This window comes from Chlamydotis macqueenii, chromosome 1 (genome assembly GCF_036417535.1).
Source record: "Chlamydotis macqueenii isolate bChlMac1 chromosome 1, bChlMac1.mat, whole genome shotgun sequence".
NCBI classification, from domain to species: Eukaryota; Metazoa; Chordata; class Aves; order Otidiformes; family Otididae; genus Chlamydotis; species Chlamydotis macqueenii.
Window position 1 is genome coordinate 170,527,558 of NC_141556.1, and position 71,436 is coordinate 170,598,993.

At 41.8% G+C, this 71,436-nt stretch overlaps 3 protein-coding genes and 1 non-coding gene across 4 annotated transcripts; 3 read left to right on the plus strand and 1 right to left on the minus strand.

Moving 5' to 3' along the window:
- Nucleotides 1-515: 515 nt before the first annotated feature.
- LOC104480717 (glutamine amidotransferase-like class 1 domain-containing protein 3, mitochondrial) lies at nucleotides 516-5,695 on the plus strand. The gene is made up of 4 exons (XM_086741563.1): nucleotides 516-728; nucleotides 2,112-2,283; nucleotides 4,183-4,387; nucleotides 5,390-5,695. Exons 1-4 carry the CDS (start codon nucleotides 621-623, stop codon nucleotides 5,580-5,582), a joined length of 678 nt encoding a protein of 225 aa, XP_086597689.1. The 5' UTR covers nucleotides 516-620; the 3' UTR covers nucleotides 5,583-5,695.
- Nucleotides 5,696-6,826: 1,131 nt separating this feature from the next.
- Nucleotides 6,827-13,514, minus strand: ACOD1 (aconitate decarboxylase 1). The gene is made up of 5 exons (XM_086741575.1): nucleotides 13,503-13,514; nucleotides 11,946-12,107; nucleotides 11,331-11,420; nucleotides 9,250-9,455; nucleotides 6,827-8,373 (listed from the first exon to the last, which is right to left on the minus strand). Exons 1-5 carry the CDS (start codon nucleotides 13,512-13,514, stop codon nucleotides 7,419-7,421), a joined length of 1,425 nt encoding a protein of 474 aa, XP_086597701.1. The 3' UTR covers nucleotides 6,827-7,418.
- A 9,340-nt stretch (nucleotides 13,515-22,854) lies between these two features.
- Nucleotides 22,855-22,926, plus strand: TRNAM-CAU (transfer RNA methionine (anticodon CAU)). The gene has a single exon. It is a non-coding gene; the product is annotated as a tRNA-Met (tRNA).
- A 17,988-nt stretch (nucleotides 22,927-40,914) lies between these two features.
- Nucleotides 40,915-45,522, plus strand: KCTD12 (potassium channel tetramerization domain containing 12). Its single transcript, XM_086771702.1, has one exon. The coding sequence runs from the start codon at nucleotides 41,079-41,081 to the stop codon at nucleotides 42,075-42,077; it is 999 nt and encodes a 332-aa protein (XP_086627828.1). The 5' UTR covers nucleotides 40,915-41,078; the 3' UTR covers nucleotides 42,078-45,522.
- Nucleotides 45,523-71,436: the final 25,914 nt, after the last annotated feature.

Here is a 71,436-nt window from a genome sequence, read left to right on the forward strand (position 1 = left end):
TGCCCTTTCCTGTTAAAGAATTTCCCTGTCCATCATCCCACACAGAATCACAGACAGCACAATTTAAACCCCTGAGCCTCTGTGAGGTCTTGCTGGAAGCAAGGCGACTTTCAGACAAGCTATGGGAATGCAGATTTGCAACACCATTGCAAGGGTCACCAGGCAGCACCTTTTCTGCGTTGCTGCTCTGCTGTGGTAAGGAGGCCAAAAGACAAATAAGGCCTAAAATACGGCTGAGCTTTTTTCGTCTAAAGCTAAATCAGCACACTTTTTTTTTTTCCCCCCCTCCAGATTTCCCTCTGATGTTTAAAGTCACCCCCACCTACATTTTGTCAGCGGGGAAGAGAACGTGTGGTGAAAAACAGCCTGCAAGACGGTGTGCCAGGCCTCTGGGGCACGCAGAGACCCCGCAATACCGGCTGCGGGAGACCCCGCCAGGCCCGCGGCAGCACGGCCGCTGCAGGCGCCGCGGCTGCAAGATGGCGGCCGAGCCGGGACCCAGCGACGCAGGCGCAGCAGGAGGAGGAAAAGGAGGGAGGGCGCTGTGGGCCCGGGGTTGTGCGGCTTGAGGAGCCCCTGGCCGGGTCTGACGGGCAGGCCTTGGGCTGCAGGGGACAGTCATGGGCAAGCGAGTGGCCTTGGTTCTCGCCGGCTGCGGCGTCTTCGACGGCAGCGAGATTCACGAGGCTTCGGCGGCGCTGGTGCACCTCAGCCGCGGCGGCGCGGAGGTAGGGGGGCGGCGGCGGGGCCGCCTGTGACGGGCCCTCCGGGGCGAGGGGGGGGTATGTCTGCCCCGTCTCTTTGCTCCCTCAGCAGTCGCGGGACCCCCGCCTTGGCCTTCCCCCTGCTCCCCATCCTATGCCGGGGCCCAAAGCACGCCATCTTGTGGCTCCCGCACTTTGCGGGATAGGAGCCTCTCCCACTTCATGATGGTCTTTTCCCTGCCACCCCACACTACAGCACCTGTTCAGCTCTAACCTCTCTCCTTATCCTTATCTTATCCTTCCCACCCTGTTTTCACCCCCCTTCCCCAGAGGGGTGGCTGTCCCCGTGACAGGAACAGCACTCAGACGCAGGCGGCTTGAAGCAGGGAGCCAGGAGTGGCGGGGGGCCTTGTCCTGCTCCCCCAACCCCAGCAGCCGATTGAGGCAGGGAGATGGAGATGGGACCCGGTTAAAGTTCTTCGTTTGATTTCCACTGAAGTCAGGTGCTCGCCCTCGCTCAGGTTCACCTGCTTGTTTTCTGCTAGCTGTTTCTAGGCTTTTTTTTTTTCGGTAGCTGGGGTTCCTTGGAGAAGCCTGCACGGGGATATGGTGGCGTGCTTTGGTCCCGTCTGTGGCTTCAGACAGCGGAAGGTGGTGGCTTTCTGTCTGCATGTAGCCGCGGTCAGGTATCTGAGGGTAACAACCGCACCCCCACATTTAGCACGAAATTGTCCTATAAAATTAACTAAAGTGGCAAGCGTTAAGAACTCTGCAAAGCGAGAATCAAAACAGATGTGTGAAAACAGCCCCTGCAGTACACTTTTCATGAAACCTTGTATTTTCAATGCAACTTTCCCCTTTGTGCTTAACCAAAATATGTTTTCTTTCCTGCTACCAGGAAAGCATTTAGGAAAGCAAATAACTCTAATGTCTGCGCTAGAAATGCTTGTAAAGTTTGCATCTTTATCTTTTTGTAAAACTCTTTTAGCACTCTGATTCCGTAACAGTTAAGAGCAGCCATTCTGTGGACTCAGCTGTGTGTCTAGTCAGGCTGCTGGTATAAACTACCATGCTCTCTTTGTCCTTGGGGTTATCTGCAGAGGGAAGGCAGGCCCTGGCAAAATTTGCAGGCTCTGACAAAGTCACTAAGCTTAATGTTGGCATAAGAATGCACTCCTGTCAAAAAGGAGTAGGATGGAGAGAATGGCTGGGTTTACCCATTGTAATATGTCATCTGTCGCTTTAGATACTCGATGCAATCGATCCATCCTGTGGAATCCACTTCTTTTGGATCAGAAACTTCAGGAACAAAAACTGTTTTGGTTGAATGTGATTATTTTGATTATTGTGACCAATACATATGAGTTCTGTTTATGTTCACAAAGTTCCCTTGTCTGTGTATTCTAGGTGAAGATATTTGCCCCCAATATTGAGCAAAGGGATGTAGTCAATCACCTGAAAGGAAGTCCAACAGAAGAGAAGAGAAATGTATTAGTCGAAAGTGCCAGATTAGCAAGAGGAAACATTCAGGATTTGGCTGAACTGAAAGCTAGTGAATTTGATGCGGTCATTTTCCCTGGTAAGTGCTTTTAAAAGAAAATAAATTGTGATTTTTTCAGTTGCAAATAACTACTTTGCCTCTGCTGCTTTTTTATTTTAAAATCCATTTAGAGAAGAAATTATACTCTTGAATTTGAGGGGTATGTGAGTTTTTTTTATTTGCTTATTTTCTTTTGAGGATGAGAAAATGTTTTAGTAAGCTCTCACGGACAACAAGTCATCTGAATTGATTTATTACTTTATAGCTCATTAAGTTAAAATGCTGGAGTGTTCTTTTGATTTTGGGTCATACATTGCACCGCTCCTTCTTTCTAAAGATTGTGAAAATTTTAGTACCTACTTGTGAACAAGAACACTGACCAGAGTAGGAAAGTAAGGCCAAAACTTGACGTTACATGGCAGTGCTTTATTTTTAGAGCCTCTGAAATTGTTGGCGGAATAGTAGGTTGCCGAGTAGATTATATGTGAGTACTTATATATGTGTAATGTGAGTACATTTTGTTTTAACTATGTATCTAGTCTGCTGCTGGTGAGTTATACTAAACATATTTATGGGTAACTCTTTATTTATAGACCACAGCATTGCCTTTCAGACAGAGGTAATTGTGATCTCTTTAGAAGTGAAGAAACCAAAGCGTTGCGAGGAAATCATGACTTGCTGAAGATCACTTTCTGGAATATTCATAGTACTGTTAAATATTGCCTTCACGATTTTGCCTAAGCTTGAATTTTGAAGTTGTTACACTGTCTTGTGTTGTAAGGCCAGCAGAGGGAGTGCGTGTAAAATGCAGAGAAATGTACTTGCCGCTCTGAAATGAGTGGGTGACATCAGGGCTGATCAGGGAGTGGAGGCTAGCACATATTTTCCATGTTAATTTCATGCTGTTATAACCCAGGCTCTGGGAGGTTGCAGTAATAACTGTTAGAGGGAAATAAACCCTATTAAGTTTGAAAATTAAAATCTTGCCTCAGAAATTCCAGATAACGCTCAGAAGTGAGCAAAGAATGAAAGGAAAAATATTAAAAATACAAAGCTTCTTGATGTTGTCCCTTGAAATACTTGTGGAAATTTCTCTTTGTTTATTGCAGAAAAGTTGATGTTGTGCATATTCCATGAGGAATCAAGTGTAATGGATAGTTACAGCTACTAATAACCTTCTTACTTTGATCATTCTGATAGTTGAAATCCAGCAAATGAGAGTGCTGTAAAATATAATCTGCTTGTACAATTAAGTGGAGATTAAATGCAAGTAAAGGATTGTTATGACTAATTTCTAGAAAGAAAATTTGGCATTATTTTTAATAGGAAATTGTGTTATCATTCACAAGTGGTGTGGCTCAATACTGTATGTTATCATTGCCTTTTAATGTAATATCCATTTTTTTTTTTTATTGTGTTAACCTTTTGTGTTTGTTTTTTGTTTGTTTTTTTTTTTTAAAGTTCAAAAATAATTCCAGGGTAGAAAAAGCTCTCCTGTAATTACTTAAGTATTGAAGTAAAACTTGAGAGGGGTCAAATTGCTGTTTGCATTACTTTCGTGAATTACACTCTTATACTTTTAACTGTCATTGGTCGTTTTTCTGATCCCTCTCTTCATATTGAGGGATGCATACTAAATGGTGCAGCTTTTCCAGTGACTAACAAATGAATGTGAGGTTTTCTGTTTGTCTATTTGTTGCTCATGGAAGCAAGATTAAGCCTTCTGGCCTATGAAACATACGTGGTATAAAAAATGTGCAGTTAAACTTCTAACATTGTAAACCTGTCATGTTTCATGTGCCAGAAGCTTTCAGTGTAGTAACTTGATGGATGCCTTGATTATGTTGTTAAAAAAAAAAAAAGGAGAACTTCTTTCTGGTATTGAATTCAATGGCTTTTTGCAGTGTCTTACATTTGAGCTTCTTGGGATTTTTTTAGGTGGTTTTGGTGTGGCAAAGAACCTGTGTTCCTGGGCTGTAGATGGCAAGAACTGCACTGTCAATGAGCACGTGAACGCCACACTCCAAGCTTTCCACAGTGCTAAAAAGCCCATTGGTTTGTGCTGTATATCGCCAGTCCTGGCAGCCAAAGTCTTTCCTGGTTGTGAGGTCACAGTTGGCCAAGATAAAAATGTAGATGGAAGGTAAGAAGGAAATGGATGGAGATAGTTTATGTGGGAATTAGGATTAAGAAATGGCCAGTCTTCTGTGTAAAAATCTGAAGTCTCTGGTGCCGGTAACTCTTGGGTACCTTACTAGCAACATTTTTCACTTATTTAAAATTTTCACTTGCATAATAGTAGTAGGTGCAGAACTCTCAGGGCAGACAGACTCAATCTGTGAGATCAGGTGACTTGTGCGCTACAACATTGGAAAAATTTATCCCTAAATTCAGAAATATGTTAGTCTCTGGTGTATTCTAGGATATCGACATCCACAGACACATTACAGTTGATAGTATGAAAACTCTAGATGGCCTTATCTCTTGCCGACACCGTCGGTCTGTGAGCCACCGAAGGTAACATAGGCTCCTGCGCTGAATTTATTGAGCAGTGTGGGTGCTTGTGAGTCACTGGGTGTAGCATCCGTCAATCCTGAAAGTGACAGAACAAAGCGACTTTTATAGAATCATAGCTGTGCAAACAGGCAAGTGACCGAGGATATAAAATTGTTTTTTCATGTCATATCCCTGGTAATTGAGTGATAGATTTTTAGCTCATATTCAGCGAGATACAGAATTTCCTTACCCAATGGCTTTGAAGGCTGTAATTCATGTTGCAAATGTGCAAATGAAGAACAGGCATCTGACCACCTGGTATTGAAAAATTTGGTACCCTATGGTAATTTGAGTGGCCATTTAAATTGTGTCTGTGGGGTTTTGTCTGTTCAGGGATTTTTAATAATTTTTTTTCTTGTGGTAGTGGTTTGGTGCCATTTTAGGGGAGGCAGATGAGAACAGGGCCTGGCAGAAGTCAGTGCTGCTTCAAGGACTGTCAACTCCCAGTAAAACTTATGAATGGAATTTCCTATCAGCAGCGGTAGTGAGGGATTGCTTCTCTCCCCCTGAAAAGAAGACTGGGGTGGGGGGAAATGAACTTTATGGCTGTATCATCTCTTTATGTTAATTACATTCTTTTTATTTACAGATTTCCTGATTCTGAAACGGCATCTGCTATAGCAGAGCTTGGATGTAAGCACATTTGCAAAAATGTAAATGAATCCCACGTGGATAAAGCCAATAAAATAGTTACTACCTGTGCTTTCATGTGCAAGGCTCCTCTGCATGAAATCTTTGATGGAATTGGAACAATGGTACAAGAAGTCCTGAAACTTGCCTGACTGAAAGCGTACAGACTTCTGCAAGGAAACCAACTTAGCTAAGCATAAGCATTTAGCTTCCTTTGATTGTATTAATAAAATAATGCAACTGTTAAACTTCACAGTTAGTGGTTTGTTTGGTGGTGTGTGTGGTTTTTTGTTTTTTTTTTTAATCTGTAATACATCAAACGGTTATTGCTAAGCTTATCCTATTTATTTATCTTTTAAAACAGAAACTGTATGTTAAAAGTTGTGGTGGTGAGGTGGATCCCCCCCCCCCCTTTTTTTTTTTTTTTCTGATTAATTGAACCTATTCAGTCTTGATAAGATAATGTAGGAACCCTCCTTGTCCAGTGGGGTTTTATCACATCACTAACGATTGTCAGTAATTCACATTTGGTGTTACCCAGCTATAATTACAGATGAAATAGCTGTAAATGAGTCTGTATATCTTTAGTACAGGTGAGTAATCAAATTCTACTTTCTAATCAGAAGGGGGAAAAAAAAAAAAGAATGTGGTTATTTTTTTTTCTGTTTTGGTTGTATTTTTTTTCCTTCCCTTGAAAGTCGTTAAGCAAGTATAACTAATGGACTTCTGAAGGCTTTGCAGAGCCCCCTGGATAAACTGACTATAAACCAAGAGCCAGAGACTTAAGTACAAATGAATACATTGTGTGTGGAAAATACACAAGTTTTGCTCTAAGACATGAAATAATTTGAGGTTTAGTTAGTGAAATGAATTAGCTTTATTTTGTGATTTTTTTTTCTTTTTTTTTTTTTTGCATACATGTTTTAGTGCCCTAAGGAAGGTACACTTTACATATGTTAGAACACATGCTTTGATCTTACAAATGTGCGCAAAGGTCGTCAGCCCCTCTTAGAAGCACAGTCTGACAAAGCTTTGTACTCCTGGAGGAACTGAAATTTCACAGAATTCATTATCAAGGTAAGTAAGTCAATTGTCACTGCGGACACTTCATTTTCTCAGCAGAAGAAGCGTTCTGATGCTTGCACATCTCTGTCAGTTGTAACGAGCATATCGTAGTCTGTGCTTTGCAGTGCCTGAAGTAATCTGAATGTGTCATCACTAATTAGTGCTAATCATGTCTTGTTGAGTGAGCGCCTTGTAACTGGAGCGGGAATGCAGCAGGTACAACCCTGTACCACAGAGCAGCCAAAAGATGGAACTGGGAAATAACGCTTTTATGATAAGGAGTCTTGTCCCACTTGCTCTGCAGCTGGTGTGATCGGGAAGGGCTCTAACATTTACCTCGTTAATGCAAGACCAGTCGTTACAGCGAAGGCTGATGTGTTGCGGAGTATCAAGTGCTACTACTCTATGTATGCCGTGTTTATTTTAGCACAAACGTCAAAGCTCAGACGTAACAGGTGGCCTCTTCAAGGAAGGGTTAGAGCTAAATCTACAGAAATAAATATATAAAGGCTTTTATTCTCTGTCCTTCTCACAGTGATGTTTCTCAGGGAGACAGTATTTCCATACTCCTCCAGAATCTATTTCCTTTATGGACTTATTTAGCAGAAGCAAAACATACAGATTTTTTTTTTTTTTTTTTTTTCCTCTGGCAGAAGAGCAGGGAAATTTTTGTGTCACACACAAGCAGTGCTCTGCATTGAGAAGTATAAAGATAATTGAAGGTGACTGTGCCAGCAAAGGATCTTCTTGAGCTGTTCACGTAATTGCTAAATTATTTACTTAGTCAAAAACCACAATATTGGACTGAGCATGGCTTTTGTGTTACAGGAGTCCGATTTAAAAGTGCTCGAGTCACTAAATAAGTGCGTATCCTGAATTTTGTGTTTGCTTTGTGAACAGCATCTAGCTGTTGGTTGGAACATTCAAAGGAAGTGCAGCTTATCCAAAAGTGCTCTAGCTGACTGTCCTGATAAAAATGTACTTAATACAGAACAGTCCTCTACTTTTTCCAGATTGTACACAGTCTCTATAATGCCTTCTCTGGCTTCTGCAGGCAGGATGCTGGAGGCATTGGACTGAAACTTCTTCTCCAAGTCCTCCTTCTTCAGAGGTTTCCTCCAATGTCCATAGAATGTGTCACAGCGGTTGCTGATCGTCTTGCCGTCCCGAAGTGTGACACTCACTTCGCAGTAAAGACTGTCAAAGCTAGGTGTGTTATCAGGAGGGTGCACCAGCTGTGTTTTGCAGAGGAGCTCCTGTAAGGCTGGCCGGTGAATGTTCTCATTGGCAAAGGACTGCACTGACATGCTGCCATCCAGCAAAGCAGAGCATGCAACGAACTGGAAGGAATGTCGAGCTTCATGCTCTGAGGTAGGGCTGGGTCTGTTCACGTACTTGACCTCTGGGACTTTGAGAATGACTTTCTCAATTTTATCAAGGGGGAGCAAGTTGTCACTGCTCTCCACGAGCTTCCTCCTGACAGAAGATGCTGCATCAGCCACCCAGTGCGTTCCAAGATGAGCAGGGAAGCGTTTGATGGCTACGTCTTGTTGGTCCAACAGCCAGGGATAGAACTGCAAGGTTGGTAGAGTCTGGGGGCTGTAATCTGTGTAAAAGGCACCTATCCCTGACTCCATGTCCAGTATCCGTTTGTTTCCCTGAAGGCCCTGTGCTGCTAAGCAAGCTGCTTCCAGTCCATGCTTGGCAGCATTGCCAACGTGGAGTGGCTTTGTTTGGGTTGCTGCATTAGCCAGTGGGGCACCTGCATAGGAGGCAGCAATAGCCAAGGCATTTTTACATTTCAGCTGGTCAAGAGCTAGCAGTTTAGCACAAGCTGCTGCACTCCCCATCGTACCAACCACAGTTGGTGGGTGAAACCTGAGAAAAGAAAATCTCTCCATTACCATATTCCAAAAAGTCACTTGAATTAACTATATACACAAGCTCCAATTTCCTTTTACTGCTGTGGAGGGTGAATTGGACCACAAAGCTAGGTCCAATACATTCACCATTCAACTCTAGTCCTAATTGAAAAAGTTGTTGCTTTTTCCCAGGTGTGAGTTAAACAGGAACAGTACCACTTGGAATAGATCTTACCCAGAAAGCAACTGAATCATTAGAACTGCTTATAGTTCAAGGCATACTGAACAGGATAATGGCAACAGTATCCCAGTTTATAGTAATCTATAAAGTCTCTGTAAATAGTTTATAGTCATCTGTAAATTATACATATGGGGGGAGACAAGTGTTATTCCGAACCAGTTTCACAAAACTGGTAAAGGAACACACAGAAAATAGCACGAAGACATCTAGTCTGTCCCACACTTCGAGGCTTTCCCCTAAGCACACCCCATCTTCTTGGGCTCTGCTCTGAGCCCAGCGCCAGTGACTCCATTCTGCTGAGAGCAAGCTGCTGTTTGAAGTGAGGCATGATTGTATGTGTTAATGAGAGCCTGAGACCTGTGCTGTTAAATGTTGTCCTTCTGTTGCTGTTTTTAATTAATAGGGCGATCATCACCTCCTCTTTGTGAACTGATTGATGCTCTCAAAAAGAAATCTATTAGCTAAGCCGTAAGGAGTCATATAAGTGTATTTACATTTAAGATGAACTTTTCCTAAATTTCCAGACATCAACACAGAAAATATGATTAACTGTGCCACTTGTATTTTAACTGGCATTTAATTAAGTATATTAACACTGAGAAAAAAAACCAAAACCTTCCACTCAACTTTCTACTCAGTTTTTCCACATACCTTTTTGGAATATTCCTGGCTTCACTGGAGAAGCGCAGCAGCCTGCCTTGCACGTCAATTCCCACATTGAAAGCTAAGAGCAGATCAAGACCTGAGATTTTTTTCTTCTGAGGAAAGGCCTCTGAGAGCGCAATCACGGCGGGCAGCACAGCCCCGGATGGGTGCGTGGCTGGATGCCATGTGTCGTCAAAATCCATTGAGTGGACCTAAGGGAAAGAGAAGTCTTCACTTGTCACCAGAAATAAACGCAGTCAAATGAAAATGCTGTAACTGGTATAAAAAAGGACTGAAGAACTAGATTTTTCCTTAGAAAGCTATACTCTAGAAGTCTTACTTCTAAGTCCTTTACTCCCAACACGGCTTGATGAGAAGTGGCAACACGATCCAAATCTTGCCTCAAGGGAGTATAATTTTAATTCAAGCTGCACCAGTCTAAAATCAGTAAGACAATGAACCTTCTTTCCTACAACAGGCTTTTGCTGCTCTAATTAGATCAGTGTAACAGCAGTTCTAGCTCCACCATGTGAGTGGTGAATTTTCACTTCTCCCAAAACAGTACAGAAACATAATGAAATTACTTCCCCAGTGCTGCAACTGGTATTGCCCTGAGGGCTCACACCATTAAAGCCGTAGCAGTTGAGTCCATACTGCTAGCTGAAAGTTGTATCAAAACAACTTACCTGGTGCAACCGTCCACAGGCAACAGGCACAAGTTTGCAAATGTAGCTCAGACTTTAGCCTGACTTTTTGGCACATCGAAACAAGACCTGTCACATGAGGAACCAGACTCCCTGGGGTTGCTGGGAGTAGGAGAAAGCTACATTCTTAAAACTGGGACGAGCTGCTTAGCCCTTGAGAGTCTCCAGAGAGGTGCCTTCTCTTTCCCATGCCCAGAGCCAAACTACTCGGGAAGATGTTGAGCGTTCCCAGCATGGTATACAGCTGCTGTTTTGGCAGCAAACTGCTCCCAGCAGTGCAGTATTTGCAAGGTACTGCTTGTTAGGAAACCCCCCAAAGTTTTGAGAGCCCCCAAGGACTTGAGAGCATCAAGAACAGCATTTTTAATAACATAATAATGCCTCAGGAGATGAACTTTCACACCTATTCACCTGTGTTTTACTTCAGAGCAAAGTGGGAAGGTTGTCAGGCTCCCCAGCACTCAGATCTTGCCCTGAAATACTGGGAATGTGCACTTCCAAGGACTACATTCAGGAAAGGACAGAAGAAAATCTAGTCCCTGCCATAAGTGGTTAGAATTGACCTGTGACCGAGATGTAGACTGAAATGATCATATACGTGCTAGCAGCCAGATTTGAATATCACATGGGCTGCTAGAAGCTGAGAGGTACCGGATCTCATTTCCAAAGGTAATTTTCTCTACATTGGAAATGAGGTGTCAAATTGGACCTCTGATCTTGTGGTGACACTAATTTAAATAGGCTTAATATTACCATTTCCTTGGTTGGTCACCTTCTCTAGTTCTGCATAATTGCTAAATTTGTCTACCCCACCTCTTGTGCATCTTTCAATTTCAGTTTCAGCCTCAATCTGAATTTAGACAAATGTCTAGGGACTCAGTTATTGCTTTAATGACAAAGCAATGTGTCCAAAATATATAACTGGCTTTTGCAAATTGCGTAACTGAAGATTAAATTGCCTTGTGATACTATGTGTGTATGTATATGTGCATCTGTCTGTACTTGTGTTTTTCTGAAACTATACTTTGCCAGTTGGCATGAAATTTGGATCCCGGTGAAACCAGTGAGAGCTAGAGCACTTCTTTGTAATGTGGCTGCAGCAAGGTTGTAATAAGCTGTAGAGTTCTGACCTTTCAAAACAGCCCCAAGTCCCACATTAAAGGTAAGGGACGCTGTTGAGTTGGACCAGATATATTATACCTTGAGCTCGGTCTCATTGCAAAAAAGTTGAAACACATTAGGAGAACAGTCTAGGAAAGTTTTGTAGCAGGCTTCAGGCAGAAGAATAGAGTAAACTAAGATTTTAGGAGCATTCTGTTCTCTCTAGAGCAAGAATGGCCCCAATTAGTGTGATTTAAGAGCAAATAAAAGAGCATCCCTTACAGCCACTCCGTTCACAAAAGCTGCATACAGAGGAGGCAGTCGGAAATTCAAGTGGCCCCAGATGGTACTGGATATATCTGAGCTGTAGATCTGAAACAAATTGACATCAATTAATTCAAAGTCCTAAACCCAAGGATAAATGTGCGCTGTATCTCTCATGTAATTGAGATCAGACCATATCCTCTTGGGACCCAACTCTTCCCATTCATGAGAAAAATATTGTTTTTTCAGAAAGTATGAAAAGAAACTTGGTTTCCTGTTGGCTTATGTCCCTTTCCACCCAAACAGACCCCAGAGGGCAGACCAACACCATACACCTGGCCATTCAGTACCTTCACACAACCTCTGGCCATTGAGTCCCTTCTCACCGCCCATCGGCAGTTCCTTCAGGACTGCCATCATCTTGTTGAGGAAAGTATTCAGTTAAAGATTCTGGTTTCCTACGTTTTAGTAAGACCCAGTAAATGATAAATGGCCTCCTGACCATAAATGGCCTCTCTCTTTCCATCCCTGAAAGAATTACATGATGACAAAGTTTCTCCTTATAGCCGAATTTTTCTGTTGCTTTTCTTGAAGCTAAACCTTACGGTATGCTATGAATGCCAAACACCTTACCTTGCTGTACTGTGTCACTTTGTGGCAGACCTCAGTGCTGGTACCCAGAAGCCCCACTCCAAGAGTATCCAGAATCATTCGCTTGCTTCTCTGAATGACTTGGTCTGTCAGGTGGTTTGCATTCAAACCATGAATCACATTGGCAAAATTTCCTGTAATTGTCTAGGAGAAAAAAAAAAAGTAGTAGTAGATATTTCTCCTCGTTTAAAGAAAAACTTTTTTTTTCTTTCTTCTTTTTATTTTTTTTCTTTCGGTTTTGGGGTACTGCTTAGCATGATGGCCATTTCTGTTGCCCTGTCCCTGCTTACATGAATTGCATCAGCAAAACCAAGGTTTGAATTCTTCCTCTTTTTATTCCCAGAAATACCACAGTGTTATTTACATTTTATTTATACTTTCATCAGTGTCCTTGTCTGTTCTGTATTTCTGCTGCTTCCTCCCTGTCTTGAGTCCTTGAGGGTAAGCACTGCAGATGATGTAACTTTGCAAGATCTATATCTATATATCTATATCTATATCTATATCATCTATCTCTATACATGCACACATATATAAAACAAACAGAAGCGAAAAAACATCTTACTTTCTATAGCACCTTCTTATTGCCATTGAAATCAGTGGGAAAGTGGCATTTCCGCTCAGTGAAGCCAGAACCACACAAGGAAGCAAGGTTTAATCTCCACAAGTAGCAGAATTACTATCCCAAATCTTGCTGAACTTGGCGCTCAGTGGGAAATAGGACTTGGCAGCCCCACCTTGCATCCGTTGCTCCTAGCTCCCAGCTCCTGTTGAATTCACACTCAGCTGGACTCCCAGCTTTTCTCCAAGACAAGATCTCACCTCTTTGAAAAGCAGTGGCTCCTTGTTCCTGGCTCCTGCTGATCAGGGAATTATATTTCTAATTTTTTTTTTTTTCTTTCCTATTGAGCATTGACCCCTTATGCAAATTCAGCCTGCTTCTTGGCTGGCACTGTTAGCTGCTGTTAATATCGCTATTAGAAACTAATCTAGAACTTCCCTTCTCTGACGCTTAGAAACTTCCCCCTGTAGAGGTTTATATTATTTACAACCAGTCTATACACATGCTTGGTATTTTTATACTGGCATTACTGAATATAGCTCTTCTCTCTCTTTGGAAATGGTCTCCTTCCATTTCCCCCCATCCTTCCTCTTGCTCTACTCTGCTGCATGCATCTGCACAGAATGATTATATTTCCTTTTGGCCTTCATTTTGGTAAGTTAAACAAACCAAACTGTGCTGCTCTCCCCTTTATAGTACAGACTCACCCTTACTACACTAGTAGCTTTTCATTGCATTGTTCACATTGGATTTCTCTTTTCTGCCAATGGTGACCAGAATTGCACCCATTATTTCAGGCAAGTTCTCACTCAGCTTTGTATTAAAGCAGTAAGACTCTCTTGAGGAACACAAGTCATTTCAAGCAGGTGAACCACATATCCAACGGTGTGATGTACACCTACTGAGACATACAGAGTGAGGATACAAAAGCTTAAGCAGAAAAGTGCATTTTACAGTGCAAAGAAGCAAGACAGTACCTTTGCCCACATCTTGCAGGGATGGTGCTTGGTCCCAGAGAGATGCAGCAAACGAGTGGCAGCCATCAAGCAGGGAAAATCACTCTCTCACTATTTATATACTTATGTCTGGGGTGGGGAAAGAAATATTAGGCCTTTTTTTGTTGCTCATCTTGTCCTGCCCATTTCCTCTTCTGTCTGGAAATGTTCCTTTTTCTTCACTTTCAACTTTCCTCTGACTAACTATACTGTAAACTGCTGGGACACATGTGATAGGACTTTTCCAGTCACATTCATGTCATGTAAATTGATATATGTGACAATTTATTAGCAGATAGAAACTGATATATTAATTCCAGGGTCTTTTGATTGGTAGCATGGAGAGAAGAGCTCATCAGGTGTGTCAGGATGACCTTGAGGAACCACAGTAGTCCATGGATAACTCTACTGGTTGGGAGAGCAATCAGCCCAGCACTAGGCTACAGGATGGCAAAGGCTGTTTTAACTTAAACAACCTGTTGTTGGTTTGTTTTGGTTTTTTCTTCTTTCACTGTTTGTCTCCTCTATACACGGGAAATGTGTGCCATAAGAATTTCAGATCCTAAGTTGAATTAAGGCAGCTCTTGGCATTTAATAGTGTTTTAACAGCGTGAATTGCTATGTGAGGCCATCATTTCTGCTAGCAGGTTTTCTGCATCCTCAGGCAAAGATGTCTTCTCTGAGGGAAGCACTTCTTCCACCACCAGTTTATGGATTTCACTTCTGTGGGAATCCCAGACTACTACAAGATAGTGAGTGAGAAATCCCTGCCCATCCCATCTGGAAGGGAGTTGATCCCAGAGGAGGATGAGTAGAGGCCACTGTATAATTCTGAAGTGAAAAAGTAATGTATGTCTGAAGTTTGTGAACCTCCTGGATTAGGGAATAAAGTATCAAGTCTTTTCAGAATTGCAGTTTTGCACTTCCATGCTTAAGCGCTGCCTAAAGTTTACTTTAGGAGCCTCAGCCCTGTTTCCCATTTTCCTCCTCCTTCAGTGAGACTGAAGTGAAATTTGAACATCCTCTTGACCCCTCTATGCTACTGGATGGCACGGAGACACGACAGCCAGTGAAGGGGAATTTTTCTCACATAAGAAGTAATGTGGGACCATTTTCTTTTCCCCTGGCAACTCAGATGGAGGGAACAGTAAATACAGCCAAACAGCTGAAAAATATGAGAAAACTATGCAGTAATTGCTCTAATTTATTGCTGTAATGACTGCTCTAATACAGGTGGGATTAAACTGGAAAGTTCACAATCAAAATGATGCAAAAAATGGCTCATAACCTTTTTTTTTTGTCTCCAGAAGGCATAGTGCAGTGTCAGCCTGTAGGTCTGCATCCTCAGCCTGCATCGTGCCTCAAAACAAGGCCTATATAACAACTTGCAGCTTACGATGCCTTATTACCCCCTGACACTTGGAAACACCTTCTACAGGAAAGAAGTGCAGAGGTCCAGCTGCCTTTAATCCCAGGTCAAGACTCCAAAGTGAATTCATATGGGAGCTGGAACTTGTGATGTGTGGTCACACACTGCTATAGCTGATCTCAGATATGCGGTCATTTCCTTCTCTGACCTTCATTGCAGGATGGAGTGTCCCATGCATTGCAATAGGAACATCAGTACTATTTAAGGACTGAACAGAGATATGAGAAAGTGACTTTTTAAAAAAAGAGTGAAGTGAAACTGCAAGTGCATAAAATTAAATTGCTTGGGAGATTTCCAAATGTGGTCTGCAGACCTCAGTCTCAGATGTGTGCTACAGATGGGAGGGAAAGGAGAGCAACATGATTATCACTGCAGGGGAAAGAGGCTTCTACACAAAGTCCTGTACCTCCACAGGTGAATTAATAGGGCTCGAAACAGAAGGACTTTGAAAATCACTGCCTGAGGGTTTGGCACAGGCTGTCCACCCTGACAAAGAGAATCTGCTGCTTCCCTCTTCTTTGCCACAGTATGTGCAGTTCAGCAATCTGGGCAGACAACTTGTTAACTAGCAAACAGGATGGAAAGACAAAACACGTTCATCCCAATGCCATTTGCAACATCGTGCGCAACTACAGTAATGAGCTCTGTTGATTACAGAACAAGGCTTTAGAAAACCAGTGCCCCACAGAGTCTATTTTCTCCTGCTGATAACACATTTTTAAGCTGCTTTTTTCTTTCTTTTGCCTCCAGTTTTTTTTAGGCTAAACTCTGCCCACACCTGCAAGCTGTATGTTTGCAACTGAAAGCAGTTTTGGCCTTAGCCTTATGCTCCTTTGGTTTTAAAGAAATATAAAAAATGATGACAAAATGCAAAGCCCAGGCTTCCTTTTCTCTAAGCCAGCTTTTAAGATGTAACTTTGTTCATAGGCTGTGCTAAAATGAGAAAATGGGAGGCAGGTGCCAATGTGCTCTGTTTACAGAGCCTTTGCTGAGGGTCTGAAAATGCCTTACAAGTGCAGGACCTGCTTCTTTTCCCTCTATTGGGACATTTTAAGTACAGTAAAGAGGTGAGAATCCTAGGGAGTGGTCTGGAATGGGTGGTTTGATTTAAATCTTGTTAACAGCGCTACAGCCGTAAATCCTGGGATCCCATAATTCTGTACCACTATGGGTATAGTCTCTTGTGCCTCTTTTCCCCTAAGCCTACCTTCCCGTGTTCACCACAACAGCGGCTACCTACCCAGCTGGCCTGTCAAAGCAGCAATAATACACAGCAAAAGCAATGGGCAATGATTGCCCCACTAAACATACAATTCTGGAAATTTCTAGCCTATAGCATAGCACTTACTTGCACAACTAGTGACAACTGCAGTGCAGTCTCTGAGAAGTTACAACACCCTTGTTTCCTTTTTTCAAACTCCTCACAGCAAATCTTGGAAGTGCCAGGCCATATTCTGGTAAAAGTTGCTACGAGACAATGCACCAGGTCTACAATACACTGTAATTCTTGCCTTCATGAATTAGCAGTGCTATTTCTAAAGGCAAGTCCTTGCAGTTTATTTTAAACTTGTAATGTAAACGCCAAATGGATTATATGAGCTGTAAGACCACAGAATCATAGAATAGTTTGGATTGGAAGGGACCTTTAAAGGTCATCTAGTCCAACCCCCCTCCAAGGAGCAGGGGCATCTCTAGCCAGATCAGGTTGCTCAGAGCCCCATCCAACCTAGTGTGAAATGTTTCCAGGGATGGGGCATCCACCACCTCTCTGGGCAACCAGTTCCAGTGTTTCACCACTCTCACCATAAAAAAAAAATTTCCTGACATCTAGTTTGAATCTACCTCCTTCTATTTTAAAACCATTACCCCTCGTCCTGTCACAACAGGCCCTGCTGAAGAGTTTTTCCCTGTCTTTCCTGTAGGCCTCCTTTAGGTACTGGAAGGCTGCTATAAGGTCTCCTAAAAGCCTCCTCTTCTCCAGGCTGAACAGCCCCAACTCTCTCAGCCTGTCCTCATAGGAGAAGTGTTCCAGCCCTCTGATCATCTTTGTGGCCCTCCTCTGCACTTGCTCCAACAGGTCCATGTCCCTATTTTGGGGGCTCCAGAGCTGGATGCAGTACTCTAGGTGGGGTCCCACAAGAGCAGAGCAGAGGGGGAGAATCACCTCCCTCGACCTGCTGGCCACGCTTCTTTTCATGCAGGCCAGGATGCGGTTGGCTTTCTGGGCCACAAGGGAGCATTGCCGGCTCATGTTGAGCTGCTCATCTACCAGCACACCCAAGTTCTTCTCCTCAGGGCTGCTCTCAATCCATTCTCTGACCAGCCTGTATTTGTTCCTGGGATTGGCCTGACCTATGTGCAGGACCTTGCACTTGGCCTTGTTGAACTTCATGAGGTTTGCACGGGCTCATGTCTCTAGCCTGTCAAAGTCCCTCTGGGTGGCATCTCTTCCCTCCAGCATGTTGACCACAACACAGAGCTTGGTGGTGTGGTCAACAAACCAAACTTGCTGAGGGTGCACTCTATCCCACTGTCCATGTCGCTGACAAAGATGTTAAACAGGGCTGGTCTCAGTACCGACCCCTGAGGATAGAGGTACCAGACATAACTGGGATAATTACGTAAGATTTCATTCAAGACAGGTTGATCATTTCAGTATAGACATAATGTGAACAGGACTCAAGCTGCACCACTAGTAGCAAAAGCATGCTTGAAATCAAAGAGTGTGTCGCTGAATGATTAGGCAAGCCCCTTTGATACTGTTTATGGAATAGTGTGAAGGGGCCTGAACTATAACAACATGAGAAGGCACTGCAGGTCCATGAAATTCCCATTGACCCAGTGTAAATTTTAGATCTCACTTATACTAAAGCCTTTACCTATAATACTAGTGCCAGCATTCAGATCCTGACAATATGAAGGGCTAAACTGTACTCAGCTGCCTTCGGTATGTAGCAAGCCAGCTCAGGAGAAGGAGTTGTAAGGGAAGGTGATGCAGCCAGCCCCGGTCCCCTGTGGTCCACCTCTGTACTCTGGGGTACCACCACTTCTCCCTGAGATGCCTTGCAGCCACGTTCCCAAAGCATTTCTTTGTCCCATGGTAGATTCCCACCCTATTTTGTAAAAAAATTAGGTTACCTGGGCTAGTAGCAGGCAGCTGTAGGGTTTCTATATGGCATGACCTCCAGTCTGAATAATAGCAGTGGGTGTAAGAGATCACGTAGGTTTTCTGTACATGCATAGACTTTGCCATAGCTTCTCCTTGTTGACGGTTTTGGCAGCCTGGGGCAGCCTGTAGCATGCATTTCTCTCTCAGTCAAAGAGTGGTCATGATGTCTATATTAAGTGGCCAAAATGCAGCCAGATGCCAATACAGGACTTGTGCCATTTGGGGAAATGATAAAACTTGACTAGCATAAATTCAGAGTTTGATCAGCGGAAACCAAATTAGCATAAGTGCATGTGAGGGATGTGGCAGTTTTAATTAAATTACCAGCAGAACTCCAATGGTGCAAATGAAGCATTAGTCACCATGCTGGGCTGCTGCATCATACATGGAAAGGCACCCAGCGAAGAGACCCTCCTGATCATTTTGGAGTGAGCCCAGATGTCAGGCCCTATGGCGGCAATCCAGTGGGGACATGTGGATATCAAAATCTAGTATACAAAAAGGCAAAATACAAAATTAAGGGGTAAAAGAGCCTCTCTGCATCTAAACTATTACTTGAGGATTTTGAACCCCTAGGAAATTATCCCAGATACCATTACAAACTTCTATCTCCACTGGGAAGGGCTAAAATAACACCTAAAGCATATACAGCAAAACCAGAATGAATAATAAAACATTCTTCTTCAAACAGAAACAGGCTTTGGGTGAAAAATCCACCTCATTTTGTGACAGTCCATCTATCTGTCAGCAGCTGCAGAAGCACTTCAGACAGGTACTAGAAGACACTGTGTGAGTTGGCAGAGTTATTCCTCCAGCAAATGCCTCAGAGTACTCATGGATTGCTTATTCTGCAAGCTTGTGCCATGTTTTTGTTTCATTTTTTTTTTTCCTCTTCTCTTAATTGCTGGACTCAGGCAACGTGTGCTCATTGAGGTCCCCAACGCAGCTTGGGTATCCCATGGGCTACACTTGAGTCACTGCCCTTTAGCATCCTGTGGTCTCTTTCGGGGCACTCCAGTAAGTAAAGCAAGCTTCTTTTTTCCTCATCTGTGGTTGCGCATAGCTAGATCATGCATTTTTCCACCCTTAATCTATTTCAAAAATGCCGAGAAATATTGCAAACCAGCCTAAAATTACACTTTACACGTGGTAGTCTGATTTATGGTGTAATTATAAAAACATGCCACGGCAGTTATTAGTTGTGAGATTGAGTATTACACGTTTCAGACTGTAAAACATACTGGGCAATTTCTAGCTGTGATTGTATATTCATCTCTAAAGAGAAAATGGGCTTAATTACACCAACATTTAAAAAAAGGAGAAATAACGGAAAAATGGAAGAAAGGTTAAATTTAAAGACAAGAGCTGTGAATGCATAAAACATTTATATTATCACACTTTTCTAATTGAACATCTAAGCAGAAGCTAATGATTTGATTTAAATTAATCCTTTTTTACATAAGTAGCATGTGAAGAATTTCGGGGTTTAGAATTTATAATGACACTATTTTTTCCCTAACATTACTCATCTTCAGCATAGTAGATTAAGACAGATGCAGGAAGCATTACAAATCAAGGGAAATAACTACTTTCACAAAATAAATGATTCTGTAACCTTTGATTATCTGTGTTGATTCTTCAGTGCCAGCAGAGTTTAAAACTATTCACATAAAAATGGTAGCTACAGTCAGATGTAGTGGAACTCAGTATTTTATTTACCTTTCCCCCTCCCTGAAATAGTTGAAGATGTGGCGTTGGATGTTGAAGGAGCAGTAGAGTTAGCTGTGAGGGAAAGAATATGTTGCTTGAGTCATTGCATTGTTTATTTCAAAAACGTTACTCCAGGTCATATTCAGGGAGAATGTATGATATTAGTGGTACCACCAATGCATACAGTTTATCCTACTGACTTTGGTAACAGTTCTGCATGGCACAATGCCAGCACTATGACTTTGGTTTTAATATAATAAGCAAATAAACCAATCTTATTCCTCCTTTCCAAAATTAGAAGATTTCCCCATTCCTGCAATCTGGCTATTTCCATTCTTTATAAAATTGGGCAGTTCTGAAGTCTACATTGAAGTCTATGTTTTCCTTTGGGATATTTTTTCCTTTTTTATTTGCTTAATTTCGTATGGTATTTTATTAAGCTTTCATAGAATCACAGAATAATAGAGTCATTTAGGTTGGAAAAGACCTCCAAGATCATCAAGTCAAACCATAAACCTAACACTGCCACATCCAGCATTAAACCATGTCCCTAAGTGCCACATCTGCACATCTTTTAAATACCTCCAGGGATGGTGACTCCATCACTTCCTTGGGCAGCCTGTTCCAGTGCCTGACCACTCTTTCAGTAAAGAAGCGTTTCCTAATATCCAACCTAGACCTCCTCTGCTGCAACTTGAGGCCATTTCCTTTTGTCCTATCATGAGTTATTTGGGAAAAGAGACCAACACCTGCGTCCCTACAACCTCCTTTCAGGTAGTTGTAGAGAGCAATGAGGTCTCCCCTCAGCCTCCTCTTCTCCAGGCTAAACAACCCCAGTTCCCGCAGCTGCTCCTCATAACACTTGTGCTCCAGACCCATCACCAGCTTTGTTGCCCTTCTCTGGATACAGTCCAGCAACTCAACATCCTTCTTGTACTGAGGGGCCCAAAACTGAACACAGTATTTGGGGTGCGGCCTCACCAATGCTGAGTACAGGGGCACAATCGCTTCCCTACTCCTGCTGGCCACACTGTTCCTGATACAAGCCAGGATGCCATTGGCCTTCTTGGCCACCTGAGCGCACTGCTGGCTCATGTTCAGCCAGCTGTCTGCCAGCACTCCCAGGTCCCTTTCCGCTGCACAGCTTTCCAGTCACTCTTCCCCAAGCCTGTAGAGTTGCATGGTGTTGTTGTGACCCAAGTGCAGGACCCGGCACTTGGCCTTGTTGAATCTCATACAGTTGGCCTCGGCCCATCAATCCAGTCTGTCCTTTGTAGAGGGAGAAGTCAGAAGAGAGAGGAGCTGTATTTTTTTTCCCCAACTAATCGACTGAGTTGCACATGAAGGAATACTAAAACATTGTGGCACACCCTAAAATGCCAGCACAATTGGAGTGGGGTGTGAGCCTTACCATTCAACAAGCAATATAAAGGGTAGGCACAATGCAGTACTGCTTCACTGCATAAGAAAAGCAGGCAGCTGCCTTGGGCGGCAACTTTTAGGAGGCAGTTTGCTGCCTATGTTGCCTTTCTGCCTGATCCACCCATCACTGCTTTGTCCTTCTGTGTTCCTCTACAGCTGCCCTTGGGAAGGGCTGCTAAAGAGGAACAGGGTGGATGATGCTGAGAACTTGTTTTTCCCCACAGCTTCCTTCTGTCTCACCCCAGCATGACTTGGCAACAAGGCTCCACCTTCCAAGCACAGCTCAGCTCTGCACTTTCCCTTTTCCTTCTGTGCTAACAAGGCCCAGGCATAGTTCCCACACTCTTCTGCTCCCTGCAAATTTGGGAAGCCTATCCAGTCGAAATCAATTTGAGAAGGTGGATGGTTCCTCGGGAAAGGTGAAGGAGGAGAGGAAAGAGAAGACGTGGCTGTATGGGAATAAAACACGACCCGTCTATTAAGGATGCTGGAAGAGCAAATTTTTGGGTGGTGGGGAAAGGAAAGATGGGGAAGAAAGAAAAAGAGAAAGGGGAAGAAAGGAAAAGGAGAAGGGGAAGAAAGAGACCCCAAGTCCTTATATGTTTCCACCTTCTAAGCTCCTCTGATCCCTCCCAAATCTCCTCTTCCCAGCCGCCAGAAACATGCTTTACAGCAACACTGAATTTTCCTTCTGCTGAGAAGCTGAATAAATCCCTGCTGCCTGGGAAAGGAAAGCTAGTGCTAGCTCCTCATGCCTCCCTCAGCAGCAGTGAGCTGAGACAGTAGAGGCCCCTCTGCTTAATTAACCAATCTCTGTGAAATAAAGGGCAACTGCTCCAAATTTTCAGTGTTTTCTGGTACAGTGGGGCAATGTATACAGAATTGTTTGACCAAGGAGTAATCAGTTGGCCTGGAGCTGAAACCGGTACCAAGTTCAACCCCTCAGAGCCTGTCCATAGGTTTCTGCACTATGAGAGCCACACGAGAGTGTTTACGGGAATGACAGGAAAGCCTGGCAATCCTTATCTTCAGATCAGGCATTTCTGAATGTTTCTGAACAAGCTGGCTCATCCCAGACAGGATCTGGTCACATAGGATAGAGCAACTCACAGGCTACCGCAGCCTGTGCTGGGATACGAGTTCAGCTAAACAGACAATGATGGAGTCATTATTGGTGCATCCTTCTCTACACTGCAGGTTTCATCCACAGCAGACACTAGCACAGACTTCAACCTCGCAATTGTTAGTAAGTGATGGGATTTAAAAGACCACATATATTTAGGACTTTTATTGCTTTGACTTTGCAGTTTCTGTATCCTCAGGCTTCACATTTTCTGCATTTTTCGAGTGAGAAGAGCGAGAAATTATTATAATAAAAACTTAAATTCTCGGTTGACTACATGACTTCAGGTGGTGATGGCTTTAAAAGAAAAACCCAAATACTTCAAGACTCTAGATCAAGTCTTGAGAGAACTATATGAATATGAATCAGAAGTGAATCCATACTAGGAAATACAAATTATTTATAAATACCTAAAAGATAGAATACAACAAATCTTAATCACTTTTTCCTATAGATGTATGAAAACAAGATGTATTGAACAAGCAGAGTGGCGCAGCGGAAGCGTGCTGGGCCCATAACCCAGAGGTCGATGGATCGAAACCATCCTCTGCTAGGTGTTTTACTGTGTCCAGTTCTGGAGCCCCCAGCACAAGAAGGACATGGACCAGTTGGAGAAGGTCCAGAGGAGGGCCACGAAGATGATAAGAGGGCTGGAGCACCTCTCTTATGAGGACAGGCTGAGAGAGTTGGGGCTGTTCAGCCTGCGGAAGAGGAGGCTCCGGGGAGACCTGATAGCGGTCTTCCAGTACCTCAAGGGGGCCTACAAGAAAGATGGGGAAAGGCTGTTTAGTAGGGCCTGTTGCGATAGGATGAGGGGTAATGGTTTTAAAATAGAGGGGGGTAGATTTAGATTAGAAATTAGGAAAAAAAATTTTTATGATGCGAGTTATAGAACACTGGAACAGGTTGCCCAGAAAGGTGGTGGAGGCCCCATCCCTGGAAACGTTCAAGGCCAGGCTGGATGAGGCTCTGAGCAACCTGATCTAGTTGGGGATGTCCCTGCTCCTTGCAGGGGGGTTGGACTAGATGACCTTTGAAGGTCCCTTCCAACCCTAACCATTCTATGATTCTATGATTCTATGAAAAAGATACAGAAAAACTGGAGAGGATTCAGAGGAGCATAGGAATGATAAAGGAATGTTTCACACTTGTGAAAGAGGTTCATTTAGCCTTGAAAAGAGCAGTTGTTCTGTTTCATGTTACGGCTAAGCCAGTCCAGCCACTGGCACTTGTCTGATGCCTTCCCCAGGCCTTGATTCAGTGAAGTAAGTCAGCAGAAAACTCATTTTACAGAAGAACTGAAAGCTTCTCCACTTTATCCTCTGAACTGCTTCATCACAATCACGAGGGCTGGCTTAATGGGGAAAAAAGTAGGGGGGTTAATTTTGGCAGCCACTAACTTTTAGACTGGCTTAGCTTTAATGTGAAAGTGCACCATACACAAATACCTGATACAAAAATACAACCTGTATATTTTAGGAAGAAGAGGATATTTAGCAACTTTGCTATATCCACTGAGAAATAAGACAAAAAGAATTATGCTAAGTATTTATCAAGAATTCATGTTTTATGTGAAAAAATCCCTTTTATAACAGGAAGAGTACGGGATACTGAAACATTAAAATACCCTACATAAGAATGTTGTGGAATTTCCTCTGCTGGAATAATTACCAGTGTATTATGCTTATGTATGCCAGGATTAGTCCAAAATTTCTTATCCTGCCTTGGTGCAGAGGTGGATTGGAGGATGATCTCGAGTCCCTTTTTCTGACTTCACTATTTACCAAGTTCACCCATCCTGCTTCATTTAGCTCTAACCGAACTCGATACTACTTGGAAAAATGGCTTTAACAAGAACAGAATCAAAATCTAATCCTGTTGTTTGACTATATTTTGTTGATGACCAGAAAAGAACACCGTCCATGGACACACTATTAGCTACACTGCTCATGATCTGCTTTGTATTCTGGAAAACTTCCTGGATTGACACAGCTGGTCTCTAAATACACCAAGAAAATAAGCCCATGAGAATAAGTCATGCTTCAGAGGTGATTCCTAGGCTTATGGTTCAGACCACAACGGGATTGCAACGCTTGCAAGTAGTTGCTCAAGCATGATGGAAATCCAGTTGCAAATACTGGAAGTGGGGTCACCAACTGGGAAATGTGCACACTGAGCTATACAATTTCATTAATATATCAGAAGAAAAGTATAACAAACAGCAAATTTTTGTTGAAACATAAGTGATGGCCATGTTCAAACTGCAGAAGTGTCAAACGGGAGTTAAAATGAAGCAGAGATGTGCTGTGTTCAGGATTGGGTGGGTTTTCTTTGAAAACTTTTCTAGAATTTACAAGCTGCAGAATCAATGGATTAGATTTGGAAAATATTGAAATGTACTTAACTTTCTGTCTCCCCACAGTCAATAAATACCATTATTAATGAGGTTCTCTAGTCAAGTGTTTTGTACAAAACTCTCCACTTCCTTAATAGAAAGAATAGAATGAAAAAGATACAAGCATTTATTAAGAAAATATGCCAATTACTTTAATTAATATATCTTTATTAGCTAAAGAACTAGACAAAACAGTTCAAATGCAGCAAGCCTGTGGACTCATCTAGACTTTACAGATGAGGGATCAAGCTAAGAAGCATGCTTTGTGGAGTATCTTTTCAAGTCTTTGGAAGTCCTGTCAAATGGAGAGGATCAATAATAGTTTAGGAAGAATGCATAAGCCCTTCAAAGTAACCTGAGCCCAGAACTTGCTGTGTAATCATGCCCACCCTGCCCATGCTGCGCAGCCTCACATGGGAACCACCACTGTGGGACATAAAGCTGCCATCCAGCGTTCGAGGAGCAGGCAGCTTTCTCCTTTGACAAGCCCAGCTACCTTTGAAGCTCAGATCTACTTGTTCTCACAGGACTGATTAAAGGAGAGGAAACTTCAAAAGACTTCGCTGCCTCTGTGAACTAAGTAGTCAGAAGCCTGCACTGACAACCTCTTGCAATATGTACCATAGTTTATTTTTTAACTTGTTCCTCTTTAGCATTAGCATTTTCTTTCTGTTTGTGTGTGAGAATGCTAAAGTTCATAGATACGTCATAGAATAATCAGTTCCTCTGGCTTAGATGGGACTCTCCCATATTTCTTCCCGCTGGGCTTTGTTTACTTTTTGCTTTGAAGTTTTGCTGTCAGTCACACATTTTTAAAGCCATTGTGATTCTGATTCAGCAGTGTGATATATGGTTGTGATTGCCTGGCTGACAAGAGGAGTATTTTTATCATAGAGATCACTCAATGGGAAGGGCAGTAATACCCGATACATGGAATAGGAAAGAACAAAATGCTAACAAAATCCTGAAAAGGGGTCTGCAGTTCCTCCAGGCCTTTAATTTCACTCACTTAATGCTGATTTGTGCTGATGCTGTCTGTTACTCTGTTGCCAGACGCAATCCATCTACTTTATGAGTCCAAAGCAGGATGATGCGCAAGTAATCTCCCTTCTCTCAGTCCTGGCACTGACCCTTGGTCAAGATCCTCTGCTCATTTTGTTCTTCTGCTTCCATGTGCCCTCATGAAAGGAATGACTTCCCCAGCTGATTCACCAAAATACTACTTCTCATCCAAACCCCTTCCAAAAAACACATTTTATAAGGCACTGTTTCTTACAGGAATTAAATTAATCTCAGAGGGAACTTTCAAGTGTCTCCAGTTTGACAGATGTGTCTTTTCAGGTTGCAATGTGAAAAGGCCAGGGATTTTTCTTTATTTTGGTGACACTGCATCAAATACATTGCCCATGAGGTAACTCAGATGTGCCATTTGAGGAGCCCAAATTAAAGATAAAGACAGATCTATATTTATATAATAAATAAGCTGACAGAAATGCTTTGATCATTATGCAGGCTTCTAATTTGAGGATGTCTTGAAACTGTTGACCTCAGTGATTCAAATTGCATCCTTTCAAAGAAAAATATTTTACTTAACTTACTCTCTCAGTTTATAGTTGTGCCTTTTATCTTACCTCCCTTCAACTCCAGAGGCCTAATTCATCCTTTGTGTAAGTCCTCTTGGAATAACAGAGGCCACACAGATGACATTTCTTGCTTTCACTGGTTCTGCTTTTGTCTTGGTCATTCAAAATACAGGCAAAAAAGAGAAGAAAAAAAACCCAAATGCCCCTTGATGTACCTCATCACACTCATGACAGCCTGGTCTTGTGGCTTACTCCCACTATGTGTTTGCAACAAGCCATTCCTTTCCCCAAAGCTCTCCAACAAGCTAAGGCAGCTGCTGTCACTCTGTCCCCGCTCTCCTCCTCCGCCAGTCCTGCCCTCACAGCTTGCAGGTAGCAGATGTCCTATTTGGCACACATGTACTGATAAACAGAAGAGCATGAGGGTGCGAGCTCTGGTTTTGGCCCCCTGATTATCTACATTGCTTAATCTTGAATCCCATGTTTTGGCTCTTTATTGGACAACTTCACTTAGTGCTATCTGCAAGACAACCTGCTGCTGAGGCATTAGCGGACTGGACACGAGCCAGTGAGTCTCACTTGACCTCAGAGCCATGGACTGCAAACAGAGTTGGTAGACCTGGAGAAGACAAAAGCATGGCCGGGCATCCTGTCTACTGCCTTCCTTATGGAGTTCCAGTTATGTGGTATAGCAGCAGCCTTATTGCATCTGTAGTATTTGCCCCTGTAGATGACACTGCTACTGTATTTACTGCTGAGAAACGAGCTGAAATAAAAGTAACTGCTAATGATTCTGGAACAATTTTTTACTTGCACAATAGTGCTACCATTTTTTTTTATGCTCTAGGAATAGATGGCAACTGTGTCTGCCAGTGAAGGCTGCTGACAGCATCAGTGAAGACATACAGTTTGTTCACTTTTAGGTAAATAAATCTTGGGTTAAAAATAAAAGTAATGAAAAGTCATTTGTACTCCTTGCTATATACCTACACACCTATATTTCTGGCTACATACACTGGAGGAAATGCTACATGCATGACTCAGAAGATGAGTCTCTACTGTTCAGAGACTGGAGGGTAAGTTCACACCACCCTGATCAGGGTAGCTGGCATGGCCCCTAAGCAGAAGCAGCTCTGTTTGAAGGAACCTGAACTATTAAATATGATTCATGAGATAGCTTCTTCGAGCTGTGTTACTGCAGTGCCTTAAAAAGGGAGAGCAGAGGCAGCACTGTCTCCTGCCACTCCCAACGACGTGGTTCGCACTCTCACCAGGGGAACCAAAGCTTGGGTGGTAAAAGTTGGTACATACTGTAAAAATACATTTACTGTATAAGTTAATGCTGTCCTTGAAGAAAGGCATGATGGACAATAGACAAGAGTGATAATAGAAAGAATAACATACAAGAAAACTAAGTTCAAAATCATATTAAGGTGCATGAGCTAAAAGTGATAGTTCATGTATTTACATTTTCTCTGAATCACCTGTCCTATACATCTGTTTATTAGCCTGAGTCTTAGGAGTTTTGTCCTTGATAAACACTACCAGAAACGCGCCTAAAGAGTTACTGATTTAAGGTCATAATAGAAACTATCACAATATTCGTAGTGCTAAAGCGGTACATTATTGGTGCAAGATAATAGCCACTACTATTGCTGGAAAGCTTCGTGGAAACGGGACACAAATGTTTGTGATTAGCAAGAGACATGGTTCATCCAGATTAATTCAGTCACAACAGACGTGACTCGTGAAGGGTAGTTCTGAGGTCACTATAAAGTCAGTGCTAAAGAAACTATACTGGGGTTTTAAGAGCCTGTGACTCTGGAGATTTTTATATGCTTTTTAAATAATTTGATTAGAATTTGTGATTTAACTACTGAGGTGCAAAGGTTGCCAGAAACTGCCAAAGGGGTTGTGATTTTTTTTCTTACAACAATGCATATGTAAATTCTGAAGGAAAGCCACTGCACTGCTTGGGAAATTAAATTTCCTATCTTCCCTAGGAAATGCTTAGATGAAATAGACAAGTACATATGGAAAGGCATGCGTACAGTGTGTTCAGTCACGCACGCTGGGTGAAATCCTGGCTCAAACTGCAGGGAACTTTGCCAGTGAGTTGAGAGAGGCCAAAATTTTAACTTCTGTATTTACATTTGCATCTGGATTTCACCAGGAAAGATTTGCTTTCTGGCTTTTGGAACATCCCTTCTTCGTGCTAGACTCTAAAGAAAACTGCTTTTCACATTAAAAACAGCACTTGGCACACAGTGTGGCATTACAGCCCGCTCGTACTTTGTCTTCTGGTGCTTTGAATCAGGATCATCCCTGCTTATCAAGTCAAGCTGCCTACTGCTTTGCTACCTGAGGTATATTAACGCTGCCTTGTAAGCCCATTCTTTTGTCCCTATTAGAGTCCTCGCTCATAAATCATTCAAATCCCTGAACCTGAGCCCTGCTCTACTACAGCCTTTAGTAATTTTTATTTATGCCTGGAAACTCTTCGGGATGTCGGAAAGAAAGCCAACTGAGAAAAATGCGTGCCAATGTATTTCTTTCCTCCTCCGGTGCAAATGCAAACAGGTTAGCTTCTAGCACTTCAGGTTTGAACAAGAGTGGAGCAAAGGAACATTTCCACAGCCAGAGATGAGTCTCAGTTGTGAGAAAGGGACCAACAGCACTGCCTCCTGGACAGCCAGCTGCCTGGCATTTCCCAGCTGAGGCATGTTTAGTTGGGTCCTCATTTGGATACATCAGCCAAAGAGATTTACCCAGCCAGAGCACTGTGAACGTACTCAGAGTCCTTTCTAAATAAAATTACTATGAATCTTAACACAGAGATGGGGTTGTAGGGTTCGTTCAGCCTTGAGAAGAGAAGGCTCCAGGGAGACCTAATTGTGGCCTTTCAATATCTAAAGGGAGCCTACAAGAAAGATGGGGAGAAACTTCTTAGCAGGGCCTGTTGTGGTAGGACAAAGGGTCATGGTTTTTAAAAGAGGGTAGATTTAGATTAGATATAGGCAAGAAATTTTTTAAAATAAGGGTGGTGAAACACTGGTGGAACAGGTTGCCCAGAGAGGTGGTAGATGCCCCATCCCTGGAAACATTCAAGGCCAGTTTGGACAGGCTCTGAGCAACCTGATTTGGTTGAAGATGCTCCTGCTTCTTGCAGGAGGGGTTGGGCTAGATGGCCTTTAAAGGTCCCTTCCAACGCAAGCCATTCTATGATTCTATGAAATTATGACATTGAACGTAATACTCTCAGACTAGTTAAAACACACGACACACAACAAAAAATAATTTTAAAAAATAAATCAAGAAATCACCTGAATATAACTTGGAATAGTAAGCTACTATGAAGTTCAAACTTAATAAGGATGGCAAGTAGAAGCTAAGAAAAAAATTTATGGGGTAAATTAGTATATATTTTCTTATTCATGCAGTGTTAGCAGACAAAACATTTCCAGACTCCGTGTGCATTTACCCGTATATTGTCTCTCACTCTGATACAGTAGCTTGAAAGAGCACAAGACTACCTGCTGTCTAACTAGCTCAGGTGATAGATGTTTGTGATTTCAGGGTAGGGATTAATGAATTAAATTAGCTATGCCTCCCTGTGCAGCAATTTGCGAGAAGCATGGATGGATTTATGATTTGCATAATAACAAGGCCTGAGATACTCAAAGATAAGGAAAACAGAACAGAATATTTCAGTCAGAAGGGACCTAAAACAATCATCTAGACCAAGATTTAGTCAAACAGCTCCAATTAATGTAAGTGGGAATTGTGTGGCTAAGACCACTAATTAGTTTTGTGTCTTGAATCAGGGATCTTTACAGTGTTGTAAGTTTTCTTATAGAACCTAGTATTTGTGCTGCAGGTAAGCTGAATATCATACAGAAGAGGAATTGTTTAAAACCTACACGCACACTCAAAATAAGATGCTGGCCCGGTGAATGGAACAAACCAGGTGTTAGCTCGAGCTGGAGTGATCTGTAAGGTTTAAATGCTCAATAAGCTTACTGACAATACCCAGATGAGATTAGTAAACCTAATTTTATTCTTCACAGAGAAAGCACAATATCAGCAAAACAATTTTTGCTCAGTGAATAGGAAAAAAAAGTGTTATGCAGAAGAAAAAATTACATGAAGCAGAGAAAAACTAGTTGGGCAGTAGTTGTACAACCAGTTTTACAGAGTGTCAGTTATTAGAATATCTATAGATGACATAAGCTTGATGTTTCCCAACCTGTACATCAAATATGTATTTCTGGAATATACCCAGCTCACTTCTGAAGAGCTCCTGTGGGTGATATAGTTACCAATACTAAACACAATTACAAATATTTTTCCTTTGTATAGCTACCAGAAGATCCTCTCCATCCCATTCATCTGCTTCTCCAGTCCATCTTACCCCTGGCCCCTGCTCTGGATGCGTGATGAGTAGTTAATTTGCCATGGTTGATAATCTGGCCACTTGTACCTGCAGAGAGGCCAACTCTTAGGGTTGTAGGTAAGCACCTCCTCTGGCTTCCCAAACATTATTTTTTTTCTACTACAAAGTGAAAAGCCCCAAACAGATGCATTGAATATTCACTCTGGATGATGGAAAAAAGCACCAGCACAGTAAAAGGAAGAAGGCAGAGTTTTATTGGAGAAAGTAATCAGACCATGCCCTGTTAGTACTCCTCCTGTTTTCAAACGGCAGTGATCCAAATATCATCTTTGCCCAGAGGACAGCCACAGCAGCCTTGACCTGAAGACAGAGCCTGAGAGGTTAAGAAGAGAGGTTTCCTGGGTAGGTTACTGATGAATATTTTATTGTTTAAAGTCACTCCACGATCAAACAGGTCTGAATAATCACATTTATTGCCTATACACAGTATTAAAAACCTGGCTATGTAGCTATTGCACTCCTCTAAAATATCGAAAATGTGGACTTTAGGGCTCATAAAATACAGGAATAATTGTTCTGTACCGATTTTGCTTTCCCTTAGCTATATATTTCATTTCTTCCCTTCTCCTCTTCCCTCTTAACAAGCCTTCTGCTTGGCAATTTAATTTTTTTTCCTTTTTCGGACTGTCAGTCACAGACAATATCTTGACTTACAAAGAGATCTTTTCTTATTCCAGAAGCCTTTTTTGTCACTATGACTGCAGGTTTTAAGCTTATCTCCTGCCTCTCAGATAAGCTCCCCCTTCACTAAGATCCATCCTATAATCTCAACCTATTTCTATGTGATTTAACCTCCTTGAGATGAATAGATTTTTTTTTTGCTTGTTTTATTTGAAAGGATTTTATTTAGGGGACTCAGTTCTGATACAATCTAGACTTCTGGCATGCAGTTAAAAATTACAAACAATAATGAAGAAAGCTTTCCATTTTCTGAGAGAGGCAGTTTGGCAAAAACTGTAGATACACAGCACACATGAAAAATTAAAAGGTGGAAACAAACAATTTCCTTTGCATAGGCATTAATCCTTCCAGGCTAGCAAAACTTTATGGGATATACTTCTGCCACTGTCTTGTTGCAGATACAGGAAAGAAAAATTTCTGTGCTTAGTTCATAAGTTATTCATAAACAATCTTTATTTTGTCAACAGCTGGCAGGTATACAAAGAGAGGAAAGCTTCCTAAAAATCTAATTACTATATTCTTGAGGGCTAAAAGAGCCTGTAGGCTGCTGGAATTAAGTGCCTGTGATTTGTCTGTGAATTCAGGCATTTGCTTCATTAAAACTTCATTAAATCTGAACACTTACACTCTTCATTCTATGTATTTCTTAAATGTTCTGACAGTCTCTCAAACATTTATCCTGTTGATATGTTCATTTTTAGTAATAATGTATTATATTTACATACATAACTGAAAGATGATATCTTACATTGATGATATCTTGCATTAAAGGTAACGCCTTTATGCAAACACTTGAAACTGGAAAACAAATTCAGAATTTTCTACGCACACTCATTTATTCCTATTTGGGCCTCTCCACTGAAGAGCAAAAGACATGCAGTGAATTTTTCTAAGAAGGAAGGCAGCCTTACCAAACTCACCTCCAAATGAACTGCAGCAACTCTTAGTTTTTCTTTACAGGTAAGAAGCAGTTTCTTTTCATTACTTTGGGCAGTAACATCTCATTAGCACAGCACGTCAGGAAGCTGGGGAACCATCAGCTGCGCCTGATGTTGATTCCAAGTTTTTTTTTCAGCTTGGCTCCATCCAAGCAGAAAATCAAGTTGGGTTATGCAGTGGATAACGGGTAGGAGAAGTTCTGGAAACACAGCTGAGCATGAGGACTGGAGGAAATGTTCTGGCAAACTCAACTTTGGCCCTAGCAGAGGCTGACTTCTGCTATTTCAGTCCCTAGGCAGAGATTTTTGGCAGTTAGGCAGCAAATCACTTCCCCTGCCAAGTAAGTGAAAAGAAATATATTCTCGATGACATGTTAGTTTATGTGGCAGGTCAGGGAGGATATTGGTGAATAGGAGGTCCAGCATCTCGCTCTGGTGTGGGTTGCACAGCTGAGACACGCTGCCTGCAGGAGCTAAGGGTATCTAATTACAGCCCTTGCTCACAGATGTCCCCACTATCATGAACCCTAGTTATAGCCATCAGTGACATGTACTTTGGCAAGGTCCTGACAGAATGGATATTTTCCAGGATGCCTGGAACAGCGTGTGGAGCTGCACCCTCCACATAGGAGGGTCTGCACTCTGAGGCCAAAGATGGAGAAACAAGTTTGAGTATCCTAACAACAAAGTGTCTCTCTCTTTATGTGTATATAAATAATTTTTCATCTTCCATGTGGGAAGGTGAACACCGAGTCTCTAATGAGACTTCATTAATTTCACTTCAGTCTGTGTCAAGAGATGATGAAGTCTGGTGGACAGATACTTAACTGTGGAGCCCGGTATAAAGACAGAACCACCTCTTCTGTATTCAAAGCATCCTTCAGGACAGACACCCTGGGGGGAAATGAGCAGACAAAGCTCTGTGAGACACTATACAAGTACTGTGAAGCCATTCATTCCTTGACAGTTTAATATCGTTCATCAGTTTACATGGGCTGTGAAACAAGCAGAGTTTGACATCAATATGGTCAGTTCTGCCATCAAGGATAACAGATTAGGTCTTGGTAGAGAAAAAAAAAACCTAGTGGAAACATGGTATTCTTAGGCAGTCAAGAAAGGTAGCTAAGGTTGCCAACCTATCTATACTAGAGTGCCTGCTGTGGGCTTTCACCTAATGGCTTTCACTGCCTTCATACTTTTACTGTATGAAGCTGTAAGCATCCCTGGTAAGGATTGTGGTATTTCTTCTATTAAACATTAACAGGAATTTGAAATTGATTTCAAGCGAAAAAATGCAAAGAAAACAAAACAGAATATTCAGTTTCTGAGTCTGACAAAATAAATGACTGCATCTCATTTGTTTATTTTAATCTAAATTAAAGAGTTAACATTGGTTAAGCACAGCTTGCATTGGTGCACAGAGGCAGAAAGCAAAAGCAAATGCTTTGGGAGACCTTATAGCGGCCTTTCAATACTTAAAGGGGGCTTATAAAAAAGATGGGGACAAACTTTTTAGCAGGGCATGTTGCAATAGGACAAGGGGTAATGGTTTTAAATTAAAAGAGGGTAGATTTAGACTAGCGATATGGAAAAAAATTTTTTACAATGAGAGTGGTAGAACACTGGCACAGGTTGCCCAGAGAGGTGGTGGATGCCCCGTCCCTGGAAACATTCAAGGCCAGGTTGGACGGGGCTCTGAGCAACCTGATCTGGTTGGAGATGTCCCTACTCCTTGCAGGGGAGTTGGGTTAGATGACCTTTAAAGGTCCCTTCCAACCCAAACTATTCTATGATTCTTTGATTAATTACTGTTCTCTGACCACAGGAATGATTTTGAAAAGAGCTGGATTAGTGAATAGTATACCTGCAATAATCACAGCTAAAGTGAATATATAAATTTGAAACACACAATCACCAACATCATTATTATTAGACATTTTACCTTTCAAGAATCACTCTGTTGAACAGAATAATTATATAAATACATTTTGAATCCCTTTGTTAAAACACAAAGAGATTAAAAAAACACTTAAAAAAATACTTTGTTATTTTAAAAAAAGGGTATAAGCAAGACCCGTAAATTTTGAAAATTTCCTTAAAAAGTATTTTTTTTTGGCAAAAGTTCCTGCCCAGGAATGATAACACCCTTGTGATTAGCTTCTCTGAGGAGTAGACTTAGAGGTAATTCTTAACTTGCTCCTCTGCAAACCAATGCTCTCATCTTTTGATTGTAGCTCCCTCCCAAAAAAATGTGCTTTTTCCCCACTAAAACCTATTCTGAAGCCTGACCGATGTTACAGGAAGGCAGGCTGATAAGAAGTGGGAGCAGAGGTTGGTTTTAATTTGCTAGATCATGAGTTGCATTTTCCCTATTATGAGAAGCTCTTTCGCTGAGTCCTCATGCTGTCAAAGTCTAGGAGACAGCATGAGGCTGTTGATCCACGTTGACGGTTAACATGGAAGATCAATGTCATTTCCACTCAACGTTTGCAAAGGCCTGATTGTCTTTCTGTCGTTGCTGTGGTAGAAGCTAGGTCAGAATGCTATTTATTCACAGACAGGAAAATCACCAAGGGAAGATCTGAAAACGTGAATGAAGCATTTCACAGAGATATGGAAGATCAATTTCAGAGAGCCAAGGCTCACAAAAAGAACCCTGATTTAAAACTGCTCCATAGGGGTTATGAGTAATTTAGCACTGCAGAAAAACCTCACATGTTGTGCATGTAAAATACTGCACCGCTACATATTACAAAATTACATAGCTGTTCTCTGCTTTTTTGTTTTCAGAGCTGTAACTTTCTGATAATTAACCAAAGCAAGGAAACAGGAAATCAAGCATCACATTTTCCTAGATACCACCTGAAAAGAAGCATCTGGGGGTTCTTTCATGTTTGGCATAAGGGGCATAGCTTCTTTTCTTGTGTCCTTCAAATTCAGTGATGCTAAAGATGTGTGTGGCAGGTGTCCGCTTCAATGCTTTTCTTCACTGAGGCAGAAACAATCTGCATGTCACCATGACAGAGAGAGGGTACTTTTCATCTTCCAATTTTTGCAAAGGAGCTTGAAAGAAATTAATGCAGCTCTGAACTTCACTAATTGCTCACTTGACGATGTTTCTCAGACACACTTTGCAGCTCTGTATCAGCCAAGGACATGGAATACAGAGCTAATGGCTGTCTTCCCTCCCTCTCCTCCAGGTCCTCACAAAATTATTCAGAGTAATGTCTGTATCACACTGGCAGGAGGAAAGTGATGAGCAGTGCTTGGCCTCCTGAGGTCCCTTCCAGCCTGAATTATTTTATAATTCTTCAACACCATTCATTCTTGGACAGGTGAACAGCTGGACTTCACAGAACATGCAGTTCCAGCTAAACATATTCAACTGTATATGCAAACACACAGGCAAAACAATCTCTGTTAACAGACACTATCAGATATAACTTAACAGATAACATTCATTACAATTCACACAAAATATGGAAATCTAGGAATTTGTGTATTTGTATTAGAATGATAGAATGGTTTGGGTTGGAAGGGACCTTTAAAGGTCATCTAGTCCAACCCCCCTGCAAGAAGCAGGGACATCTCCAACCAGATCAGGTTGCTCAGTCCAACCTGGCCTTGAACGTTTCCAGAGATGGGACATCCACCACCTCTCTGGGCAACCTGTTCCAGTGTTCCACCACCCTCATTGTCAAAATTTCTTCCTTATATCAGGTCAGAATCTACCTCCTCCTATTTTAAAACCATTACTCTTTGTCCTATCACAAGAGGCCCTGCTAAATATTGTGTTGTCCAGCTATATACAGTAGCTGAGACCATGTTTGCAGAGAGAGAGCAGTCTCTTTAGAAGGAGTTGAGTTCTTCTGTCTTTGGGTGGAATAAAGCACAATTCAAGTTTTTGGCAACATTACTTGAGCATAACGCCAAGCCTGATAATTTCACCTGGAGCAATGATTCAGAAATGGGAAAAATTTCAGCTAACAGCCATCCATTGATTGTCAAAGTCAAACCTATGGAACTGCATACATTTTAGAGAGCACATAAGACCGAAAAATGTTAAGAGTTCCCAACTCTTAGGCAATAAACTCTGCTGTGGAACTAACCATACTCTTTTTTTTTCCTGCATCCTCTAAGCAAGATTGTGAAGCTTAAGTGAACACATTTGATCCTCCGGTTCAGTTTAGATCACTGACTCCTTTTGTTTTATGCAGGAGGCTGTTTATTTCACTGAATTCAGTATGAAACATTCAAGCAATTCCGTCATATCTAATTAGGCATTTTATAAGCAGTATTATACCATTTCACACAATACAGACTGAAAGAAGAAATAACAAATGCTCACCACCACTTTTACTTCAGAACGGGGATAATATGTGTTCTTACTTTCTGAAGTTTCTCAGGAAAAAGTTGAACATAGTAACGTAATAGTTTACATCTACTTTTGGTGATCCAAGAAGTATAGTTTTCTCTTCACTATGTATCTTGGGTGGTGCAGGCAGTACTTCGCATTTCTTAATTGCAATGTGGTTTTGCTCCCACTAGGTGCTACCCTTCCCCTACGGTTTGTGAAGGAAACCGTCCTCCCCGAATAATCCTGGACCACCCGTGGGTGCGCTACCCAAAAGTCAAAAGAAGGGCTCATTCTTCATCCCATCGTGATGGAAGCATCTTTCTAAACACTAACACAATAACTGAAACAATTGACCACCACTACTTCCCCCTTCAAAAAAAAGAAAAAAAAAAAAAGAGGAAACCCCCCAAAACCAGTGTAAACTTCTCAAAATATTAAAAGAAGAAAAGCTGTTGGATTCCATCAGATGAGCATGTACCCAACACATGGATCCAGCAGGCAGCTAATAGCAACCACTGAAATGTGTCTGCCTCATCTGAAGTAGGTATCGCTCAGAAACATTGTGGTACTGCACAGTCGAAGAAATTCAATCACACATTAATTGTCAAAAAGCCTAGCCTGGCCATTAGGCCGTATTTAATCCTTAACGGCCTTTACAGGGGGTGTGTGCCTTATGAGGCATTCTGTGGCAGCCGTGAATGTTACATGGACTAATATTTCACTGTCTCCCCCACAAAATAAGAATAAAACACTGAGATTATGACTGTGTTATGCAACCCGGTGACTGACACGTAAGTAAAAATAGTTGATATATTTACCCATTTTAATACCCTCAGATGAAGTCCAATTCTCCTCACTAGGGACAGACATAGCTAAATGAAAAGAGATATGAAATGGAGAAGAAACTAATTGAATATTTTGTGAACAGAGAAAAAAATCTGTTAAAGAGAGAAGTTTCAATAACCACAACCTGGCAGCCAGGCACAGCATCCTCATTTGCAGAAAGCAGCAGTGAGATGCCCAGAGAAGATAATTCTTCTGAAGAGCAGTTGCTTCAAACCAGATATTTCAATGCTGAGCATGTTTTTAAGCCCAGAAAATGACAGCTATCTCAGAGACAAACACTGCAAGCTGGGTCTTTGCCCAGGACTGTTGAACAGGCTGTATGAACAGTATCTTCTCACGAGATGGCTCCCGGCTCCCTTTCTGAAGAGGAGTCAGGGTCAGCTTGCACATTGGCACACAGGACACTGCAGTGCGACGGATTGGTTTGCACCTCTACGGAAAGACCTGGGATAGTGGCCCAAGCAAGGTGCTTGTTCCACCTCTGTGTTGTGTGTCATCTCCCACCATAATGTGCATAGCTTTGGGCATGATATGGTGCTGTACAAGGGCACGGGTGGGTCCTTCTCATCTGGCCTCCTAGCAGATGATAGGCAAGCGGAGGTAATGCTCTGGAGAGCCAATGTCTGAAGAAGCAGCATAACTTGGGGCCATGAAGAAGATCAGAGGGCTGGAGCACCTCTCCTATGAGGACAGGCTGAGAGAGTTGCGGTTCTTCAGCCTGGAAAAGAAGGTTTTGGGGAGACTTCATAGAAGCCTTCCCCTAAAGGGGGGTTACAGGAAAGATGAGGAGAAACTCTTCAGCAGGGCCTGTTGTGACAGGACGAGGGATAATGGTTTTAAAATAGAGTGAGGTAGATTCAGACTGGATGTAAGGAAATTTTTTTTGTGATAAGACTGATGAAACACTGGCACAGGTTGCCCAGAGATGTGGTAGATGCCCCATCCCTGGAAACGTTCAAGGTCAGGTTGGACGGGGCTCTGAGCAACCTGATCTGGTTGGAGATGCCCCTGCTCTTTGTAGGGGGACTGGACTAGATGACCTTTAGAGGTCCCTTCCAACCCTAACTGTTCTATGACACTATGATTCTGTAACTTGTCTGTGAAGCTTCTGAAAACACGAGATGGAAGATCTACTAAGCTCAGCTCTTACAAAGTCTGGTCTCAAATCTAACAAAGCCCAAGACAAATAAAAAGCTCAGTCTAATAAATATGTTAGTGCTATTTTTGTTAACCTACACTAATACTCACCTAATGCCAGAGAAATTAAGTTTAATTAACAGATGAATTAAATGTCTCACTTTTTTTTCATATGGGAGCATTTGTAAGACTGGCTTGCTGGTAGGTACCAAATCTTCCACTGCAAATTCTGCTATGAATAAGCACCCGCACGAGCACTATATGATCTCATCCTCTGGGTGCACAGTTTAATCACAGTGCTCTCGATAGAGAGCCCACACTAGGGAAGCGGAGTTTAAAATACGAATCTGTGGGAGGCTCTTGAGGTGGCTTCTTGCTAAGTATGGCCGGGAGCAGGGTGACGTGGGGGGAGATGCCACATGAAGAGACTGAAAGGTACAAGGAACTGCATGAAGCTGTCACCAGCAAACCACAATGTGAATATTTCATGTGCTTTTAGTCTGGTGAATTGACCCTAAAATAGTACAAGGGTAGAAAACAAAGATTCCCTGTGTGCCAGCAAATAAGTCACGTTATTTTCCCTTTTTTTTTTTTTCTTTTCTGTAGCGACAAACTCAGATGTTTAAATGGGCAACAAATTGACTTAATTCAGGCTTATTTCATTTTCCCCTAATCTTCCAGAATAATTTTCACCTGTCTTCTACTCCTCTCAAAAAAAAAAAAAAAAGAAGAAAGAGAGAAACAAGCTGCTTGTTACAAAAGATCAGCAAAACAGCAGGTTAACCTACTCTGCCATTTTGCTCCCACAAATGAAAATAGTTGGTGGTCAAAGCCCTGGCAGCTGCCTTTTCCACATGGAAAAATTAATCCTCTGCATCTTTGCTGTCCTAAACTATGACATACTCTCAGTCTTGTTCAGATTAAACTCCTGCAGCTTCCGAATGTCCGGTGCCCATCTCATCTCCTTCCCTAGACCTCAACATCTCCTTGTCAGCTCTCCCTCAACACATTCTTCTTTTTTTGTCATCTATTTCCTTTTCAAAACTTTCTCAACTATTTCTCAACTCCCCCTTCTTCTTCCTTTTCTTCTTCTTCTTCCTCATCTTCTCTTGGGCAAACTTGGCTTGCTTCTCGAGAACTAACTTGCCTTTCCTTCCTCTCACGTTTCTCAATTTTGAATGACTTCTTTACCCCTCTGTCTCTGCATCTTTTGATTTCTACTTGAAATCGACCAATGCATTCTGGAATTTGCAGGAGGGTAGCCCAGAGAGGGCTTCTTTCACCCCTACAAAAGGAAGGCATTGACTGTTTCCTCAGATCTTCCTGTCCTTTCAACAGTTCTGGCGAGGAAGAAAGCAAACTTGAACTCCCAGAGGAGAACAACTGAGTACATCGCGGCAGCAGCTCGCCGCTGTTGCTTGCAAAGAGACAGAGAAATGTAGGTGAAATCCAAGCAAAAGCCTGAAACGTAATTTAAATGCTGTGTGCCAACGCATGTGAGATAGGTGCTTATGTTTCACGCAGATTCCGATTAATTAATCCAAATTAAATCTGAGCTGCAAGGGCACCCAGTTACACACACATACACATGCAGACACAATGTTCTCACGCCTTGACCGGCGGCTGGAGGGGACCCGGTCCGCTTCGGGCTGCCCCTCGCCGCCATCGCCTTCCTCCGGCCCGCGGGAGCCGAGCCCCGACGGCGGGGCAGTCTCCGCCGCGGCGCTGCTGGTGCCTCCCGATGGGGCGAACGGAGCGAGGCTCTCGCCTGCGAAAAGACGAGGCGTTTCGGAGAAGCCGGGCAGCGAGCAGAAGCCCAGAGGGTCGTCCCCCTCAAGAAGGTTTTACCCTCGCCGGCCGCACACCGCCGTGCCCACACCGAGCGGGAAGAGGGTCCCCGCCGCAGCCGAGTAAGGAGGACCGGGGCGGGGGAGAAGGACGACGGGGGACCCTGCGTCAGTGCAGGGCCCGTCCCCTTCCCCTCCCTTCCACTCCCCTCCCTTCCCCTCCCCTCCCCGTGCGCTCGGCTCTGCCTCCCGCCAGCCTCCCACGCCTCCCGCGAGGTGCGGCCGCGCTACATAAACACGGCCCCGTCGCCGCCGCCGGGGCTCTCGGTTCGCAGCCCGACGGAGGCGCCTGGCCGGCAGCGGGGAGCGGCTTCGGGGATAGACGGGGCGGGAGGCTCCGGTGGGCAGCGGCGGAGGACTGCGCGCTCCCCCGCGGGCAGCAGCGGCGGCCCCGCCGGAGCTCAGGCGGCCGAAGGAGGAGGAGGAGGAGGAAGGGCGGCGGCTCCCCGTCGGCGGGCTCCCTCCGGTATGGCCCTGGCCGACAGCGCCCGCGGGTTGCCCAACGGCGGCGGCGTCTCGCCGGCGGCGGGGAGCGGGGCAGCGGCGGCGGCGGCGGTGGCGGCGGGCGGTTGGTCGTCCTTCCCGGAGATCGTGGAGCTGAACGTGGGCGGGCAGGTGTACGTGACGCGGCGCTGCACCGTGGTCTCGGTGCGCGACTCGCTGCTCTGGCGGATGTTCTCCCAGCAGCAGCCCAGCGAGCTGCCCCGCGACAGCAAGGGCCGCTTCTTTCTCGACCGCGACGGCTTCCTCTTCCGTTACATCCTGGACTACCTGCGGGACCTGCAGCTGGTGCTGCCCGAGCACTTCCCCGAGCGCAGCCGCCTCCAGCGGGAGGCCGAGTACTTCCAGCTGCCCGACCTGGCCCGCCGACTGGCCCAGGCTCGCCCCGCCGCCTCCCGCCCCGCCGCCCTGCACCGCGACGGCTCCGTCTGCGCCGACGAACCCCCCCCGCCGCTCCTCGGCTACCTGGAGGCCGAGCCCCTGGAAGGAGGAGGAGGCGGCGGAGCCTCGGCGTCCGCCCCGTCGCCCACCGCCAGCCGCAGCCCCTCGGGCGGGCCGCTGCTCACTCCCTCGCAGTCGCTGGACGGGGCGGGCGGGCGGCGCTCGGGCTACATCACCATCGGCTACCGGGGTTCCTACACCATCGGGCGGGAGGCACAGGCTGACGCCAAGTTCCGGCGGGTGGCTCGCATCACTGTCTGCGGTAAGACAGCTCTGGCCAAGGAGGTCTTCGGGGAGACGCTGAACGAGAGCCGCGACCCTGACCGCCCTCCTGAGCGCTACACTGCCCGCTACTACCTCAAGTTCAACTTCCTCGAGCAAGCCTTCGACCGGCTCTCCGAGGCCGGCTTCCGCATGGCTGCCTGCTCCTCCACCGGCACCTGCGCCTTTGGCCCCGAGCAGGGCGGACCTGCTGATGACAAGATCTGGACCAGCTACACTGAGTATGTCTTCTGCCGGGACTGAGCATCTGCCCGGCATGGGCATAAGGCAGCAGCCCCTGCACGCCCTTGCACCCACGGTTCCCTCCCAGCCCGCAGGAGGGAGGACGTGGAGGGGGTCCGTGTCCCCCTGCGCTCTCCTCACCACGCTGCCGGCCTCCACGCACAAGGCCAGTCAGCCCCCACCCCTCCTACACGCACTTCCCGACGGCCCCGGCCATAGGAGGTCACTGTGTCGTGCTTCGGCCACCATGTCCCTGCTTGGCCGCCGCGTCCCCGCTCAGCCACCGCATCCCGGCTCACATCGTCATCCCACTCCCATGCGTCCCGGTAGCTGTGTTGGTAGCAAGGAAGGAGAGAGGCAGCGCAAGCAGACAAATATCCGCCCCGGGGAAGTGTGTGTGTGCACCCAACCCCTGCTGTTCTCCACGCACAGGAGCTGAGGGATGACTCTGTCAGGGTGGGGTGTTTTAAAAACCACCCATTTAGGGGCTGAGGAACTTTTCAGTTGCTTTTCAGCAACTCTGTTGAAGATGGCACAACAAATGGCTGTCTTTTCTCATCCCCATATTCCTCACCGAGATTTCACCTCTTCGGGCGGATCCATAATGATCCGTTTTATCCCCCCCACCCCCTCAAAGCGATGCCTCTCAGTGAAGGACTGTCCCATGGAAGCGATGCCTGACAGCGAGAGACTGATGCTCTGCCTCCTACTTCATCTGTAGAGATGAGTAATTTTGCAGGAGGCATGTGTATGGCCCTATGCAACCGGTTGCTTACATCTCCCCTCTCTGCTCCCTGTCTCTCCGAACGCCCCTCTCCAAGCTGTTAAACTGGACCAAGGCCTGCACTGCAGGCATGTAAGGCCGATGTGAAAGGACAGGTTCGCTGGATAACCAACCACTTGAACTATAAAGTGTCCTCAGAGACACGTGTTTATTCCCCTGAGAGGTAAAGCAACAAGGCTTTGAAAAATTAAAATGCTTGTGAATCATAACTTTCCTGGGTGGTGTGAAGTCCTTATAAATCTCTCAAAGTTCCTGTCTGCAATATGCATATTTCCTTAAACACCCTCAAAAACGATGGGGGTGAGATGAAGCCAGGCTTGCCAGAGTGAAGGTAGGGCCTGCTTCCCAGGAAGCTGAAATCACGTACGTAGAATTAATGCAGATGTACGTTATGAGTGTAATCAAGAGCACCCTGCTTATCACTTTATGTTTCGCCATGTTAGTGCTGTAAAACTTTGAAGCTAACAGAATTGATACCACTTTTTAAAGAAGCGATTTCTTAGTTTTCGTGGCAGTACTACCAGGGCAATGACACTGCTGAGAGTTAAGTACCTCTTCCTAGACAAACTTAGTGCTTCTCAGAAAGGACTAAGCCCCGTCCTTACAAAAACAAGAATTATGCCAGCTTTCTTCAGGGGAAATTACCTCTTCTAAGCTGTATTTGGTTTGTGCTGTCTAACAGTCTTTTTTTTTTTCCTGGAGGAGGCAGCTGTAGCTTGCTTTGGAACAGACGATCTGAGCAGCAGGTTTTATGGTTGGGAAGATTAAGCAGCTCTTTCTAATAAATTTGTGAAGATTGAGATGCAAAACCACTTTCCTTTAAAACCTGAACTTGAATTAGAAACTAGTATTGTCCATTTAGACCTCACAGAAAAGTATCCTAAATGTCTCTGAAGTGTTGATGAATTTAGTGGTACATATTAAAAGCTTGAAGTTACATTTTTAAACTCTTGAATAATAAGTTGTTCTAACTCCAGATTTAGAAACACTGCTAGCACTTGTATTCTAACCAAAGAATTTCACAGTAGGGTTTTATTTTTAAAACCTTAATTCCTTTGAAAACAGCTGTAGTTGAGTTTCAGTGCTCAGCATCCGTGTTCACCACTTGGTCTTTCATTAAGTGCATGCACAGCCGCATAAAAGTGAAAATAATTTGCATCGCCATGAGGATCTTTTTTTTATATATTACCAAGAGTGTTTATCAATGTGGTTAAATTGAAAATGCACATATGAAAGTGCTGGTTATTGTCCAGTTGTAGATAGTTGTATAATGGAGTATTTTTAAGAGGAGAGAAATGTATACCTGCCAAATTAGATGAGCAATAAGATAGAATGAGAGGCCAGTACACCCGAAGGTGGAATAAACCTGTTTGTCCTATGCCTTACTCTGAGATGATGTATTTGTGCTTAACTTATTTATAACGCAAGTGAAAGGACATTGATCACAGCTACTAGGTCTTTATGCTGTCATCCTCAAGAATAATGACTGTCTTTTTCTAGTTTCTGTTAAGTAATTCTGAAGTATGTTTTTTAAGATTTTGTATAAAATCAGTTTTCAGTAAAGTGTTCAAATTGGCTTTAGATAGTTTTCTTTTTTTTAAGAATCTGTAGCTTACTATATCCATCATAGGAGCTATGAATAGGGGCAGTTTTAAATTGAACTTGTGATTTAGTGTACATATATATACAGTATATAAACATTTTACATGGATCATTTAGTTTTTTAATCATTTTAGTGCTACGGAATTTCATAATCTATCTAGCTGAGCATTTACGTATTACGCTATGTACATAATATGGTAATGTTTTACTGGTTTCCTATACCTGTTTCTATGGAAAACCTGAACACAAACATTAGCTTGTAGAATTGAAATCGATTACATATTTGCTTGAATGTGAATCATAACTAAACTTCCAGGTGGCTGAATGCATCTCTAACACAAAGATTGCCTGTGTTTTGATATCTGTTTGCTGGCAGATGACCCAGAAATTCTCATATTTTAAGTAAAAATGAGTGTAATAAAAAAATAAACTGATGATTTTTAATCTCTGTGTTCATGCTAAAAACTCTTAAGCGTTATTAGTATTAGGAAATGGAGCCCTTCATTTACTAATAACTCATTACATTTAGGCTTACAATGATGGTGCCATAAATGTAATAGTAATTCAATTGTTTGCCACAGAAGATGACATTTTTCTTAAACATTACTCAGTAATTTCAGTCAAATTTTTAAAAGGTAGAATGCCCAAGGCAAAGTCCCTGAGTTTTGCTGGTCTCTTCTGTTAAGAGCTCAAAGAATGGATAAACACGATGACTGTGCTAACCTGTTGACGTGCAGAAAGTCAAAAATCTGAAGGCACAATACTGGAGTCCTGCATGCATTTTGCAGCTGTTGTTGTTCGCAGTTCATGTACTTACAGATGAATGCAGTAGCATTGACAAGTGTTGTTAAAAAAACAAAGGCCGTCTTTCTTTTAATTAGAAGCTAAGGCATAGGTCTTTTCAGTGATGCATATCATGAAGGGTAACTTTGCAGATGTTTGATAGGATGTTTATATTTTTATACATGTAGGTAACGAGCCACTTATTCGTTCTTATTTTCACATGTATAGCATTGAAAATAAAGATCCTTCTAGGAAAACGTTGCATACCAGATTAAATTCTTGTTCTTTGAATTTTAACTCAGTTGTGTGGTTTATGCTGTCCTTTTTTACTCTTGGTAAAGATGTCATTAGCTTTGCTCTCTCTTCCACAATATCATTTTCATAACTTTAGCAAAGACTCCAAACTAATATGTAAAGCAGAAACATTGAGCAAATAATATTATATGTATAGGGATCTCTAGTAACACCTATGGCAAGATAAACAGAAATGTGTAATGCTCAGACTGCATACTTTCCTTTTAAGTGTCACATAGAATTTTTGTAGTACTGGTCAGTATAAATCAGTCCTCAGGAAACAATAGTGATTAAATAGCTTAATTTGAATAGCACAGAATAATTGCTGAAATAAAATGTTGATGTTTTTATGAAGCCAGAGAATAATAACATTGGGTATAGTGCTCATTTAATGAAAAAAACCCCACATTAATACCTTAAGAAATAGATAATCTAAGAGAAATGCATTTAGAAATTCTGTCAAGAAACAGAGGGGTGATCTTGTTAGCTACCCTCTCATCTCTAATGAACTATTATAAACCTGATGGCTTATAATAAATCTGTGGTTAGTTTCATAGAAAATTAGTAATGAATTGCTAGTATAATCCACGTGGGTGAAGCACCTGTATATTTAATAAATCTTTCTTGGATAGCATGGTTATAATGCAAAGGAACCAGCTGAAGGAAGGTTAATTAACCATTTTATTTGATGGCTTTATAGTATTTGAAAGCTTTGTTATCATGCAATGATATAAGAAAGGAGGTTGTTCCATAAGCAACAAAACTTTGAGTCTGTCTTTCTGCAGGTTTAAGTCTTATTTACTTTATCTTACCACTTCAATTGGTCTGCTCACCCCCATCCCTTTTATTTCACTTCTACTGGGCTGGTTCTTTGGCAGAACCAGCTTCTGGTATGCTGAAGGTTGTGGCTGAATTCTACCTTTCTCCCCCAGTGAACTACAGATTTTTTTTCCCTTTCCTTTACCCAGCCAGCAGTATTCATGGAATTTGTAAGACCTTAACATTTGCGAGGTTTTTAAGTTCTTTCGATTGCGTTTGAAATTACTCATCAACTCAGAAATTGTTCAGGCGGACAGATGTCCACCCAAACAGATAATGCAAGGCTAAGAGCCTTATTTCCTTAGGAAACAAGGCTAACAACAAATTACTTAGTTACAAAGTAATTAAGGTCTGTCACTGTCTATGTAAAACCTTTTGTCAAAGGAGGACAGAGTCGTCTGAGTGCACTAAATCCCTGTAGACCGAGGACGCAAGTGGTCACACTCACTTTTGTGACACTGGCCAGTCAACCAAATGAATGGGTGGACTAGAATGGCTTAAAAATAATTACAGCCTCCAAATTTCTGCAGTGTTTCCAAGTGTAACTTGAACAGCTTTGAGCCTTGTTACAACAGCCCTTCTTGGTTGCCTGTCTTAAAGCTGTCTGTAGTTCCTTTGCTAAAGAAAAATTTTGTTATGATTATGGTGCTTTTAGGACTCCTTCTGCCTTTTTGGCTGGCAGGAATAGAGCAAAATGTGCAGGAAAATATTTCCAAAGGCTAGATTTGACTCAGTTTTTTTAATTATAGAAAATCTTCAGCATAGTTGTTAATGAAAAATGAGTGTTATTTATTTAAGAAGTACTGGCATTTAGTTTTATGAAGCTGAATGCTAATTTTGTTTTTCATTAAAATGAGCTGCATGTGTTTTCCCCCTTGCAGTGAACTGTACTAGATGTAAGGCTCTGCTGCTAGACAAAACTCTTATGTATGATTGCTGGAGTATTAATACTGCCGTTATGAGTAGTCTGTTGGAAATAGGCAGCACGACTGCTGAGACAGTCAAAACCACAGTCAGTCAAATTATCACATTTCTTCCCTCTTCCACTCTCCACTGTGTTCAAACGGGAATAAAATTAAGCTCTGTCATGTGTTTCTTGCTCTGAAAGTTTTCTAGCACATACTATGGAGTATTTGATACTTCCATCAAAGCTGTTGGCATCAGTGAGTCAGGGTTTTGAAGCAGATCCTATTTTCTTGCGAGGAAATAAGAGCTAGGAAAAATCCTTGCACAAAGTGGGAGCCGTCTCATGCACTTCTGGGGAAATTTCTTGGTATCACAAGAGATTCAAGATATTTTTCTATCTAATCCAAATAATACATTCATACATTACTCCTATCTTGCAAACCTAACCCCCTCCCCCCCACCCCCGAAAGACTGTAGTCCTTGGTGTAATTTGTTTGGTTTAGCTCTTGCTTGATGTCATCTGGATGAAAGAAATTTTTTTCTTCTCCTTTGAAAAAGCTCAGTGTTTAGCCGCTGGGAAATGACAAAGTCAGCAGTACACCTTGCTTAGGGAGATGGAGAGATGTGGGTTAATTTTTTATCATCCTTTTTAATTCAAGATTATGATACGAAAGGATGTTCACACAGGACTGTACAGGAATGAGCCAATGTGTCTTATGATGCCAGTATGCAGATGATGCCCATGTCCATATAGCCTCTGACTTGCCTTCTGTAGCTTAACAATTTTCTCAGACTAGAATTTAAGTGTTAACTCATTGAATTTCTGCTAGAGAGGATGGGAACAGCGTATTAGATTGCCACAAAAAAGCACCTCCTTTGAGAAAGATTGATTATTTTCCTTTTTAATTTTGAGATGAAGTCACAACCCTGGTTAGTTTATTGAGGAGCAGGCTGTGATGTAAAAAAAAAAAATAATTTTCCTCCACTACTCCTCTCCCTGCACACATGTTCTTCAGGAGGGAACGCAGTGCTAGCATGATGGGAACAACCTTTCTTTTTGGTTTCAGAGATAACTGCAATAACTCACAATGCTGTCACCTCAGTTTGGGCTGTTTTTCTGATTGTGGCTGCCCTTTAGGGTCACACCAACACATAATAAACGGTCCTTTAGGAGAGCATATCATCCTAACTATGTAGACTTCCCTAGATTTGGATGTAGTTTGGTTTTGAGTCAGATTTTCCAAATAGCTTAGTGACAATCTCCTCATATTACAGCAAAGTATGTGATTATTAGAAGCCTAAAGTTGAAATTTTTTCCTTTAAAAGGGCAGAGACTGTTCCAGGAATGTGACTATGTGACTCTTTTTTTTTTTTTTTTTTTTTTTTTTACTTTTAGTAAGGAATCCCAATTATGGATATATTTTTTTTTCCCCGCAAATCTGTAGTCTTGTACAAACACCCCTAATTTCCCTCACCTTGTAAAATTCACGTACATATCTTCCTATGGCTGACAGCTGAGGGCACGAGTATTTCAGAAAGCTGGAAGGACCAGGAGGTCTTGCAATGACTCAGAACTGCTACATGGCAATCCCTTCCTACCGCGGTCCCTCCTGCGGTTAGAGCCAGGCTGGGGGGGCAGCTGGGTCCCAGGCTCGAGGATGACCTACTGGTCCGCACCGCAGCGACTCCTTCTGCCTTGCTTCCTTCCCGGCAATGACCGCGGTGACTCGGTAGTCCCTGAGCTGGCGGAGTCCCACTGCTGGCTCCTTCCCTGAATAAAGGGGCGGCATTTGTATTCTGGTGAGCTCCGTGCAGCCCAACAACCTCAAATTGGCACCACTTCTCTGCTAGACTTCTGACCTACTTATTTCCAGGGTCTGCTTCCACAGTCTGTACGTTATCTGCTGTCTCGGGGTATGGTTGGAACATGGGAAAGATTTAGCTGTTTACAGTAGGCTGCCTAATAGCTTATCTGCTGTAGGGATGATAAAGACTTTCAGTTAAATATAGTTTTAGAGTTCCTTAAAATTGTGTGGTCTGGATAACCCATGAAAAGTGCTGTATAAACTATAATAAAGCTGGGTAAAGGCACCTTTTCCTTTGTAGGTGAGAATGATGGCTTTAAGAGCTTTGCTGGAGCCCTAGCATGTTTATCCCCTCGGACTTGCTTGTATCATGTTAAAGGCTGGAGAGCACTCCATTGCAGATAACTGGACCAAACAATCATATTTTTTTAGAAGATGTTAGAGGAAGAGTATACGTATACAAATCTGCCAGTGTTTCTGTTTCTAAAAGAAAATGTATAGGTTGCTTGCAGATTTTAAGACTGAATATTTTTCAACCCATCACCTCCTAGGGTTTGAGGACAGAAAGAAACGTTCAGATCATCTGGTCTGCTGTTCTACATAGCCTACACTGCAGGACTTCCCTCAATAGAGTCATTAAATCAGGCACTGAAATTTCTTAGATTGCCATCTAATCTCGTGGACGGCACTGCCAGTGAAAAAGAAGACATTGTCATGCTCAATTCATTGTTCTGCTGCAAATGTCACCAGCTTGGGCTTCCAGCCAGAAGGGTCTGTAATGTCTTAGTCACCGACACCACGAGGCTGAAGAGGGCGTTCTGTAGGAGCGTATGTATGGAGGCAGTTAGTTCATTTGATCTAAATCTGAGGGTGAACTGTCCTGTCTTCTCCTTCATTTCCCCTCCGCTTGACTCTGTAACAAGTTTTGGGTTGGCACTGCTTATGCGGCCATAGGATGAACCAGTTCAGGGACCTGGTGCAGACAAAAACCTTAAAGAAGCCAACAGAAAAAGGCAGGTTAGCTGTCAACCAGAGCAGAACCCTGCTTGACCCAGCATGATAAAGTTGCTACTGCCAGGAGAAATGGTCTGATAAGTAAACAGAGTGAGCTCCTGTGGTCTGTCAACACAAGGCATGTTTTTTAGTCCTTTAGCCATCTCATGTCTCTTCTCTAAATCCTCTTCAATTTATCAACGTCTTTTGAACTGTGGATTTCAGAGATGGCCCATTCCAGTGAGGGAATGTGCCAATGCAAAGTAAAGTTCCTCTGTCCTGTCCTCTGCCTTTCCTGTTCATCCGTCCAAGGTTTGCATTGGCAGCTCTAGGGATTTAAGTGCCACTGAAGTTTATGGTCAGAAAGCCACCACCGCGAGCACTTGTGTTCTGTCCTCCAAATGCTGTCCCAGTTATCAGTCAAAATGCATGGCAGTGTGTAAGGTGTTTTCTTAATAAACACTATACCATGGTTCAATTTCTAACAACCAAACAGCCTTACAAAACAAAGCAAAACTAACACACGAGGATCTGTTTTCCATCCATCGATGTTGATGGATGTTACTCTGTTACACGACTGTTCAGTATCATTTCTTTCAAGTTAATACATCAGATAGTTTTTACTCTGGATAAGTTGATGGCCAAGGATTGATACCAGGTTAGCAGGCATGAAGTTCCCAAATTACCCCATTTTTTTTAACCGCTGTCTTCAAACACAAACAGTTTATGTTTTTTTCCAGTGCTTTGAAGCTTCCCCAGAGTTCTGAGACTTTCTGAGAAGGCTGCATTAGTAATTACACAGGCTTGTAAAGACACCAGATGTAAATTGGCCAGACCTGATTAAAAAAAAAAAAAATACTTGTTGCTCATCTTTTTTTGGATTAGCATCAGAAGGGAAGTTGTTCATTATTCTCAGCAGACCTGCAGAGCAAAATATTTATACTTTTCCTGGACTAACAAGACTCCGACTTCCATCTAGTAATGAATCAATACAATTTTTCATGTTGTTCCTAATAAAATTAAATAATTTCATTTTTTTAACATGCTGACTACTACTTTCTTCATGTTCTTTTGCCTTACCTTATTGAATTTATGCAATGCAATTAGTACAGCATTTGGAACTTGCATTGATTTTTACAGGTTGTGATGGCCTTCTCTTTCCCTATTAGAGTTTTTATCTATGACTTTTTAACAGCAGCTATCTGGATCCTATGCTGGGATGCACTGGATAACTGTAACTCCCATTGATCTCAGTAGAAGGTGCTGTCACTGCAGGACGTACACGACAATTTCACAAAAACGGTGCTTTCTCTTTTGCATTCAGGACTTAACATTTACATTTATTTGCTGAAACTGTAACCTGGGATTTAGAAATGCAAATAACAGTATTTTTAAAGGTTTGTTTCTTGATATGCAGTTAGTGGGAGTTTATGCTTTGTTCACCAGTCTTCAGGATAACAATTAGTCAACTCAGTCCCTCATATATAAGCATAAAGAAATAATTCAAAAATATTTTACATTTTACTGAAGGAAGTAAATTCTGCTGACAAGCCAAGATACAGACCTTCCTTTGAGATTTCTATTAGTTCTTAATATTCTCAATATTTTATTCAAGGAATAGGCAGGAAACTGTAGAGAACAGAAAAGAATGGCAAACTTAGACATTTGCTCTTCTTTGTAAAGGCAAACATGTTCAAATTTGCCCTGCTTCACTAACATAAGATCAGAAGCCTTTGTAAAAGTGCTGTCCTTGAGGTAGTGTTTGAAGTTTCACTGGACTTATTAACTGAGAGAAAACTTCTTCACTATACTCTTAGTCAGCATTTCTTTTTCAAAAACAAAATTACATGAGCTGGTGACTCTACAGCAGCACTGTTTTGTGCTGGTGGGTGTCTCAAGTACCTGAAAACACTACCCTTAATTTTTCTTAAAGTCATTTCTAGCTGTGACGTTTTTTTTATCACATGCCAATCCACCATTCCTATGTAATATTTCAAAAAAGCTGGAAAATACGTGATATATAAATGTTATGAGTTTTGTACATATGAAATATAATTTCCATAACTATTTTCATAGCCAAAGCCTTTTTGTGCAGGCTTGTGAAAGGCAGCATATAAATATTACTGTTGCTGTTGTTACCTTCAACAGCAATACACAATTCCAGTACCATTTTTGTTTGAAAGTTTGCAAAACATACAAATAGGAAGGCTGTCTCCATAGGAATATGGTGGAACTTCAAAACTCTGTACAACAATGTTACTTTGTGTTTTGAGCATTTAATCTCATTTTATATATTGTGGTGCACGTCCAAAGAATATCTAGAGGATACACTAGAGGAGTGTTTTCTCAGATCTTTCCTAGCCCTGTTTTGACATATCTAGAAGTTGCTTCTTTGTTATATTAAGTTATTTATGTCTTTTCCTGAACCCTGTTTATGGACGAGCATTGCTGATGTGCATTTTGGAGTGCTACACGTGTGGCACACAGCTCACTCCTTTGCTCTTCCCTGGTCTTGCACTCACTGGAGTTGGTATTTGCTTTTTTTGAGGCCCTGCTTCCAATACGTTCTTCTGATATGTATGAATTGGTATGGAAGTCAGGGGGACAACATGGAAACTCGGCTGTGGTAAAGGCATGTGGCTGGGGAAGAGCGTCATCAGTGACAGCTTCTCAGCTTGTGAAGGCTGCACGCTTTGCCTACCCACCCCACAAACCTGTGGTGTGTGGAGGCTGATACTGCCTGGATAAATAATAAACACTTAACATTACAAGTAATAGGTTGTCGTAGCTTCTCCCTTACTTTGTATTCTTCAGTTTATTCCTCAAGAGAAGGCCTTACTGTATCTTTAAACATGATTTTGGCTATAGTTCCCTCACTATAACTCATACAGTTGTCCTTATCATTTCCCCTTGATAGTCTCTTAAATAGCTCGATGTTCTTCCCACATTTTAGTTTGCAAAATTACAGAAAATTAGAGGAAGAAATGCTGCTTTAAATTAGTATCCTTAGACAACGTGAGATTACTTTTAACCTTAATTTTTTATAGTAACACATGGGAATGAAAGAGTCATTGGCCAAAATAGGCAAGTTGTTCCCTTTGTGTAGAATAACAGAATATGTAGGTCTGAATAACTTGTTCAAATAACTTGGCTCTGAGCAACCTGATCTGGTTGAAGATGTCCCTGCTCCTTGCAGGGGGTTTGGACTAGATGACCTTTAAAGGTCCCTTCCAACCCAAACCATTCTATGGTTCAATGATTCTATAAATCAAGCAAGAAAGTCTTCCTGAGGTTAGAGTGACTCTCTTTTGTAATAGTGATTGCCTAATACTGAATGTTTTCCCCAAAATGAAGTATCTATCACATAGACTTTTCATAAACAGAAAAAAAAAGCAGAACACAGGACAAACATTTCAGAATTAGAAAATCCTCCACCTCTCCCACCCCTTTGCAAATATATTGTGTCCTTGTGAAATTTCTGTGTTTTCCTTCTGACACACCACCAGCTAGGAAACGTATTTCACTGTTCTGCTTTACAGAGATGCTCTCATTCCACAGCAATTTTCATCTTTCCTGAGGCAGTTGGCTTGTAGTTTGCCTTTCCAGCTATTCTCTTCCTTAACTGGACTTTCACTTTTTCTAAATCTTCTGCAACACCAGGTACATGTGTCCTCCTAAGTCTGATGTTGGATTTGGTGATTTACTTACTGTGTTAACTCTGTTAGCTGTTATATTTCCCCCTCTTTTGTATGAAAAGATTTCTGGTCGAGGCACGTCCTTCTGTCTGTATACACGTGGCATTTCTGGATCTGTGATACAGGTATGGGTACACAGGAATTGCCACACCATTTCAGCTTTGCCCAGTCATTTATCCTCTCTCTCTGATCATGACTGACAGTGAGTACATTACAGGAAACCATAAGCATCTCTGTAAAGCCCACAGACTATCTTAGAATACTGTGCTGTAAAACCATTTTTAGGTATGTGGCAAGGCATTTTCCTTATGCGTTTAATAAGGAACTGTACGTTGTAAGTGTACTATGTGAAAGTATTATGCTTTGCTGATTTCCTTCCCATAGGGAAAGGTCACTAGAAGAAATGCATTTTGAATCTCCTTTTGGTTTATGTATGCGGAGAAACCCACACGGTCCTGGTGTACCTACATTGTACCAGTGCAATATAAATAGAATTGCATGCCTCTTTCTGCTCAGCTTCGTTTGTCTCAGGCTTTGTAAAAGAACTTTCATCTCTCCCATTATATTATATTTTACCCCTTGCAATGAAGAAGAATTTGCTCTGTGATTTTCAGAGAATATTTTTATTATTTTGATATGAAAATGTTATTTTCCATGGTTATTTCATCAAGAAAAGAAAGATTTAGAAAGAGCTTTTTTTTTTTTCATTTTTGTGAAAGCCATAGCCTTTTCCTCGGGATTTCTCCCCTTTGTTGTTACTTTATGAATTGAACGGGTTTGATTGTCATATTTTTAGAAGTTTTTTTATTCTGCTTTTTGTCTGCTCTCAATCCAATGCCATGAATTTAACAGAGCAATCTTGAGGTTTTGACTGGTCCAGCTAAAACCTGCAGCCTACATCGGCTTTATGGGACCAGGCAAATTCAAATGCATACACAGGTGCACCTGCTCCATTCTGCTTTTGTTAAAATTCTCTTTCTCACCACTTTTAAAAGTTTCTTTTTCTGAAATTCTCTCCAGCTGTAAAGGGATGGCTAGTTACACTAAAGGTTTGCTCTGGTTGGGTAAATTTTGGTGAACTGCATTGCTGAAAATGGATTTCACAGGCAGCTTCAGGTAAGATAAGAGCGATAAGTAAAACTGACAGTGCCTCCGGTTGTTTTAGGTTAAACCACAGAGCCTAGGGATGTCAACTGCAGAGCAGAGTTCTCTTAGCTGCCTGTCTGGAATGGAATAGAAAACTTGGCTCAGATACAGGAGCTCAGAGTGCAGCCTCTCTTTGCCTGATCTGAGCAGAAATTTGTATGAGCCCTTGCAGGTGAGTGCCCAGCCCAGGCTGCTAATGGGTGTCTGCAGTCTTACGGATCTATTTTAAGGGGCTGGAAGGACAAGTTCAGCTGCTCTCTTTGTGACAACTCTAAACAGGATCACTGTACCTGTGTGCGTAGAGCATGGGTCCTGCATGATCATGAGATGCTTTCCAGCCCAACACAGATGGGGCAAGCCTGGTGTTGGGGAACTGCCTAGCGAAAGGCTGAAGTGCCGGGGAGCTCATCACACCACGCAGTACAGCACTGGAACCGGTCCTGTCTCAGCAGAAAGAGAACCAAGGCACGTGTGCTCTTCTCTACAGCAGACCTCTATTAGGAGGCCGAACCTATTACAACGGCAAGAAGGGCTCCTGAGTCACTGCAAGGGATGGGGGAGGAATAAGAAGGCTGAATGGACTTGTGTAAGCAGCACCTGGGATGTTTGCTGATGTTGGTTTTGATAATGCAGCATCCATTTCAGAGAAATCTCTTCTCTCTCAGCATGTGGGGAGCAAATATAGATTTCAAGCCAGAAGAAAGGGCAGTGAGTCATGTTTACTAAGTATGTACTTAATTTTAGAAATAAAATCAGAATTGTACATGTTATAAGTATGAGTGCATAAATAGGCATAGAGTTCTTAGCAGAATTCTGTTCAGTCTGGAGAAGGCAAGACTCCAGGGAGACCTTATAGCAGCCTTCCAATACCTAAAGGGGGCCTAAAAGAAAGATGGGGAAAGGCTGTTCAGTAGGGCCTGTTGCAATAGGATGAGGCGTAATGGTTTTAAAATAGATGGAAGCAAATTCAGACTGGACATAAGGAAAAAAATTTTTACAATGAGGGTGGTAGAACACTGGAGCAGGTTGCCCAGAGAGGTGGTAGATGCCCCATCTCTGGAAACGTTCAAGGCCAGGTTGGACAGGGCTCTGAGCAACCTGATCTGGTTGGAGATGTCCCTGGTCCTTGGAGGGGGGTTGGACTAAATGACCTTTAAAGGTCCCTTCCAACCCTAACTATTCCATGATTCTCTGATTCAGTCATCCTGGCACATTGTAACAGAGTCTGACTGCTGAGAGGGCATCGTGGTCATCTTGGGTGGTCCAGACTGTGCATTCCAGTTTGCTCCAATAGGTAGAAAACATCCATGGGGATGAGGAAACATGTTTCCACTCCCTTGCTGCCCCTGTCTTGCTGTCCCTTGCTGGACTAAGGGCATGGGAACATTAGTTTTCATATATCACTTCATTCTCAGAATCCTGTACTTTTTTTTTTTTTTTTTTTCCCCTGAGGAAGGAGTCTTCCCCATCATTGGCAGCTGATAGAGAGTAATTTTTAATTCATCAGTTACTTTTTAGATGAGGTAGATTTGAAATGGCTGTCCCCTTGTAACTTACCAGTTCTTTCTATCTTTTCCAGGTGATAAAAAAGAAAAAAAAAATCCCTTTCCATAAATAGAAACTCCCTGGTGATCTCTAATAAATTATTCTCTTCCTAAGAGTCTGTTGTATGGCAACGTGACCAAAAGGTTTGTGGCTTTGGCACTGAATGTGAAGAAGAATAGCAAGATAATAGAAATGTTGACCAGTGGCCTCAGGGATGGGAAAAAAGTAGTGTATTTCTTTCCTAGATCAGAAGAAGTACTAACATACTCAGTTCTTTCTTTGTGAAGACCTTTTCTTGGATGCAAGTGTCTATGCAGGTTTCCTATGAGAAAAAACAAAACCCCTGGGAGAAAGAAAAAGCCTATACAAGTGCTACCTTTGCATGACATTTTTGTCTCCTTGGATAGTTAAATATCTGAGTGAAACACAGAGAAGGAGAGAGGAATAAAAACGGAAGGGAAGGGAAGGGAAGGAAAGGGAAGGGAAATATTGAGACTGGCCAGATACATGTTTGGCACTTTATTTCTGTAAAGAAAAAAAGCTGTAGACAGTCCATACAATGTATTCCAGCAAAAGCAATGGGAATAGGCACATATTGGTCATGCAGTCTGATTACAAACAAATCACTTTGCCAGTACTCACATTTGACGTGGCTTTGCTTGCAGACAGCTGCATTTCCTACACTCAGAGCACTGTTCAGAGCTTTGAAAGATGGACAACAGGGTCTGCCACACACCTGCACCTCAGCAGTGCTGAGCAGAGGGGAAGGGTCACCTCCTTCCAACTGCTGGCAAGGCTTTGCCCAGTGCAGCCCAGGATACCTCTCGCCGCCACCTTTGGGCAAGGGCACCTTGCTGGCTCCTGGTCACCTTGGCGTCCACCAGGACGCTAGGATCTTTTTTGCCATGCTGCTTTCCAGCAGCTTCACCAAGCTGGTCTTGGTCACAAGTACGTGTGGATGTTTCCCAGGATGCTTTGTGCCTGAATGGGTGCCATCTGCAGTTGGTCCCAGCCTCTTTCTGCAGGTCTCCCAGTGCCACTGCCGTGAGGGTGAGAAGGGCGTGTTTCCTCCAGCCAAAGCAGTGATCCAGGTGGAAAAGCTCTCTCTTGTTCTGGGACAGTGAGAAAGAGGATGAAATTTGGTCACAGAGTCCAGAGAAGGAGTTTCCACAGAACCCCATCCTTATCTTTTTTTTCCTTAATTCCAGCTTAGGCTGGCATTTCCTTATGTATAGGAAGTGTGTGCAGAAATGTTTATTCTAAAATCTAGGTTTAAAATCTGCTTCAGCTTCAGTGGAAGTGAAATTTGAGCTTAAAGAAAGGCGCTTTTGTGAAAAGTGCATTCCAAAGGCTTCCTTGAATAGTATATGCTTATAAAGTATTAAGGTATGCAAGGGTATAAGAATGAATAACACAGAGGTATGCTGCAGCTGCAAAGCTGAATGTGGACTGAACTAACCTGGAAACCAGGCATGTTTTTATAGCAGGTGTCAGTTCTAGCCTGTTTCTGTTGAAAATGTTGCTACAGGAGAGGGTGAATAAGTTGACATTAACCTAATGATGTTATAAGTTAGCCATTCCATGGTTAAATGCTCTACATGTGAAGCATATGAAAAACATGCGAGTGTTGAACTGGTGTCCTGACTGCTGACTGATGTCCCACATTACAATAAATACATGCATTAAGAACAGGAGAACGGTGGTTCTGGATCAGGCAAAGGGTCTGTGCTTTCTCTAGCGCTCTCCTTGCCACTGCCCAGCACTCAACTGGTACATTCCTGGGCACAGCCACAACCAGTCCAGCCTCTGTTTTCCAGGGAGCTGATCGCTATATATATGAGAGAGAGACAGTAGAGAAAATCTAGTTCTTCATATCCCTTCTGTTGTTTTACTGGAGAATCTGAAGTTGTCTATAGCCTTTTTTTTTGTTTGTATTTATGTCGGCACTTCATTGGGTCCAGACTAAATGGAAATTCTCTACCTGACTGCAGCAAAAATCGGGCTGAGCCCTTAGTAATCAGCCATTGGTTAACTTTGGCTTTGATATCATGGAATCCTAGAATCATTTAGGTTGGAAAAGACCCTTAAGATCATCAAGTCCAACCGCAAATCTAACACTGCCAAGTCCACCATAGTTTGCTGTGGTGGAATAGGAAACTGAGACAGCTAGGGACATTAGTTGTATTTTCTGGAAGGAGGTGGAAAAAATTCTAAGGAAAAATTTTTAGTAGCATTACAATGGAGGTCATAAGAGTGGCACATGAGAGCCAAGTATCTTTGGTTAGCTAAAGTAGTGGAGGATGCACTGGGTTTGTTGCTAAGTTAGAGCAAGAGCAGCTGCTGCTCTAGGCAAATGGCTTTTTAGAATTAGAAGCCATTACTGTCTCAAGTGACACATTTAGGAAATGTCACTATGTGAATAATTACCTCACACAGCAAAGCTGCAGCTACCTGATAGCACAATATTTTTCCCACTTTGGAGGTTTTTATATTTATCTAAAACTTTCCAATGGTCATCACTGCTATTTTATTCTCTGTATGACAAATAAGTACTAAATGAAGGTGTTTTCATGTATTGGAGCAATCTACATGTTTACAGTTTTTACAGCTGTTGCAAAGATGTAATTGAATCCCTGAAGAGCTTTTGCTCTTTATACTACTAAAAGCCACACTAAACATCTTTTTACAAATTTCCAGTTTGGAGAACTGCAGAGTAATTTTTCAAGTGTTTATGCGACAGAAAGAAAATAGTCTTCCTTTAGAGACAATGTTTTGCTGCAGATTTTGGTTCTCTCTTTTCTGTTTCATCTGCCTTTTCTCCAACTCAAAAACATCTACTTTCTTAGAAATTGTTCTTGTTTGATATGGTAGAATATCTTTGTGTAGCAGCTGAAAAGGAACTGGACCTATACATTGTTAGGCAAATACCACACAAAATTCTTATTTCCATAATGCATACATTTTTCCTTTACTTATTAAAGAAAATTACCAAACTTTTTGTAAAGTTCGTGTATCAATCTGCTTGCGTATGGCTCAGCACTACTTTTTGCAACTGAGCTAAAAATCTGTGCCGAATTGTATTGTAACCCAGAAATGAAAATAATAGAGATGACTTACTTCACATGTGTTCTCTATAGATTGTTATGACCAACTGCAAGTAAATCATGAAAATATATGTAGCTGATATTTCTAATTTAATCTTTGACATCTCAATAAGTCATTTTTATATTTAAACTACTCTCACTATAGTTTCTGCATGAAAGACCAAAACAATCTCTGTTTTTAATAGAATTTATGCAGGAAAGCATTGACAAAAAATCTTAGAATACTTTTAATGTTTGTTCCTACATCAGCCATGCTGAGATGAGGCTTAAAAGCCCACCAGAGAATTCATATTTGCCTCAGTGCTGTTAGTAAAAGCTGTAATTATCTGTATCTTTTGAAAATGTTTAAAATGAAACACAACCTAATTCTCAGTTATAGAACAAGGTAGTACAGCAAAGACATTATAATCTATTTTTTCATTATAAGATGTGGGTGCATAACCAGGGAGAACACTAGCACGATTATGTCTTAGTAAACCTTTCCAATACACAACCATTTAGTGGAGCAATGAAAATCAGAACTTACTCTGACTTTATCACGGCATAACACCTCTGTTGTGCAGGTAGACAAAGAGCTTGACTTTCTGGGATATTTTCACTTTCACAGTCCTGTCTCCTCTCCTTTAATTGTCAGCAACCTCACTACCCAGCGATTTTGTGGGGGATTAGGGTTAGCCTAATTGCTTTCCCCTTCACTCTTGACAGCATTAGTGAGGCTAGAATCTCCAACAGAGTCCCTTGGGCCTTACTGCTGCTGAATAATGCATGCCAGAGCTCTGTACTCCAGAGCAACTTTTACTCACCCATATTGCAGGGCTTAGCAAAGTGAAGTATGATGCCGACAGAGGCCAAGCATAGACTGGGCTAGAAGCAGGCATGGCTAGCAATGACCTAATCAGGAGCCATGGGCTAAGAGGGACCATGTTGTTTACATGACCATGCCTAGCCCTTGCTTAAAGACATCCAGGACTTTTGCTTGGATTTTTTAAATTGAAATGCTAAAGCAGTCCCTGACACCTTTCAATGTTTCATCTGTCCACATCTTTTATAAATCTCTAGCTTTTTTTTACAGCTGAAACTTAACAGCTGAGGAGAAACTTCCAAATGTGTTGTGACAGGGAAGGGCATACTGCCCTTTTTACCTTCAGAAATTTTAAATGCTTAACTTTTCAATTGTGTATGCAGTTCAGGGGAAAAACAAACAGGGAGAAATATCAGTGGAGTGAGGGGCTTCTGGAGTGAAAGGGAATGATGGGGAGAAACTCTTCAGCAGGGCCTGTTATGATAGGATGAGAGGTAATGGTTTTAAAATAGAAGGAGGTAGATTCAGACTAGACATCAGGAAAAAAAATTTCACACTGAGGGTGGTGGAACACTGGAACAGGTTGCCCAGAGGGGTGGTAGATGCCCCATCCCTGGAAACATTCAAGGTCAAGTTTGATGGGGCTCTGAGCAACCTGATCTAGTTGGAGATGTCCCTGCTCTTTCCAGGGGGGCTGGACTAGATGACCTTTAAAGGTTCCTTCCAACCCAAACTATTCTATGATTCTATGATCTAGTAGCAGTGAATTCCAGGGTTTAGCTATATCATGTTACGGAACTCTGTTCCCCTTTTTGTTTTCGACCTGCCATATATTGTCCCCTTAGTCATCACTTTCCTAGAGTAAAGAGCGCTTGTCTAGTTGGTCTTTCCTTGTCATTCCCCGCCTCTGATCAGTCTTCTGCTATTTTCATATGGTTCCTCCTGTTCTCTTCGTAGTTTGTAGAGCTCACAAATGTAGCTACACTGATTCCTTCATATACATTCCTGTAACTTAGAGTCTGGAATTGGTAAGCAGAACCAAAAGTCTATTTACTGTTCTGTTTTAGAATATCCATTAGCAGGTGCCTGGGGAAGCATGTAAGACTAGACCATTTTTCAAGAAGATTTGCACTTTAAACCTCAGATTCATGCACTGGAAGTTGCTTATTTTTTTTTTTTTTTTAGCTTTTTTAAATGGTGCAAGACTTAGACTTGTCAAAAAAACAGGTTTTATCCCTGGCCTGCCCCAGCTTTGTCCCTTACTGTCCAGAAATAAACTAAAAAGGTGGCTCAGTCTGCTGCTGCATTTTCTGTTTCTTGGGAAGTTTAAAACAGGAAGAAATTTCCCTGTCAGGAGAGAATGCCTGATATTATAAAAAGTTCTGAAAAGTATACAAGCCCAGAATAATCATAGAATCATAGAATCACAGAATGGTTAGGGTTGGAAGGGACCTTCAAAGGTCATCTAGTCCAACCCCCCTGCAAGAAGCACTGACATCTTTGACTACATCAGGTTGCTCATCCAACCTGGCCTTGAACGTTTCCAGGGATGGGGCATCCACCACCTCTGAGCAACCTGTTCCAGTGTTCTACCACTGTCATTGTGAAAATTTTTTTCCTAATATCCAATCTAAATCTACCTTCCTCTATTTTGAAACTGTTACCCCTAGTCCTGTCACAACAGGCCCTACTGAACAGTCTCTCCCCATCTTTCTTGTAGGCCCCCTTGAGGTACTGGATAATCATCCACAACTATTCATTTCAAGGATAAAGTTTTTATATTCACCCACGAAAGAAATTTCCTGGAAAAGACATCTTTGAAATCTGAAGCTAGCCCTGCTCCAAACTTGTTCTGCAGTAATAAATAAATACAGAATGCTGCAAAATGCAATTAACATAACAGATCCTGAACTGATGATTGTGTTAAATATTTGCTGAAGCCTGGTTTGGAGCATTATAATGGTCTGGGCAAACTGACAGGTGTCCACCCCCTACAGACCTTCTATTACACCAATGGACCTTCACTGATTAACATTTTGGTGACCTAAAAAACTGATCATATATACATTTAATGACTTTATAAAGGAATTAATCACTTAAAATGCAATTAAAAACTGCTGCTTCAGCATGAATCTTTTAAGTCAGTTGGAAATAATTAACTTCAGGATGATTTATTGAAGAGATTAATCTTTCAGTTAGAGTTGGAGTAAGCTGCATGACCTCTTCTGAAGAATATTGCTCACCACAGTTTTAATGGATAAAGGATGAGCTAAGATACTGTTATGTGCATTTGCTGCTACCCAATAGACGTGCTGCCTCAGTACGTCTTTGCGTATGTAATTTATTTTCACTGGCACATATCTAATTAGGCAGTATCATATTTTGAATACTGTCTCTTTTTATGCAAGGGTTTTTATCAAAGGCAAGCCCTGAAGAATCTCACAGATGAGATCTTTCAGTCTTTTGCAGCACACATCAGTATAATACTGAACTATAAATTGTTTTTCGGTTGTCAAATTTCCCACTGAAATCATAAAGCCATAGGAGGTCAAGTATGCACATAAGGTCCTATTGATTTCCACTTAACAAAGATATTTTCTACAGTCTGTGGATACTGTAGGCATAATATTCTCATTTCTCTGGGAAACAGCTATTCGTTGATCATATTGAATGTGTATATAATCAGAAATTTGAATCCACGTAACGCAAAGGATGCTCTTTGTATCAGTTTTTGACCTCACAATTTTTGGTACACAAACAGGCTTAACTTCTCTGGCAATCAGTAGAAAACAATTACTTTATCTATTTATCCTGAAAAAAAAAATCTAAGAAATTCTGTTGCATATTTCTCCTCTCTTTCTGTGAGTTCTTCCTAGCACAGTTAAGCCCACTTTGACTTATAAAAGCAGATTGCCTTGCTCACATCATGATCTCTGACTTTTTACGAGTTTCAGCCAGTCTGAGCATAATCCTTAGACTGTTGAAAGCATCTCCAGTTCTTCCTGGAACCAGCTTTTAGCCTTATAAATAATAAGCTGTGTCATGCTGGAAGGAACTAAGCATTACATAATTCTAAGCACTACATAATTCTTTTGAGGATCCAAATTGTTTATATTGTTTGATGTTTTATATTGTTTGATTTCATGTTTCCATTATCAGCCTCCTTACATTTCATTCCCAATGTTCCGGAAGGACAGCAAACTAAGGCAGACAAGCTAGTTGCAGAATAGTACCATCAGTTGTGCATGACAGTCCCTTCCTCAGAAAACAACTGGAGCTTGAGGAACTTTCTGTTTTCTTTCCATGTGACACATATGTCTCACATAGTACATGTCAGATAATATCTTCACTACAGCTGATATCTTTGCTTAAGCTAATAAGAGGGAATTTCTGAAATGTCAGCTTGCAGGATGCCCTCCTGAAGGGTGTCTTCTTGTTACACTTATTTTCAGCTTCTTCTTTCAGAGAAGTAAAAAAGTACCTTGAGCCTTTCTGATATTAGGAGTCAGCATAACAAAGTAATAGCAAAATGAATTAACCAGAATAGCTTTTTGCTGGAGTGAAGCTAAGCTTTCTACACACTATGATGCATGTGTTTTAAGCTGCTCTTTCTTGCTCTACTACATTAGCACTGCTACAATTTTATCTGTGCCACCTCACCACTTCCTTTTGCTCACAATGCATTTAACCACCTACAAGACTGTATCTGATCTCTTACTAGCCAAAAAATCCGGGCAATCAGCACGTACAGAGCTCAATGGCTGAGCAGCAGCAGGGGAACTTGCAGGTGCATGCTCTAACTTGGGAATACCAGTCTGTGTATAAACAATTTCCAGTTTAATAATTCTGCTTTTCATTAAAATTTGTTTTCTCTCTTTATCAACCAGTAAGGCCTGGCTGCCACAGGAAGGAGCAATCTTGCAGTAATGAGATTTCAAAAGACAAGTTAAATTTGTTCCTGTAGAAAAGGAAGGACATGAGAAGTAGGAAGTGCTGAGAACAAGAAATAGGATTATGAGACGTTTACAGGCTCTAACAAGCTCTTCTGGCACCAGAAGGGCCTCCTTTGCACAACCTCCAGGTCTAGGCTAGCATGTGACAGTGCTGTGTCTGTATTTTTCCCCAAGAAGCTGTTTTTGTCAGATGATCTAAAAGCCTGGAAGGGAAACTTTCACCCTGCATGAAAAACCTTTTCAATTTAGTTACTCTCAGAGATCTTTATGGCTTTTGCTTATGGCGTATCCAGCTGTCTCAGTTTCTAGAGCTATAAGATCCATGAACAAGGACTGTATTCTCAGTACTACCAATGCTTTTGTGTCAAGCATGAACATCTAGCTTTTGCAGTTTCCCCTCATTTCCCCTTCTACCTCCAGAAACTGATTTTAAGCTAGGGAGGTTAGTTTTGCTGAATTTCCTCTGTTGTCAGTACCGTAAAACAGTCTCTGTCGTGGGTGATGCATAGAACCTTCCCTTAGTCTCTTGCTCTCAGTTGCTGCTGCCTCTCCATGGATATATGGGAATCCTGAGGTGAGTCTCTGTCCAGCAAAATTAGCATCGTGAACACCCCAGGGGCTTCCACTGACGTATGGGAAAAACAAAGGTAGTATTTAACCCTGCTTATGAGAAACTTACAAGACTGCAGATGTAGAGTGCTAAACTGATAGACATTATAACAACCAACTACCCAGAGTGACAGCAGCTATCTTCTCATACAGGCTCTGCCTTTGCATGCAAATGAGCACACTAACTGCACAACTAACCCTCAGTATAGCCACGTCATTTTGTATGCCGTTTCTCCAAGAGCGGTAATGCTGTGTGCATCGCAACAGCTGGTCAAGGATTGGAGTCACTGGTTAAGAGATTTTCAGAAGGACAGAATGGTTGAGGTTGGCAGGTACCTCTGGAGACTGTCTGCTCCACCTGCCGTGCTTAAAGCAAGGTCACCTAGAGCTGGTTGCACAGGACAGATGGCTTTTCAATATCTCCAAGGATGGAGGCTTCCCAACTCTTTCCGGGTAACCTATTGCAGTGTTCAACCACCCTCAGAGTCAAAAAAAAAAAAAAAAAAGTGTTCTTAATGTTCAGACAGAATTTAATGTGTTTAAGTTTGTGCCTACATTTCAATTAATTTGTGCCCAAACTGGTGGGGCACACCATCACCTAGAGACTGATTCAACCAACTTAAAGTAAATCTCTAAGGCAATGTCTATACAGCTAAATAAAAAAGTGCCAGGCACAGATAGAGTTGCATCTATACAGTGTGGGACCAGCCCCCTCTGTGGCTGGTGTGTCTCAGAGCGAGTTCGGATGGTCCCAAACAAAGCCAAGCAGTGAGGTGAGGGGCAAGCAGTGTGGATGGTGAGTGCTTGGGCTTGCTCTCTAGCACTCTCATATCTGCTGCGTAGCCACACTCTCTAAGTAGCAGTGTTAATTTCCCCTTAGAGATGCCTGAGAGATTAGTTGCACCCATAGTACTTAACATCTTCATCATGCAGAGGATGTCGTGCCATTAATGTATCATTCCCTTGGCTCATGAGTGTATAGTCTCTAATGAGGTTATAGAAAAGGAGAGATTTAAAACACATGCTGTCCGTATATCATGGGATAGATACTGAGAATGTACTTTCTGTCTGCTTATAAAACAAACAGCATAGTAATAATATCTAAAAATGTTCCCTATTACACAAAGTTGTTGGAGATGAGTAACCTACAGCAGAAAGAGATCCACAAGATTTCAAATCCAGAAGAAACGCGGATTATTAGCTGGTGCAATCTACCACATATCAGATAATATCTCCATCAAATCACTGATTTTAGGGTGTAGAATAAATGTTTTAAGCTTATAGAACATTGAAATAGCTTTAAGTTATTTAATAAGTTTTTAGTTATTACATAAATAACTTAATTTATGAATAAGATGGCTAAAAATATATACCATCCTATCAGGTCAAAATTGGGCTAGAAGCTCCTGTTGCATTCTGCATTACTATTTTCTTCTTGGTAGGTACTTTCAAGCAGAAGTCAAGTCTTTTAATTTTTTTCAGAGATGATTCAAGAAAATGAATAACTTCTTTTTGTGGCCTGGGAAACATTTATTTCTTCTGTCAGCTATCACTAATTTATACACATCCTTCCTGTATTACAGGGGTCATACTTCCACTTATGACCTCTTCAGTCTCAGCCTTAAAAGTGGTACCATTGCTATCCTCCAGCCTAATATTCCATTAGTGGTATATATGCACTCAAAAAAAAATTTATATTTTATAATGCATTATATATGCATACATATATTATAATGCATTTATTATGCATTGTGACTGATCCAGGGTCTTGTAGGTAATCTGTGTCAGGAACAGGAAGCCAACTCCATTTCCTAACTGTCAGTTCAGCGATTTGCTCGCTATAGAATCACTGGAAAAATAAATTACAGTGTAATCCAAAGCCTGGGGAAGTTTTCTAGTGACTCTCAGGAGCTTTAAAGCCAGGAATTACTTCATTTTTGGCATTATGTTTATACAGTTGAGTTCAGCCCAAGCATTTCTTTTCCCCTACAGAAACTGCCTCAAGGCACAGTGGTCGGTTGTCAGCTCTTCCTTTGCTTGTGTACGCTAGCCCGACTAACATAGTAGTAGTCTTCCTTTTTTTTTTTTTTTTTTGTGTTATAACACTAACACAAAGCTTTGGGAACTTATTGGGAAATGTTTAGGGCACTTTCTTACATGGAGATGGGTGAAGAGATGAGAAGTTTTGCAAACCCTCAGATAAAGAATATATAGATTCTCTTGTCATTGATATGGATATCATTTATCAGTCTTCAACATTGGAAAGGTATTTATTTTACCATCATTTTAGCTTTCCTATAGAAATCATTAGTAATAAGAAAGTTTAAAAATAATGAAACATTACTTTGTTCCACAATGGTGCTAGCTTGTTGTTTTAATTTTCTCTTAAAAACTTTTCCCTAATTCTGCCTTCCTAAAGGAAGATACTGGGTGGAGACCCATTTATCTAGCTCCAGTACTTGTGTCTTCATCCTAGGTGCCTGGTGATTCCTCCAATATCTCTCTCTATGTAAGTAAGTAAATAAATACATACTTTAAAATAAGAAATAAATTTCCTTCCTAGTTGTAGGAGAAAGGCTAGGTGCTTTTGAAGGCCTCCAGAGGAAGATCCACTCCAACTAAAATGGATTTTAAAATTCATAATGTCAACAACTAAGTGCTTAGTTTTGGTGAATTTGAAATCCTTCTGAACATTTTCAAAGGTACTTTCTTCTCTCTATTGCTGATTCATTTACTTGAGGAAGAGTGATCCAACAAGTAGATACTTAACCATTGGACACAACAAAATCCCTAAATCCCAAATAAAACAAAGGCAGAATTATTTTCATATGGGATAGCTCCTTTATTTTTATATCTGTATGTGGTATGACGAATCATATTTATGACATACTTTCAACCATCTGTACTAAAATCTCATTGGAATTTTAAACATCTCTTATAATTGTTTCTGTTTATGCAAAATTTCATTATTTTCAGGCTTTAGACAGGATCAGGCACCAAGGGGCTGAGTAATGCTGCAGGGTATAAGATCAAATCTTTCTCATGTGCATTAGAGAGAAAACTCTGAGAACAGTATACAGTATTCAGAAAGAATGGAAGAAAATTATTGATGGCATCATTTTTAACAACAGCCAAACATTAAGATTTTCCAATGATACCTGAGGGTAACCATCCCTGGACAGTGCTAATATATTCCTTCATTCTGTACTACATGTACCACCTGTGCACAGATTGCTTGTGTGATCTGTGATATTAAAAAAGTGTTTGAGGATTAAGTGTTTGAGAGATTAAGTGTTTGAAGATTAATATCTGTGATATTTGAAAAGTGTTTAATCATTAAGATTTTTAGTAGATATTTTATCTCTTTTTATTTTTTAAAGATAAAAAAGTACTATCTGTCACTTAGACATCACCTCCCTTCCCCTGCTACATTTTTGGCCTGTTGACCCACCTCAAGCCAATCTGGAAGACAGGTAGGAGTTTCAGAGACAGTTATGTTACCACCCTTGTAATGAGCACTGATGTCTGGGTGGAAAGGAGGTCCAGGCTAATGGCCCAGCTAAGAGAAAGCTGAAGGATCTGTCTGGTGCCTCAGCATATGAATTTGTCTAGGATAACAACAGCATTGGTGCCCCTTGTTTCATTGGCGTGCTCTAGGGATGTGGAGAAATGTGGAGGTTATTATGATGTGGTAGAGGCTGGGGGCAATATCTAGATCCATTTATGCTGGACCTCGGCTTCACTTGATTTCCTGCTTATAGAACAACTATACTTTTTAAGCTCTTTAGTTGTAAAATATGTGTGGTTCTGTGTATAGGAGCAGAGGGCTGTTTGCTCCTTACTCCTCCATAGGAAATTATTTTGACTTAATAACTATCCAAGGGACAGCTACCATTATACTCTGCCTGCTCACTCATATTCTTCCTTTCCTGTGTTTAACTGGTTTATCTATGGGCTATTGCTAAGCATGTTTATTGCTGTCCATCTTCTTATGGCCTTTTTAGGCAATACTACTTGCTATTTCTCTGAGTAGATGGCTATATATTGCTCTTTTTCTTTCTACTCTTGTCATTAAAAAAAAAGTATTTTGTTGTGCTTAAGCCATAATTCAAAACAAGAAGTGTTACTGAGGTGCTTAGGACTTGCAATGGGGATGAGAACTTTTCTTATCAGTACAGGAGAATTATAGCAGCTGAAGGAATCTAATCTCAGGAACTAGGGTGTGATTCTGAGCGCTTTACAAAAACAGCAAGTGCTGGATATGCTACAGGTGTCTCAAATCATAAACTATGCTGATAACACCACTTTTCAGCACTTTTAGAGCCCTTTAATAATGGCTGAAAATAAAGGAGTGCTCTGTGCTCATGATTAAAATTGGTTCCAAGAGAGAGACTAAAACGTCTAACCAGTACCTATTCTGTGTGACAAAAGGAAATGAAGAGGCCTCATAAACCACAATGAAGAACTTATCACCTATTTGATGAAAGGACAACAATTTCACATCCATTACTTCCCCTGAAAATAGGACCAGGGGGTACTCTGTGAAGACAGGAAAGCCGCCTTCACCCCAGTAACATATAACTGGCTATGTAAGTCCCACTATGTTCTCAGAGTGCATTCTTCTCACACATGCAGTAAAGATAGCCTTTAGAAATCTTTCATGCCTCAGTAGTCGTTCTGAAAAACTCTAATGCTGCACTGTGACCATTAGAGTACCAGAAATCCACATCAGAGACACCAAGCATCCATGACCCAGCAGTTAAAAATGTACAGTTTTTGTCACACAATACAACACCTAACTAAAGAATAATGCACCACGTAAGGAATCAGTGCACTTAAAAGAAGGAGATTCTTACTGATGGAAGACATCTTTAGCTAATTAAGTCAAGTCTAAGCTAACTTAATTCTGAAGTTCTTATAAATTCTTGGTGGCACCTGCAAGGAGAGATTTCTCTGTGTTCAGTACAGAAGGAGCCATTTTAGTCTGGAGTTTTCCATTATTTTAGCACTAAGCTAATCTTTACATCACTAAGACAAGTGGATATACCTGTTATTTACACTTGAGCTGCTTCAAGTAATTTGTGGAAAACACTAGCTCATCTCTTGCATCCTTCCTACTGTTCTGTTTCCCACTAGGAGTGTTTACTCTAAAAAGTATGATGGTGAGGCCTCTATGTTTTATGGTGCAGGTGGTTATATTCTCTTAAGTTTTACCCTCCTAAAAGTACTTAGGATTTAAAAATCTTTTTCACATAGTGTATCTAAAACTTAGAAGTTGAAGATTGAAAAGATTGATTTACCATTCTTGAAAATAAGACCTGATTATTATAAATGGGCTAGCTTGTGCCTTTCATATCTATTAATTCCAGATCTTTACAGATGCAGATAGAAATCAAGATATAAGTTACATACAAGTCACATTTTTAAACCTTTTTTTTTAATACTCAGCATGCCTAAACACTTCTTTTCAGAATGAAAGCTGAAATGCTAAGATACTACCCCAAGCCTTAGGTATGATCTGATAGAGAATAAGGCTTATTCTGGGCTCCCTTATGAAATCCACTTGTGCTACATATGTAGTAAGAAAAAGAAGACTGTTCATCATTGTGTTCTGTTTGAGACGTATTATTGCCTTCCCTCGAAATACTTTGTCCAGTGACACTTTATCTGTGGCTTCTTGGTAAACCCGCAATGGAGTACTTTCAAATTCATGCTATTAAAACCCTTATGCCTCATGAAAACCCGTTGTTACATCATGTATCCTGTTTATGTCACTGCATGCAAGAAATCTGCTCAGGATCTAAATTCAGCTTGCAAGATTTACATTTTATCATTTGTATTATGTTCGATGAGTATTTATTTGACTTGAAATGAGAACTTCCACATCTGCCTCTGCTATGGACATTTGGCCTCTATGCTGGTACATGACAAGCATAAACTTATCTTATGAGATTACTATTTCATTCGTACACTGTATTTTTATGAACTATAAAAAAAAATCTTGTTTAAATAAAAGAGAGAAGTTTACATTTAGTGTCTTAGAATTCCCTTATTTTTACATTGTTTATCTTTTTCTTTCTTTTTCTTTTTTTTTTTTTTTTTAAATGTTACTTCTGCTCATAGCACTCAGGCTTGTGTAATTACCTAGATTTATATTATGGGATTTTGGTATTAAGAAGTGTCTTTTGTTTTCTGGGGAAGGTCCAGTTTTCTTCAAAAAGGCTTGCTTTTACTGTTGCAGGTCTCTCCGGTATTCTCCCTTCTGTGTGATTCAGTGAGATTATCGTGAGTTTAAACAGGACATACATGAGCAGCTAACAGCCTGGCATACTCCTAGATCTGCTGTTTTCCAGTGTTCAGACCTTGCTGGCAAACCCCAGATTGACTATGGACAAGCACATGGACTATCTAGACTTGCTTACTGACATATTCATCCCCCTTATGCCATATGCCCTATCAGTAGCATCTGAAATGCCCTTTCTCGCAGGATCTCATGTGCTCTTGGTTGTGTTGTCAATGACTGAAGCTATCCTGAAGCTG

Coding starts and splice junctions, on each gene's coding strand:
- LOC104480717 (XM_086741563.1), top strand. CDS start 621: ATGGGCAAGCGAGTGGCCTTGGTTCTCGCCGGCTGCGGCGTCTTCGAC. Junction 729..2,111: donor TCAGCCGCGGCGGCGCGGAG/GTAGGGGGGCGG, acceptor TGTGTATTCTAG/GTGAAGATATTTGCCCCCAA. Junction 4,388..5,389: donor GATAAAAATGTAGATGGAAG/GTAAGAAGGAAA, acceptor TTTTATTTACAG/ATTTCCTGATTCTGAAACGG.
- ACOD1 (XM_086741575.1), bottom strand. Junction 11,421..11,945: donor AAGTGACACAGTACAGCAAG/GTAAGGTGTTTG, acceptor AATTTGTTTCAG/ATCTACAGCTCAGATATATC. Junction 9,456..11,330: donor CTTTTGTGAACGGAGTGGCT/GTAAGGGATGCT, acceptor TCTTTCCCTTAG/GTCCACTCAATGGATTTTGA.
- KCTD12 (XM_086771702.1), top strand. CDS start 41,079: ATGGCCCTGGCCGACAGCGCCCGCGGGTTGCCCAACGGCGGCGGCGTC.